The sequence below is a fragment of the Mesoplodon mirus genome, assembly GCF_964341445.2.
Source record: "Mesoplodon mirus genome assembly, chromosome: 4".
Taxonomy (NCBI): Eukaryota; Metazoa; Chordata; class Mammalia; order Artiodactyla; family Ziphiidae; genus Mesoplodon; species Mesoplodon mirus.
The window spans coordinates 148,923,146-148,995,234 of record NC_138979.1 but is presented as its reverse complement, the minus strand read 5'-3'; the positions used below and the strand labels follow the sequence as shown (position 1 = coordinate 148,995,234).

The 72,089-nt window shown below is 39.9% G+C and overlaps 2 protein-coding genes and 1 pseudogene across 3 annotated transcripts in view; all 3 read right to left on the bottom strand.

Moving 5' to 3' along the window:
- Window positions 1-31,206, bottom strand: part of SYT16 (synaptotagmin 16) — a 243,089-nt gene extending 211,883 nt beyond the window's left edge. Inside the window, exon 1 of the mRNA XM_082617802.1 lies at window positions 31,124-31,206. Within this exon, the coding sequence (XP_082473928.1) occupies window positions 31,124-31,136 (13 nt within the window). The 5' untranslated portion in view covers window positions 31,137-31,206. The remainder of the gene's footprint in view (window positions 1-31,123) is intronic.
- Window positions 31,207-41,375: 10,169 nt separating this feature from the next.
- Window positions 41,376-42,955, bottom strand: LOC309802929 (von Hippel-Lindau disease tumor suppressor-like; annotated as a pseudogene). Its single transcript has 3 exons — window positions 42,873-42,955; window positions 41,729-42,033; window positions 41,376-41,605 (listed from the first exon to the last, which is right to left on the bottom strand). The product of its transcript is annotated as a von Hippel-Lindau disease tumor suppressor-like (transcript).
- A 4,216-nt stretch (window positions 42,956-47,171) lies between these two features.
- SNAPC1 (small nuclear RNA activating complex polypeptide 1) lies at window positions 47,172-71,438 on the bottom strand. The gene is made up of 10 exons (XM_082620186.1): window positions 71,245-71,438; window positions 68,664-68,823; window positions 68,360-68,500; window positions 67,834-67,938; window positions 63,084-63,242; window positions 61,477-61,545; window positions 60,707-60,769; window positions 57,916-58,066; window positions 50,331-50,429; window positions 47,172-47,496 (listed from the first exon to the last, which is right to left on the bottom strand). The coding sequence occupies exons 1-10, from the start codon at window positions 71,370-71,372 to the stop codon at window positions 47,444-47,446; spliced, it is 1,128 nt and encodes a 375-aa protein (XP_082476312.1). The 5' UTR covers window positions 71,373-71,438; the 3' UTR covers window positions 47,172-47,443.
- Window positions 71,439-72,089: the final 651 nt, after the last annotated feature.

Below are 72,089 nucleotides of genomic sequence, written 5' to 3'. Positions count from 1 at the left end.
TTTCTGGTTGAGAAAAATACCCAAAGGCTAGCTCCTGAAGAAAATCTATTGTTTTTACCCCCAGTTAATAAACTTCTGATTGGCAGTTTTGAGACAATGCATTAGGAATGGCAGTTTGCTGAATGGAAGAAAGCCAGGGGGGTCTAATGACCCGCCACCCTGCAAAGCCAAGATGAAAAGAAGGCTCACTTCAGCTCTGTTTGAATAGGAGATAGGTGAGCTCTGAAAGTAAATTACCTGGTTCCTCCAGCTGTAGCAAAGGCACAAGATATTTCTGTTCCTAAGCAACAGACAGAAGCCTTTATTTCCCATCATTGCTCAGGCTGGAAAAATTCCATTCCCTGTTTCCCTTACATCACACCCCCTACTTCCTACTTACCTGCAGAACAGAAGCTTGAAATGGTGTCCTGCCGCTTCCCTGATGCTATCTCGTACACAGGCAAAAATCTCAGAAAGACCCAGCCCTGTTCCTTTTTGGTATGAGGAAAGGAACACAATCTAGAACGCCATCTGTCATCCTGAAATAGCCAACAGTGGCACTATTTTTACCCAGCAATTATCAAACAAATGGAGTCATTTGAAAGAGTCACAGCTGTTCCCCTGTGTTATCTCAGTACAAATATGACACAGTGCATGCTGATTTTGTTTCTGCTTTGTGCCTCATGTACACCAAGCAAGTGGTAATTTCTCAACCTCCCAGCAGAACACAAGTCAAAGTGTGTACTCCAAAACTGAGTCATCCGGGCAAATTAAAAATCCCTCGTTATCTTGATTATGTGGGTCAGGGTTTCACTAAATGTGATTCTCATTTAGAAAATGAATGCAACGAACTCCTTATTTCAGAGCGAGTGCTAGGAAGTTTTTTAATCTCACAGAAATGTCAAGTTTTCTCCTGGTTAAATGTGACCTAAAAGAAAGTACTTTTGAAATGTGTGTCAGCCCTTTTAACAAAAAAGCAAAATCCTGCAAAATCAATTATATTTCCCTATGATCAACCATCATCATAAAAGCAAAAAGGTGTCCTACTGAAATAAATGTCTCTAGTAGACTGAACACACACACTCGTTCACACACGCATGTGTGCACACACGCACTCACACATCCAGGCAACTCTATCCAACGTTTGTCGTGCTTTTTGTCCACCTGCATCCCAACCCTCTGCCTATGGATGGAGAATTCCTAGCCTAAGGAGCAGTGCTCACCTCCCACAGTAACAGTGAACACGCCAAAGACTTGCTTTCCCAGCTTCCTTGCAACTGGGACAAAGACATATGATGTGGGCACCACCACTCAGACGAACCCACCCAAGAGTACAGAGCTCACTCAGAGCTGCCTCTGGGCACAGAGATGCTACAAGGAACATAGAGTCACTGCAGTAGCAGGGCTGGTGTGGGCATGCAGTGCTTGGTACCAATGGCATCGGAGTGCAAGGTGCATCCTCCAATGCTGTGCAGTAAAGAGGAGTGTCCACCAGACCAGCCCTGAGGTCTGACTCAGGTTCCGTCCCTGACTCCCCAGCCCACCCAGAGACCCTGTGAATCAGGCAACACCCTTTCAAACAATTCATTTGCTGCTTAAATCAACCAGCACTGTTTAATTGCTACAACCAAGAACCTTAAGTCAAAAAGTATTTTTTCAATGGTTTTAACCAGGTGAATACCAATAATATGCTTGGAGTTGTTATTCTTCAAAATTGTCCAGCTCTTTCCCAATTCCTGAGTCTCTTTATTTTATGTACACCTAATTCACAGACATTTCTCTAACTCCTGAGAATCCCCTGATTCCTCACTTTCAGCTAGGAATGTAACCAAAAGCAGGAAGACATAAATCATAGGAAGAAGATACACTTCAATGCATAAAGTGATGATGCATTGGCAAACCTCATCATTTTTGAGCAGTGCCTCTTAAACTTGACTCTGCTTATGAACCTCTTGGGGACTGTGTTAAAATGCAGACACAGGGACTTCCCTGGTGACACAGTGGTTGAGAGTCCGCCTGCCGATGCAGGGGACATGGGTTCGTGCCCCGGTCCGGGAGGATATCACATGCCTCCCGCGGCTGGGCCCGTGAGCCATGGCCGCTGAGCCTGCGCGTCCGGAGCCTGTGCTCCACAACGGGAGAGCCCACAGAGTAAGAGGTCCACGTACCGCAAAAAAAAAAAAAAAAAAAAATGCAGACACATTCAGTAGGCCTGAGATTCCACAGCCCTCCCAAGCTCCCAGTGAAGCCCATCCACAACTGCTAGTCCACAACTGCACTGGGTATAGCAAGGCTGCCAGAGATCCGGGCACTCTTCCTAAGTCCCCAAAATGAAACTGTCCCAGGCCCCCCAAAAAATTCAATGTGTTCTCTCTTCATTTTCTAGAGCTCATCTCCTTTACCTCTCTTTTTAATTTTATATTTAGAATTAAAGCGGCAATACACTCCATCATTTGGCACACAACTCACACCAAATGAAAACTTCCCATGTGCAAAGTGTTGTAATATATGAAACACATTAGATCTTCCCTCACTGGTTCTCAAAATGTTAAATTCTATAAAACTAGCCTATTTAATACAAAAGCCACTTAGGTTTTCCGTTTGGATCCTCCAGATTAAATGGTATTAGGGACCTCTACTGTTTTATAGTTTCCAAGATTCTCACTTGGGTGGCCTTTAATTTTTTTCAAATGTAAATTCAAAGTATAAATGCTTATCTTTGAAGCATAGTAACCCTGTAGTAATAGAGGTGTAGGGACACAAAGAAGAAATATTCTCTGTACCTCACCCTGATGTAAAAATATATTTTGTATGTATTGTCTCACTTTCCCTCATGCACTTGATGGAGTTTTAAACAGCAATGTCTTTAAAAGGGGAAGGCCTGTTTCTTTTCAATATCAACAAAATTGTCTTGCAAAGTGTTCTGCATTTAGACTTCATATCCACCATCCTCTATAGAGCTCAGATACCACTTCAGCAGCTTCTACCCCGAAAAATGGTCATCATATTTTTCTCATCATAAATCAATATCACTTCTGAAGGCAGGCCGTATTCTACTTACTTGTAACACTGATAACTCCCCATTAAACATGTCCAAAATTTCACAATACTTAAGAAAATTAAGAGGGGGCCACAACCTTTTTTCACACATTGAGAAACAATGTAGTCAGCCAATAATTTCCTAGAAAACCACAGGGTAGCTAGGAACATCAACTTTTAACTCTCCTAATATGAAATTCTATCTTTTTTATATTATGATGGACAGCTGGGATTAAGGCTCAAAAATAGGGGAAAAAAGAGGAAAAATTAGGGACATTTTATCACTTCTATTATGAATAGTAATCCTTCCTGTGTTACAAGGGGATTCTCTGCTCCCTTTGCCCTCTTTGTAGAAGGCAGGTGTGGCAACCTTGGACCTGGCTGCAGACCTAGAAGCAGCCTCACCTCCCTGTGGACTCAGCTCCAGCCCAGCTCATCCATAATCCTACCACTAGCCCCACGTGCCCACAATCCTAGTAATGGGTCTACTGACTGGACCCACTGCAGATGTGGAAGCGGCCCCATGACCCAGCTCTAACCTCACTCAACCATGGTCTCAGAAGCAGTCCTGGACACCTGGGCACCCAGCAGGAGCCATGCTTGCCTGTGCCCCAGGGTGCTGGCCCACCAAGCCCAGGCCTGATGGTGGACCCCAAGCCAGCCTCTTGACTGAGATTCAGCCCCACTCAACTGTGGTCCCAGAGGCAGCTCCCTCAGCCTGGGGACCCGGCAGGATATAGCTACCTGCTGAAACCAATCTGTAAAAAGTGGAAGAGGTGACTGCTCCTTCAAATGCACAGACACCAATGCAGTGCTACAAGGATCATGAAAAATCAGGCAAACATGATACCACTAAAGGAAACTAATAAAGCTCTAGTAACTGACCCTAAAGAAATGGAGATCCATAAACTGCTTGATAAAGAATTCAAAATAATCATCTTAAAGCTCAATGAACTACAACAGAACACAGATAACTAAATGAAATCAGGAAAACAATATATGAATAAATGAGAAGTTCAACAAAGTAAAAGAAACTATAGAAGTTTAGAAGACAAACTGAAGGACATCCTGTGTTCATGGATTGGAAGAATTAATATTGTTTAAATGTCCATCTTTCCCAAAGCAATCTACAGATTCAATGCAATCTCTATAAAAATACCAATGCCATTTTTTACAGAAATAGAAAAAACAATCCTAAAACTCATTTGGACCATGAATAGCCAAAACAGTCTTGAGTAAGAAGAACAAAGCTGGAGATATCACACTCTCTGATTTCAAAATATATTATAAAGCTACAATAATCAAAACAGTATGGTACTGGCATAAAAACAAACACATAGACCAATGGAACAGAATAGAGAGTCAGAAATGAACCCATGCATATACTGTCAACTGATCTTCAACAAGGGTGCCAAGAATACACAATGGGGAAAAGACAGTCTCATCAATAAATGGTACTGGGAAAACTGGATATCCACAAGCAAAAGAATGAAATTGGACCCTTATTTCACACCATATACAAAAAATCAAATCAAAATGATTAAAGACTTAAACACAAAGCTTGAAACAATAAAACTCTTAGGAGAAAATATAGGGAAGAAGCTTCTAGACATTGGACTGGGCAAAGATTTCTTGGATATGGCACCAAAAGCACAAGCAACAAACTAAAACACTTTTGCACAGCAAAGGAAGCAATTAACAAAATGAGAAGGCAACCTAAGGAAAAAGAGAAAATACCATAAACCACGTATCAGATTAATATCCAAACATATTAGGAACTCATACAGCTCAATAGCAAAAAGCAAATAACCTGATTAAACATAGGCTAAGGTCCTAAATAGACATTATTCCAAAGAAAACATACAAATGGCCCAAAGGTATATGAAAAGGTACTCAACACCACTAATCATCAGGAGAATACAAATCACCTCACACCTGCTAGGATGGCTAGTATCATGTAAAAAGGACAAGTATTGGTGAGGATGTGGAGAAAAGGGAACCCTTGTACACTGTTGGTGGAATGTAAACTGGTGCAGCCACTATTGAACACAATATGGAGGTTCCTCAAAAAATTAAAATTATAATTATCATTTTATCTACCAATCCCACTTCTGGGTATATGTCCAAAGGAATTGAACTCTAGATCTCAAAGAGATATCTGCATTCCCATGTTCACTGCAGCATTATTCACAATAAACAAGATACGGCAATAGACAAGATATGATGGAACAATGTCCATCAATGGATGAACGGATAAAGAAAATTTGGCATAAACATATATACAATTGATTATTATTCAGACTTAAAAAAGAAAGAAATCCTGCCATTTGCAACAACATAGATGGACCTGGAGAACATTATGCTAAGTGAAATAAGCCAGTCACAAAAAGACAGATATTACACGATCTCACTTACATGTGGAATCTAAAATAGTCAAACACAGAGAATGGATGGTGGTTGCCAAGGGCTGGGGGAGAGGGAAATGGGGAGATGTTGGTCACCGGGTACAAAGTTTTAGTTACACAAAATAAATAAGTTCTGGAGATTTACTGCACAACATAGGGCATATGATTAATAATACAGTACTGTATACTTACAATTTTGCTAAGAGGGTAAAACTTATGTTAAGTGTTCTTACCACATAAGGAAAAATATCTACAGCTTTTTGTATGCAAAAAAAGAAAGAAGAGAAACAAATAACCCAAAATGTCCTCATATCTATTAAAGAAATTGAATTTGTAGTTTCTAAAAAAAAAAAAAAAAAAAAAAAAAAAAAAACCTCCAGGACTGGATGGCTTCACTAGGAAATTGTACTAAACATTAAAAGAAGAAAATATCAGTTTTGCACAAACACTTCAAGAAAATGGAAGATAAAGAAACAGCTCCCAACCTATTTTATGAGGCCAGAAGTATCTTGATAAAAAGACTGGGCAAAAACATTAAGAAAACTTAGACCAGTATTTTTCATGAAGAACACAGACATAAAATTTCTCAAATTTTTACCCAAAGAAATCCAACAATACATTAAAAAAGGATAATACATAAGTCCAAGTGGTCTTTATCCCAGGAATGCAAGAATGGGTCAACATTCAAAATCAATGCAATTCAACATACTAACAGACTAAGGAAGAAAAATCATATGATCTTCTCCATAGATACAGAAAAAGCAGTTGACAAACTTCCACATCCATTCTTTTTTTTTTTAACATCTTTATTGGAGTATAATTGCTTTACAATGGTGTGTTAGTTTCTGCTGTATAACAAAGTGAATCAGCTATACATATACATACATCCCCATATCTCCTCCCACTTGTGTCTCCCTCCCACCCTCCCTATCCCACCCCTCTAGGTGGACACAAAGCATGGAGCCGATCTCCCTTCCACATCCATTCTTGATCAAAGTGCACAGCAAACTAAGAATAGAAGGCAATTGCCTTAACCTGACAAAGGGCAACTACAAAAAAATCTACAGGTAACACCAGACTTAATGATAAAAGACTAGATGTTTTCCCCCTAAGACTGGGAGCAATGCCTTTCTCTTCAACAGTATCATCTTTAGTTACATTGTTGCCTAAGTATTTCACATTTTTTATGCCAGTGTACAGAGTATTGTTTCTTAATTGTAAATAGCACTGTGTTTTAAGTTAATTGCTAGAATATAGAAAAAGATTGTGGAGTGGGGTTTTTTTGTATATTTTACCTTGCAACCTGTGAAACTGCTAGCCTCACTTAATAGTTCTAGTAACTTTAATGTAGATTACAATTGACAGCTCAGGGCATTTAGATCTTCTAGGTACTGAGTACAGGGGTAACCCTCAAATGAAGATGAACTGGCAAAATTCTCACCAACCACATGAGGAAATGAATCACCATGAGAATAAAAACTGCAAATAAAGAGAGTTTTACTTCTTCCTTTTCAATCTGTATGTCTTGTCTTTTTCTCCCCATACTGCAATATACAATATAACAAGAAAATCCAGGAGAACTTATTCATAGAAATTGACACACTGATTCTAAAATTTATATGGAAATACAAATGACTTCAATTACCCCAAACCCAAAGCGTTAAAAAAAAAAAAAAGGAGAACAAAGTGGAAGGACTTACACTACCTGACACGACACTTATTTTTCTTTTTTGTATAACACATAATATACAGCATACTGTATATAATATACAATAAGTATCTGGTGTAAAGACAGACATATAGACCAATGAAAGAGAACAGACACTCCAGAAATAAGCCCACACATATATGGTCAATTAATTTCCAATAAAAGTGTCAAAGCATTTCAATGGGGAAAGGATAATCTTTTTCAACAAGTGGTGCTAAAACAATTAGATGTCCATGTGCAAAAAAAAATGAACCTTGATCCTTTGTTAAAAACATGAACAAAAATATAAAATGGATCATTAGACCTAAATGTAGTATCTAAAACTATAAAACTTCTAGAAAAAAAAAACATTGGAAAAATTACTTGCGGCTTTGGTTTAGGCAAAGATTTCTTAAGTAGAATACAGTATGCACAAAGCATAAAATTTGTTTAAAGGAAAATTAGATTTTATCAAAATTTAAAACTTTCTCTTCAAAATACACTGTTAGGAAAATGAAAAGGCAAGCGACAGACTACAAGAAAATATTTGTAAAACATATCTGACAACGAACTTGTGTTGATTCCATCTACCTGAAATTTTAGAAAAGGCAAAACTATAGAGATGGAAAACAAATCACAGTTGCCAGGGTCTCCAGAGGGGCACAAGCAAAATCTGGGGGTAAGGAAAATGTTCTATATTACGAATGCGATGGCGGTTACAAAATTGTGTACAGTTTTCAAAACTTACAGAGTGGTGCACCTAAAACTGGTGAGTTTTATTTCATGTAAATTGTATGTCAATAAAGCTATAAGAATATAGCAATAACGTATAATCGAATATCATTAAACAGAAAGTAAAAAGCACCTGTGATCCAGCCATCCAGACACCTCCATGGTTAAGACTTCTGTGCACTAAAATGTTTATATTTTTACCATAAGAATGATCATTGTAAATTTTGCAACTTAACTTTGCCAATTGTTTTGTAACCCACCTTTTTTTTTTTCACTCAACATATCCTGTGTCCACAAAGAAACAGGACAACCACATGACTTCCGGTGGCTTCAAAATTATACACTGTATTCATGCAAAATAACTCATTTGGTTTCTTTCCCAGTGTTTATTATTGAGAGCAGTGTTGTCAAGAATCCTGCTCTCTGATCACAATCTCCCTATTTCTAGTTCACTCCTCCTAGAACTCCCAATCTCACCATCTGGTTCTTCCACGACTGGGATTCCCTCAATCCCAGTACCTTCTCAGAATCTCTCACCCTCCTCAAGATCTGCTGCCTTCTTTCCCCAGCTCCCAACACCATGGTCGGTCACCACACATCTCACTGGACACTCCCTGCACTCACTGCATCAGACCCACTTAGCAAAACCACCCTCCATAAAAGCCAACTCTGCCCCACAGATGAACGAGGCAGGAGGAAACCAGTGGGCGAGCTGAGTGGCCTCACACTGTACTCTGGGCCCCTCAGTGCTGTGCAGCCATCAGGCTGTATCCCTGGTCCCTTCTCTCCCAGCCCAGTGCCTCTCAAACTATCTGTTGTGAAGGACCAGATGTTCTTATTTCCAATCCATTACAGACCAACATTCTTGTAAAATGCGATAAAAGCGTTACAGCAATGCCAACTGCTATAGATGTTTCTAAATGCTGACTCTCACTTTCTGTGCCGGTGTCTTCACAGGTGCACCCGTGCCCTGCAATCCCAGATGACCCTCCCACACCTTCCGCTCTCCTCAAACCACCAGCACGCCCACCCCTTCTTCTCTCTCAGTGATGACCTTGTTTCCTCCTTCTCAGGGAGGGAATGAAGATGATCAGAAGGGGCCAGGCTTCCCATACACTCTCTCTCCCTTTACTACAGATGAACTGTTTACAGATGAGCGATCCACGTTCCCATCTGAGGCCAAATTCTCCATTTATGCACTGGGCCGCACCCTTCTCATCCACTCAAGAACACTCTTCTTTCTCTCCATCCAAGAGTCTTCCCTTTCCACTGGATCACTCCCATCCGTCTAAACGCTGTTGTTTCTCCCATCTTCAAAAAAAATTAGCCTCCCTTTACCCCACGTCCCTGCTGCCTCTGGATTCCACTTTCCTTGGGTGCTGTTATACTTCCTCCAGTCTCTCTTCCCCTCTCCTCAACCTACGCCGATCAGGCTTGCCCCACCGCTCCATTCAACTGCTTTCTCAAGGTCAAAGACATCCACTAGGTAAAATCCAACAGTCAACTGTCAGTCTTTGAAGCAAACACGTGTGATGGTCCACATCTCGTTCCCTGGGCCCACCTGTGATCTCAGCCACAGCTGTAGTAGAAAGTCCCATGCTCACTCGCAGCCTTCCTCATCAAGCACCCACCTCATCTCTCTGCTTTTCTGCCTCAAGGCCTTCTCCCACAGCAGCCTGCAAAGCTCAGAAGCAGAGGGGAGTCAACACTCCCAGGAAAACCCTCAACCGATGGGGGACTGGATAAATGTCCCAGCTTCCCATCACTTGTACAGACAAGTCTGGGGGCACTCTGGCTCCTTCTCAGATGTCTCAGTGGAGCCGACCCTATAATCTAGAGCAGCAACCTCAATCACACACCCTTTAATGGCTTTCTTCCACAATCTCACCTCTCATTCCTATTCCTTGGATCACGACCAAATAAATACCGGTACCAAAGACCTTGTTTACAGACCCTGCTTTTAAAGGAACTGACACTAAGGCAAACCTTATCTAACTTACCAACCACATTTGACATGGTTGATCATTCTCTCTCCCTTGAACAGATTCTCACTTGGCTTCTAGGACATGAGCTCTCCTGTTTTTCCTCCCACCTCACCGCTTGCTCCCTGGAGGACTCTGGAGTCCTCCTCCCTGACCCCTGAGTCCTTCGCCACTTCTCTTCCATGCCTATGCTTACTCCTTGGGGGATGTGAGCCAGTATCGTGGCTTTAAATATCACCCAAATGCTGAAGACTCTCAAATTTATATATTGAGACCAGACCCTTCCCTTGAACTCCACACTCAGGCATCCAATTACCTACTCAGTATCTTTGCTAGGATGTTTAAAAGACATCTCAGACTTGATGTTCCCAACACTAGACTCATGATGCCCACTCCAGTGCCAACCCTCACCTGCCCAAACCTATTCCTTCCACTGCCTTCTCTCAAAGTTCATGGCAACTCCTTCCTTCCGGTGCTCAGGCCAAAATCCTTCCAATGACCCTTGATATCTCTCTCTCATACTCCATGCAGTTAGTGAATTCTGTCCGTTCTATCCTCAGAGGAGTACATACGTCATACTGGAGATGAATGAGTGTGTGTGTGTGTCTCTCCAAATTGCCTAGTTCTCACCGCTTCCACTGCTACTCTCCTGAATCAAGCTACCATCATTTGTGGCCAACATTCTACCTAACTGGGGTCACCCTTTACCCACCTTCCATCAATTCTCAAAAAAGCAGCCAGAGTAATACTGTTAAAACGTAGGTTAGGGCTTCCCTGGTGGCGCAGTGGTTGGGAGTCCGCCTGCCGATGCAGGGGACGCGGGTTCGTGCCCCGGTCCGGGAGGATCCCGCGTGCCGCGGAGCGGCTGGGCCCGTGAGCCATGGCCGCTGGGCCTGCGCGTCCGGAGCCTGTTCTCCGCAGCAGGAGAGGACACAACAGTGAGAGGCCCGCGTATCACAAAAAAAAAAAAAAAAAGGGAAAAAATGTAGGTTAGATCACATTGCATGTGTCATCAAAATCCTTCGCAGCTTCAAATCCCACACACAGTAAAATGCTGTCTTCACACCAGGTCTCGGGACTACCCCACCTGACCCTGCAGCACCTCCCTCACCTCACGTCCTCCAGTTCCCCTTCTCTCACCCTGTTCCAGGTACACTGGCCTCCTGGCCATTTTCGCCTACACCAGGCACATTCCTGACTCTTCCTTTTCAAATCCTTTGAGGACTTTAGGAATAACATTTGAGTGGGAAGATATAAAATTCATGTGTTGATTTGATGTGTCAGTTATGAGCGTTTTTTTTTTTTTTTTTTACCAGCTGTGTCCTTTTTAGACTTATTCAAACCACTCACATTTATTGCAAAAGGACTGGATCCCCTTTCATGGGATCTGCTGGATTCTGTTCCAAACACACTAAGAAGTATAAAAACCTTGCCTGGATATCATAATTGATAAATAAATAAATAACAACATAATCACCACTCTACTCTCATGGTAAACTATTTTGCAGAATAGTTTTGAATTTCTTAGTAATCATCCTGCTATATACATCTGTAGTTCCATCCAAAATTATAGTTTAGTTAATCTACCAATGGGCATAAGATAGGCTTGTTCCTTTAACTATACTTAGGAAACGAACTTGGATTCAGATAGCGCTGAACAGAGTCTGGCAGTGCACACATTCCCTCTACCTGCGTCACCTCTGAGCTTCAAGGACTTCGTTTGTGATCTGTAATTAATGAAGTATAAAAAGAGAAAAGGTTTCTGGACACCAAGCTATCAATAAATTTAACCAGGTCCTTTCAGAAGGAGACTATTTATTCAGTCAAGCACTCACAGTTCATCTAACCTAACCTCCTCTGTTTCCTATAAAAGCAAGTGTGATGAGAGAAAAATCCAAGAAAAAGTCTTTAACTTAAGAAGATGCTAGAATTTTCACTACTATGAGACAAACAGAAGATCCCAAAGTCCTTTCTATATACAAGGGAGATGTGAGCAGGGAGGTGTTTGCTGCATATGCCATGGCTGTGCAAGTGGAAAAAAAAAAGAAAAAGCAACAGTTTTGATAAATTTTAGGTAAATTCCGAAATAACTCTTTTGTTCTCTGTGCTTGAGTTTCCTAATATGCAAAATGTAGGCTTTCCATTGTGGATTGAAACCTGACCCTGAATAAATATCCCAACAGAGATAGCCTGTAAAGGGCCCAGTACACCGAGGGTCCAAAATGATTTCAGTTCTTCTGCCTTTAAAACTGTGTTTGTTTGGGATAAGTGAAGAACAATGAAAAGTCAAACTCTACACTTTAAGTCATCAGTAAGTCAACAGGCAATAAAACTCTGTGTTTATGGTGTCAACATGACTCAAAAAAAAAATTCTAGTTAACTTTCCTTCAAGTAAAAAAAGATGTCTTGCATTTTTACATAATCCTTCAGAGCAACTGTCATTTTCACAACAGCCAGTTCAGCCCCTTAACACTGCCAGAGAGCCAAAAAGAAAACATAATGTCAGCCGCGAGAGTAATGAAAAGAACATTCAGTTTCACTAATTATCACCAACACATACGAGGGTGAACAGAAGGAGAGGCACCTCTCATTCCAACCAAAGCAATGAATTTTTGTCAAATGCATCTGATGTAGAGAACACCAAAGGGATAAACAGACAAGAATCCCTTTCTTCAAAATGTTTACAATCTAGTTACTGGGTAGATATAATAAAATCAGAAAAAAAAAATGTTTTTCTTTTTAAAGCTAATCAGTTAAAATTAAAGAATTTCGGACTTCCCTGGTGGCGCAGTGGTATCTGCCTGCCAATGCAGGGGACACGGGTTCGAGTCCTGATCCGGGAAGATCCCACATGCCACGGAGCAACTAAGCCCGTGCACCACAACTACTGAGCCTGCGCTCTAGAGCCCGCGTGCCTTAGAGCCCGTGCTCCACAACAAGAGAAGCCACCGCAATGAGAAGCCCGTGCACCACAACAAAGAGTAGCCCCCCCTCACCTCAGCTAGAGAAAGCCCGCGCCAAGCAACGAAGACCCAACACAACCAAAAATAAATAAATAATTTTTTTAAAGTAAAGAATTTCAAATTAATAAGACTCAGATATTCCAAAAGACTTTTAAATAAAAACTGCTAATCTGGGAAGGCCCCACTGCTTCTAATTACATGTTATTGAATCCAAAGGCAATGACACAAGATGAAGTCATTCCTTTTTCCTAAAACCAAAAAGGGTTAGCTGGGGAGCTGCCAAGCATTCGCTGTGACAGGAAACAAAAGACTGGGACGTAGCTTTAAGTGTGTCCCAACACAATGACTACTAAGAGTGGATGCTCTGAGATTTTTTTTAACCTGAATTACATGTGGGTCCCTCCAAAAGGATCCCAGATAGTTCTGGGAGGCCACATCACCATCTCAAGATAAGCCTAGGGGACTTTTGGTTACTTCCTACACTGGCTATCGTTTAGCCCAGGGAGATCCCAGGGGATTTCTATCCCATTTCAGTGAATTCTCAAGCCAGTTTGGTCCCTAGTCCCCAAAACTGGTTCCTAACGACAGAGAACCACTGGCCTAACCTAATCCCACTGCCTCCCTCCCGCCTGGGTGACAGCCCATTAATTATCCCTTGTCTGTCACATCTTCAATCTCTCCCCCTCCATTGGCTTCCCCCCCTCCGCCAAGCCTTTCAGTACACTTAAGTCTCCTCTCAAACCCTCTAATGGAATTCTAAGCTGCCCTCTCATCTCCTTACCTTCTCCTACAAACTCCTCAACAGAACAGCCCATATTCACTAGCCCTACCTCTTCACCTCCCTTTACACCGTAATTCCTCCGATCCAGCTGCTTCAGCTGCCTTCACCCCACGTGGCTAAACCAGCTCACAAGTCACCAGCCACCTTGTCATGGCCGTTTGAAGACTGTGCTCACTCCTTATCCCGTTGGATCTCTTGGCTTTATGACATGAGAAGTGTCCCCCTTTGCCTCTGTGACCACACTCTCCCTGGGCTTTGCTCCTAACTCTGGCTCCCCTTTCCTGCTCTCACTTGGGATGCTCTAGTTATCCACCCTCATCAACAGATGTACCCCTCCAGCTTCAGCCGTCCTGCTTTTTCTTACTCCACTCACTCTCCCTGAGCGATCTGTTCACTGTACGGCTTCTCTTAAGCCTATTCACCGATGTCTCCCAAACCTAAAACCACCAACTCTCTCTCAACCTCTAGACTCCTATTTCCAATAGCCTGTCTTGCTTCTCTATCCAGAAGTCCCACATGCATCTTTTTTTTTAATTTTTATTTTATATTGAAGTATAGTTGATTAACAATATGGTATTAGTTTCAGGTGTACAGCAAAGTGATTCAGCTATACATATACATGTATCTATTCTCTTTCAAGTTCTTTTCCCAGTTAGGTTACTACAGAACACTGCTTTGATTACCGTAATTTTGCAGCAAGTTATAATATAAAATCAGGAAGTGTGAATGCTCCAGGTTTGTTCTTCCTTTTCAAGATTGTTTTGGCTATCTGGGATCCCTTGAGATTCCACATGAATTTTAGGGTAGATCTTTTTACTTGCACAAAAAAACGTCATTGAGATTTTTTTAAATCTGTAGTATTGATGTCTTAACAATATTAAGGCTTCTAATCCATGAACCTCTCCATGAATATCTTCTTTAATATTTTTCAGCAATGTATTGTAGTTTTCATTGTATAAGTCTTTCACCTCTTTGATTAAGTGAATTCTTAGGTATTTTATTCTTTTAATTCTATTGTAATAAAATTGTTTTCTTAATTTCCCTTTTGGATTGCTCGTTGTTAGTTTACAGAAATGCAACTGATTTTTGTGTTGCCTTTGTATCCTGCTACTTTGCTGAAAATGTTTATACATCAATTTTTTTGTGGAATCTTTAGGGGGTCTCTCTACATACAAGATTATATAATCTGTGAACAGAGAGAATTTTACTTCTAAACTTTTAAAATTTCCAAAACTATGACCTCGATTTTTTTTTCTTTTTTTTATTATTATTATTTTTATTTTTAGCTGCATTGGGTCTTTGTTGCTGCATGCAGGCTTTCTCTAGTTGCAGTGAGCAGGGCTTGGGCTGCTCATTGCGGTGGCTTCTCTTGTTGCAGAGCACAGGGTCTAGGCGCACGGGCTTCAGTACTTGCGGCACGTGGGCTCAGTAGTTGTGGCTTGCAGGCTCTACAGTGCAGGCTCAGTAGTTGTGGCACGTGGGCTTAGTAGCTTCACCGCATGTGGGATCTTCCCAGACCAGGGATCCAACCCACGTTCCCTGCATTGGCAGGTGGATTCTTAACCACTGCCCCACCAGGGAAGTCCCCTAGATTTTTTTCTCTTTTTCAATTCTCATGTACTCCATTTTATTGCAGAAGTCCCACATGTATCTTAAATGTGTCCCCAAACAACTCACCGTCTTGGCCTCCAAATGTGCTTTTTCTCTTACCTTCTGTTTTAAACAGTGGGAGTTTCATTGAACCAGCTGCCTAATCTTGAAAACTCTATAATCTTTTATTTCTCCTTTACCCTCTATATCTAAGATCTCTAAGCCATGGATTCTATCTCCAAATTGTCTCGTACATCTGTATGTTCTGCACACACTGCCTGAGCTCAGCCCCTGAACACCTCCTGCTTGGCTTCATCCAACAACTGCTAACTCATCTCTCCCCCACCCCCGCCCCCCTCACCCCCGCTTTCCTCTCTCTCCCTTGTCTACATTTCACAGAGCTCCCTCCCAGGTTAATTACAGTTTCTCTGAACAGGAGAGAAGGCAGAAGTACAGTTAGCCCTGAGGCACTGGCTTGTTTCCCTAAGTAAGCCCATAGGAATCTAAGGCAACAGCCAGTGGACTGTGACTTGCTGGCCTAAAAGGTAAATTAAATCTTTCCTAGTACAGTAAATGAGGTGCTCTGGGATGAGGCTCCAATCCAGCTCACCTGTACTCACTCCCCCAAATAATTCCCACATGTGCATCCCCCCATCACCCCTGCACCCCCGGTGCTCCAGACCTGTACTCTTGCAGCCCCGCCGTCTTGGAGGTATTGTGCCTCACTTCTTTCCCACCATGCAGATGCTTTCTCATATTTCCAGCCCCAGCTCAAACGTCATCTCCTGTCGATAACTCTTCCTGCCCCATCAAGTGGAGTCATTATCATCATCTTCCAGCACCTCCACACAACTCTGAATGTGCCCCCTCTCCTAGCACTTAGTACCCATTTCCATTATGTAATAACCATGAGGTCACCTCCATATTGAGAAAACCCAGTAAGTGCTTGGCCTACAGTAGAAATTCAATAAACACCTGTTCAGCGGTGAGTGCTGACTCAAGTGAAACACAGCCAAACACAGGATGATTTACTGAGGTGTTCATTTGTGCTTTCTTCCGGCTGCTATTGCTGTCAGCATTTTTCCTTTCCTTCCCAAGAAGGTAGACAACTGTAGGTTTGGAGTTCTGGTCTCCCTGGCCAGAGTCACCAGAGAATGTCATGGTTTTTTGTTTTTTGGGTTTTTTTTTTTTTTTGAGGTACGCAGGCCTCTCACTGTTGTGGTCTCTCCCATTGCGGAGCACAGGCTCCAGACACGCAGGCTCAGCGGCCATGGCTCACGGGCCCAGCCGCTCCATGGCATGTGGGATCTTCCCGGACCGGGGCACGAACCCGTGTCCCCTGCATCGGCAGAAGGACTCTCAACCACTGCGCCACCAGGGAAGCCCTATCATGGTTTTTTATATTGCAGAGTCGTAAATAGAAGTTGCAAGGTATCCTAGAAAGTTCCCATCCAGTGGTTTGTGGAAGGAAGGCAATGCCAAAGGGTATAGGACATGGATATTCCTCAAGACCAGGAAAGGAATGAGTCTGAGGGATTGTACTCTGTCAGTAACCGAGACCCTATTTCCACTGTGCTTTGGATGGGTGGGTGAGTGGGGAAGCTACCCCAGAAAGCCTACAGTGGATGGACACTATGCACTGTCTCCCAGAGTGGTCAGTGGTGCGAAAGCTGGGAGGGTCAGCTGACTCAGCCTAACTGCTGTTCCAGTCTTCAGCTGCAGCATGTCAAACTGTGCAACTATCTTTATGGAGCCAACTGTGGACAGCAGACTGGGCCCCACCCAAAATTTGTGGCCCTGCTAGTCTGGGATTCTTATATGCTCCCTTGGAGTGGGCAAAGTTACTTCAGTAATGACTGAGATTGAATTTTCCCTCCAATGGGCCACTGATTCAATGTAATTTAGAGAAATAAAGCAATGTGACCTAAAGTAATATTGCGATCTAAAATTAATACCTACTACACAATGCTCATTCACATCCCCAGGAACATCACAGGATCCCTCAGAGCATCCCTGAAACAGCGTTGGGACAGAACACTGGGCCATTCTTACTTTGAACACACATTATCTAATATGCCAAGATGCTATTACACAGAAATGAAATTGCTTGCACATATACATCTGTTTAAAACTATTAAAAAGTCTTCTTTTGGTATGTGCCATGACATATCTCTTCAAATCATATCGGTTCGCAAAGCCAAAGGCAGAAACAATCCAGGATGACCCATTCCAGTTTTGCAAGATACTAGGATCTAGGAAGGAGGCTGACATCTAGGGAAGTGCAGTTCTCGAAAATAGCCACAAGATGGCAGAGTAGCCCTGTATACCAGAAGCCTATTGTCAGCATTTCACAGTGCTGGAACCTAGGGTTTGTTAGACAATCCAGGAGACAATTAACATAGGACAGTTGGAAAGCCTGTTCCTAGGGGACTCTTCTGCTTAGGAATTTATCCTCATGTTATTAATATCCCCGTTTTATAGAGGCAGGCCCTCCACGAGCCTTTGTGAGGCCTGAGCGCGTTCAGATATTGAGCCCCCAGCACAAGGATCAGCCTCCCACGCCAGTGGAGGATCAATACCCGTGACCAAGGTATTGATCACTAGCACACTAGCACACCCGCTAGTGTGCTAGTGATCACCCGCTCACTAGCACAAAGTTACCACCGAGCAGAGGGCTCATTTGAAGCCCCCTTAATCTCAAGGCCCTGATCAAACCTCCCAAGAGGAAGAAAGGAAAGACAAGCTCAATGTAAAACATTTCAGCAAAGGCAGGCTCAGTTGCCTCGTGATGGGACCCTAGCCTTTCGATGACATGAGTCCGTGGTCTTCAAACTACTTCCCTCACTCCCATCAGTGTGGGTCAGTGCATCTTCTGCAGGGGACATGGGAAAATCCAGACGGCAGCTGGAAAATTGCTCTGAACTCATGAGAGAATATAAACACCTAACTGGATATTAATTTGAGGCAACAAGAAAATTGATTCAAAGAAATTTAGAAGATCCTAAAGAAAGAAAGAAGGACAGACATAAATAAATGGAGATGTGTGTTACCTGTGACTGAGCAGCTAACAAGCTGGTTTCCCCAGCACCCTCACATAATTCTGTAAGCTGCCCTACACTCTAGAGTTAAATCCCTTATCTTACAAAAAGTAGGTCTCACTAAGCTAGGGCATATGATAAGCTGAGACAGGTAGGACACATGTCTCACTAAGCTGGAGCATATGATAAGTCAGCCAGGTAGAGAATATTTTTGTTAGGTTATCTACCATCTGCAATTTATTTTTGTAGAAGTTTTGTTAGATTTTGTTATCAATGCACTGCTGGTGAGAGTGCAAATTGGTGCAATCTCCCCAAAGGGAAATTTGGCAACATCAAAATATCAAATGAGCATATCCCTTCTAAGCTCCTTCACCTCAGAGACCTTTGTCTGTTTTGTTCACGGATATATCCCAAGCAACTAGCACAGTGTCTAGCACATAGTAGGCGCTGAATAAATGTTTGTTGAATGAAAAACAAAATGAGTATACTCTTTGACTCAGCAGTTCCACATCCAGAAGTAAATAATAAGACAGTATAAAAAGACAAATTCAACTATATTCATGGCAGTATTTTTCTAATCTTTCACTTCTCCATGAAAAGGTGATTGACAAAATAAATCATAAAATAATCACCATCCATGAGACAACATTCACAATGTACTACTTAGTGAAAAGGCACGTTAGTACGGTACACATTACTGTACTACATTTTCTGCTACTCAAAGTGCCAGTCTATTAACTGATTTTTAGCATCCATAAATATAAATCAACACACTGCCTCCTTCATTGAAAATCTTTTGTCATAGCAGATAATACAATAATTTCTCTTACTCTCAGTATCTTCATATGCTTAATGCAAATAAAAATCAGAATTTATAAAAGGTATGTTTCTTTAAGGCCTTAATGAAACTAGAACAAGTTCTTTGAAAACAGAAAGATATTACCAGACACATGTCCAGTTTTGTAGGGATGCTAGGCTATGTGCCATCATATGTTAATACAGGAAACACCATACACCTTTTTCAAATAATGGGTAACTGAAATACAGCAATGTGCTTAATAACTAATTCCAAACGAGAAAACAAAAGCAGAGCACCAAGTAGTACTTATATACCAATATAACTGGATACATGGATGGTGACCTACATCAAATGTGAATTCAGGCCACGTGGTATATACAGAGCTGATATGGATGTGCCCCTCCCACCACAGACACATGGGAGCTCCAGATTAACTATAACCAATGAACGAAATCTAATTACATACATGAGCTCCAGAAGACAAATATACCCCAGATTTCAAAATCAAAGAAAAGCAAAACCAAAGCCTCAGAAATCCACCGGGGTTTTAGTCTCAGATTTAGGGGTGATGGGCCTACACGAGGATGAATAACAGGCACTAAAGCTCCATCCAGAACTCCCTGCCAAAATGAAGCCCAGACCACCATGAAGAACACTCTTGCAAGCAAAAATTAAGACTATTCAGAGCCTGCTCAGTAGCCCAAGAAAGAGCAAAGACATTGCTGAGTGTCCCAGACCTTGAGTTAAAAAAAAAAAATCACCTGTAAAAAATGGAAATTCTAAGCTCACACAAGATGAGGGGGTCTAAGTTTTTTCTACATTCATAGTTTAAGAATGCAAATGAATAGTTAATATATAAAGTGATCCAAGACCACTAAAATCCCTAGGGATCCAGCAAACACAACATTAAAATCTTTACCCTTAGCAACTCTTCCACAGCTCAGGGCTTACAGAAAACTCTAACAATAAACTACCAAAATTAAATATCACAGACCACATAAGGAAACAAATCACCATAAGAGTGAGTAGCAGACCCCAAAATTGACACACCAACAAGTAAAAACAATAGACTAGAAAAGAATCATGTTTCTAAATAATTTAGAAACCATAATGAAGAAATAAGATACTATAGGGAAAGAACAGATTTTTTAAGTAATCAAACAATTTTTTTAAATAAAAACTTATCACTGGAATGAAAAATGATCAGTAGGTTAAATAGCAGACTAGATCTAAGTTAAAAAAGAACTGCTGAAGTGGAAAACAAATCTGAAGAAATTATGAGATGGGGGAAGGGAGGAAAGAAAAGAGAAAGAATGAGTATCACTGAACAAGTGGTTAATAGATATGAAACACAGAAAGAGAAGCTACAACATATGTCAGTCTAATAATGTTTAAGAAGGAAAGAACTGGGGGCAGGGGAAATAGGGGGAGAGGTAATGCTCAAAGAGATAATGACTAAGAACTTTCCAGAATTAGGGAGCTGAGAATTAATACTGAAAATGTCTTGAACAAGATAAATAAAAACAAATCACCAAAAAAGAAAAAAAATACTTCAGTATAAATCTAACAAAATATTACAAGATCTATATGAGGAAAACTATAAAACTCTGATAAAGGAAATCAAAGAAGAACTAAATAAATGGAGAGATACACTATGTTCATGGATAGGAAGACTCAATATTTCCAAGATGTCAGGTCTTCCCAAATTGATCTATACATGTAAAGCAATCCCACTAAATATCCCAGCAAGTTATACTGTGATATATATCAACAAACTGATTCTAAAGTTTGTACTTTGAGGCAAAAGACCCAAAATAGCCAACACAATATTGAAGGAGAAGAACAAAGTTGGAAGACTGAAGTTACCTGAATACAAGATTAACTAGTAGTTACAGTAATCAAGACAGTGTAGTATTGGAGAAAGAATAAACAGATTAATGGAACAAAATAGCCCAGAAATAGAATCCCATAAATATAGTCAACTGATCTTTGACAAAGGCTCAAAGGCAATACAATGGAGCAAAAACAGTCTCTTCAACAAATGGTATGGAACAACTGGACATCACTTGCAAAAAAATTAATCTAGACACAGACCTTACACTCTCCACAAAAATTAATTCAAAATGGATTAAAGACCTAAATGTAAAACACAAAAGTATCAAGCTCCTAGAAGATAACATAGGAGAAAACCTAAATGACCTTGGGTATGGTGATGCCTTTTTAGATACAACACAAAAGGCAGGATCCATGAAGAACTGATAAACTGGACTTCGTTAAAATTAATAACTTCTGCTCTGTGAAAGACAATGTCAAGAGAATTGGAAGACAAGCCATAGACTAGGAGAAAATATTTGCAAAAGATACAGCTGATAAAGGACAGTTATCCAAAATATTCAAAGAACTATATAACTCAACAATAAGGAAACAAACCACTCAATTAAAAAAATGGATCAAGACCTTAACAAACACCTCACCAAAAAATATATTCAGATGTCAAATAAGCATATTAAAAGATGCTCCACATCTCATCAGGAATGTGAATTAAAACAATGAGATACCACTACACTCCTAGTATCTAATGGCCAAGCAGAAAGGCTCTGGGTTCAATGAACCAGTCATCTCTGGTGGTAAGGATGAAGTTCTGTACTGAAAACAGGGTCTTTGGGAAGAGCCCCAAAATGAAGGGAAAGACCACTGGACATCTTCACCTCCCAAACTCACAAGATGATAAAAGCTGGGCCTACATGCATGCACGCACAGAGTAAGAGACAGAAAACATTGTTCAAGGGTCACTGAAACATGAAAACATTGTTCATGTTATAAAAGTAGTTTTGACCTTGCTGACCCTCTAAAAGTCTTAGGAACCTTGACCACCCTGGGCTCTCAGGTCCACACTGTGAGAACTGTGTAAAGGATGGGATCCAGGAAAGAGGAGGCTCACAGTAAAGAAGCAGACTGAATTTAGCAAACATTTGAATGGTTACTCTAAGCAGGCCACCCATGCTTATTCAATAGAATGACAAAGTCGAGGAAATATACCTAAAAGTGGACCTTTTCCTCAAGGGGCATATAGAATAGACAGAGGTTAAAATAGAAAAATATAACCAAAGAGGTATAGGTAAAATGAATGACGGATTCTGTTTGGGAGAGTTGATAAAGACGTCAAAGACAAAACAGCATGTGATTTGGACCACAATGGGGGAGAGACACCTTTTTAAGAAATTAATTTCTGACTCTCCCTTTCTATTCATTTTATAAACAGTGATTTTATCAGATAAAAACAGAAATGCTTGTCTCAGGGAGCTAACTCAATTTCTAAAGACTAGGATAGTCTTATCTCGATTACAAGGAGCTAATGACTCTGGTTACAGCTCTTTTACTATAGAAGAGCTTTCAGGTGACAAGTAGCAACCAAAAATGAAAGTGCTCCGAGTTTCAAGAAAGGGACATGAAGTCAAAATCAATACTTTAGGGGTGGGATAGGGAGGGTGGGAGGGAGGGAGACGCAAGAGGGAAGAGATATGGGAACATATGTATATGTATAACTGATTCACTTTGTTATAAAGCAGAAACTAACACACCATTGTAAAGCAATTACACTCCAATAAAGATGTAAAAAAAATCAATAATTTACATTAGGCAAACCTTTTCCAAATAGTTTCATTTTCTAAGCTCTAACTAACTAACTAACTAACTAACTAAATAGAATAACCTTCTGATTTCCAGAAGCCCTGCCCAGACTCCTAACCTAGAGAGCTGACAAATGTGTGTTGTTTTAATCCACTGAGTTTGTTGTAATTTGTTATTCAGCAATAGATAACAAATACAGGGAGAGCACAAAGAAAAATAACACGTATAGCTGTAATTATGACAGTAATGATCACCCCTAAAATCTAACAATTGATTTTATGCAAATAGACCCATTAGGGAAAACACTGCAATGCACCTCTAAAAAGTCTAAGGAAAGGATGGTAGGGGCTGAGGGGTGAAGGGTTGTCTTCCACCTCCTCCCTGTAGAAAAGTGGGGGCAGGCTGGTTGAAGGCAGCCTAGCTTCTGGGGACTCTACAAACCTGAGATTGACAAAGTCAGTGTGTCTCAGCCAAAACTCAAAGGAATAGTGAAACCAAAGGAAAACAAACAAACAAACAAACAAACGATCGGCAGGTACAGAGATTACAGAATGAGCTGGGAAGCAAGAGAAACAGGGACTAACAAGATGGGCAGTGAGAGGGCCTCCCAGGGCAGGAGTGAAACAGAGAAAGGCTACTCTCAGACCTGGATGGTCAAGGTCAGGACCAGCAGAGACAGCAGGCAGATGAGGTCATTATATATGGACATTACTAGAAGATTAAGCCTTTTTAGAGCTCAGTAATGGGACCACCAGCAATATCCTCAGGCTTATCATCATCACTGGACAAGCTTTTATAAGACTTCAGAGCCAGCTCTGAGGACACACCCCAAAGCAACCTCCACCCAGTGCTACAGCTACCCATCAGTCATGGCCACACAAGAGGCAGGCCACAAAGCCCAGAGAGATCCCCGAGAGCCAATCAGCAGAGAGGATCCCAGAATGCTCCTGGATCTTCAGTAGAAGAGGTAGTTGTTGGAGCCCCTCTAAGAGCCCAGCACTGAAACCTCCCAGATTGTTAAAGGCTGTATGTACGCATCTGCACCACAAGCCCACGTGCTCACATGCTGCACCACACTTGCACAAAACAATGAGCACTGGAAAAGAACACATCACAATTAATACTGCTACGTAAAATCTGAGTTCTGCATCTCCCGGTGATTCTACTTGGAGTCTCTTCCCTGCAGTCTTACATTTCTAAACAGATCATTTGGTCTTCATTTTATATTCTTCACAAGGAAAAACGGAATCAATGACTAGGGACCCCATTTCTGAAGGTCGGACCTTTCTTGTAACATAAGGCACATACTATGGGAAGGATGTTGTAGGGAATGAGACAGACAATTATTTAATGGCTACTGTGTGCACGATCTCAGTTAATTCTTGCAACTCCTCAGAGCGGAAAAAGACAAAGCCTCCAGGAAGTTAAACAACCTCCCTGAGGTTACCCAGCCAGTAAGTGGCAGGGCCAGAGTTCAAAACTCTGAAACTAGGCCTGTGCTTTCTTCGACCATCCCACAGAGAGTTCATCAATCTTTTGAAATTTCTATTGAGCTAACTAAATTGAAAATCTAACTTTGACTGGTAACAGATTATGATTAAAGTAGTATATAAATATACTAGTATATAAGCCAGGGAAATTTTCACATAGGGTGGATAAAATCATTAAACGTCTCTTAACCTTTGCTCCATTGTAAGTCAAACTATAAAATGTGACTTAGTGCATTCCTAAAATTAGAACTCTCAAAAATATTATACTCTGGTAATAAGAAAATCTAATGTAAAGGGATAGTATCTATGCATAAATTTAAACTGCCTAAAATCAGTTGTGCATAGTCCCTTAATGCAAGGTTGATAACTGCACATAAGAATTCTGTCTGCAATATGTGCTTCAGATACCTCCCTAATTTATTAGAAAGAGCTGTCAATCATTTTACCATCATTTTAACATACAGATAATCATTGTCAAATGGTATAATGGGCATGTTTTAAATCAATCCATAATGCTAAATAATAGTAATTAATTACTAAATGATATCCTAGTGACCTAAAAGAATAAATGTAATCCACATCTACCCACACTCAGGAGGTTTACTCCTCCCAAGAGATCTGGCCCATTTCTATTACAAAACATTAGAAAGTCAGCTCAGTCAAAAAAAAAAGCTTCACTGGACTTACTAAATCAAAGATGCCATGCTGAAATTAAAACTTAGGGAATTCTACTCAATGAAATTAGTATGAAATTAGTCATTCTAACTTTCAGAATGTTTCATTAGGATAACATCAAATAAATAAATTGGTCCAGAATACTGTCTCCTTACCCATCTTTATGTTTTCTTCAGGAATTTAATTCTTGGTTTAAAAACAGGAGGAGTTTGGAAAACAAAACAAAAACAAGCAGCTTCTCAGACTCCTCTTTCTTCTACACCATTTATAATTACCCAAGCTTTGTCAGCTTTTCAAACTCAGAACAACTGCACAACCCATATTTGTCAAATCAGTGCGTTTCTCAGAACTCTGGTTACTATCCTGCAACACGAACAAGTTCTAAATGCTATCATCTTGTATTACAGAATTGTTACTTTTCTTAAGTGCAATAGCAGCATGAGGGTTATGGGAGAAAAAAATGTACACAGAAGCCACTGAACATCAGTGGTTAAAATAACATGATGTCTTGGAATTGCTTTCAAAATAACACCTAAAAATGGGGGAGGGGAGAGCGGGTATGTAAATGCAAAATGCTGATAATTTTTAAAGCTGGGTTACCTGAGTACATGGGGTTCATTATACTATTCTCTCTTCTTTCATATGTACATGAAATTTTCCATAATAAAAAGTTTTGTGAACATCATCATCTCAAACCAGAATTAGGAGTCCAGAATTGTGTCTTTCAATATTATTTCTTTCAAAAAGTACACTAAATAGTATTAGAGCACAATGCCTAGAATTACAGATCAGCATCCCAGTGCTGTCATTTATGGGTTTTTTTTTTAATTGAAGTATAGTTGATTTACAATGTTTTGTTAATTTCTGCTATACAGCAAAGTGATTCAGTTATACATATGTATCAGAAAGGGAATGTAAAAAAAAACAATACCTTTTAAAAATCTCACTAAAAAAAAGAAAAATACTTAGGAATAAACCTGACCAAGGAGGCAAAGACTTATATGCTGAGAACTATAAAACATTAATAAAGGAAACTGAAGATAATTCAAAGAAATGGAAAGATATCCCATGCTCTTGGATTGGAAGAATTAATATTGTTAAAATGGCCATACTACCCAAAGCAATCTACAGAGTTAATGTGATCCCTATCAAATTACCCATGACATTTTTCACAGAGCTAGAATAAATAATCCTAAAATTTACATGGAACCATATGCTTTGTTTTGTTTTTCAAATTTACAGAAGAGTTGCAAGAATAGTACAAAGAACTCCTAGATTCACCAAATGTTAAGATTTGGCATATTTTATCTCCTTCTTTCTTGTATAACACACATATACATAAATATGCACACATACACACAAACATTTTTCTCCTAAACCATTTGAGATTTAGTTGCAGACATCATGTCCCCTTACTCCTAAGGACTCCAGTTTCCCCTAAGGAAGACAGTCCCTTCCAAACTGTAGTAAAAACATCCTATTTTGGGAATCTAACATTGATACAAGGCTATTATCCAACATACAATCCATATTCAAATTTCCCCAATTATTACAATTTGTCCTTTGTAGCATTTTTTCCTGATATGGGTCAGATCCAAAACCATCTATTGCATTTACTTATCTCCTTAGTCTCCTTCAATCTAGAACCGTGCCTCAGGCATCTTTCATGACACTGACTTTTGTGGAACGTCTCCAAATGTGGGCTTGTCTGCTATTTCTTCCTGATTAGGATCAGGTTATGTGTTTTTGGCATAAGTGTCACTGTATCCTTCTCAGGGCTTCAGATCAGGAAGCACAGGATACCAGTTTGCCCCATTACTAGTGATGCTAACTTTGATGGTTTGGTTAAGGTAGTGAACCCCACGTTTCTGCACTGTAACATTACCCTTTTCCCCTTTGCAATTAATAAGAAATCTGTGGGGCAATTCCCCAAAAATGTAAATATTCTGGCCTTCAAGTTTTCACACAATACTTTAGCATCCATGGATGATTACTGTATGAATCAAGTGTTCCTATGATGGTTGCAAAGTAGTCATTTTCTAACTCTTTTTGTCTATATTTTTTAGTTGGCATCATTTCCAATCGTAATAAATATTAAAAACTTACAAACAAGTTTACTCAAGAATTTGAGTACTTTTTCACTCAAAGTCAAGCAATTTTCTTTTAAATCCTCAACACCCTAAGTCCTGAACATCTCAAGTGTAACTGTTTAGCAGAGATCCCTAACCTTTACCTGCTTAGAGCCTAAATTTGATTTTTCCCTCCCCTGCTTTCTCTTCCTTCTGTCCTCCAGGACTAAGCAGAGTGGAAACTGCTGCTCGGATAAGTAGGATGGGTAAGAAGGAAATTCCAGGTTGTCGACCAGTAAACAGAGGGAGGAATGGCCTGTGGGGTAGCAACTTGTGGATGGACCCGGCCAAAATGACACACTACCAACCAGTAAACCAGGAGCAACCAGACGGGGACTAGATATTTCCCTGATGAAGCCAAATATTCATCCACAACAGCCCCAAAGACCCATCCACCCAAGAATGCCCCGAGAGTTCCAGGGCATAATACAATTACGTATCTCCAACATTGCCCAAACATGCCTGGCAGTTCCTGAGAAATTATGCTTATAAACAGACTACAGTGACTTTAACAATAAAGACTCATAAGGGGAAGTATTAGTAGTGGAACGAACGACATAAATGGAAGAAAAAGAGAAAACTACTTCACTATGATCTGGAAACACAAAACTATCTGCAACGCTGTAACCGAAAGTGGGGTCCGGCAGCTTGCCACTCAAAAGCCAATAAAGAGGCAAGGCTGGTGGAAAGGAAAGTTTGCTTTATTTTGGATGCTGACAAACTTGGGGCGGGGGCAGGGAGGAGGCAGACTTCTGTCCAAAGCCCGCCCCCCACCCGACAATCAGTGGGCAAGAGCTTTTATAGGTGAAGGGAGGGGGCTACATGCAGAAACAGGACAGTCAGCTGTGCCAGTCATCTTGAAATTGGTCATGTGGTGGTCTGACCAGCATCATCTTGATTGTTTTAAATACGATTAGTCTTCAGTTCCAGGGTCAGTTTGTTCCCACTTCCTTGAGGCCAATTCTTGGAATTGTGGCAGCTTATGTCATGGCTACAGCCTGGTCATCATGTGGTTAACTTCCTCCACCTGGTGGAGGTTTTAGTATCCACAAGACAGCTCACAGGATAGGGCTCAGAATATTATCTATAGCCCTTGAGGAGGAACTAAAGGTCCTTAACTATGCTTAATGACTAAATTATTATTATTTACTCTTGTTGGACTGTTTTCCTTTGTTTCTGCATTTTCTCACTTCTCTGATTAAACTTATTCTACGGCTAAAGTTTTCCCACAGACAAAAGGCAGGCAGAGGACATGGGGGGCAAGGGCCATAGGGTCCTGCTCCATTTCAATACTTATTACTGAGAAACTCAAGAAACATAGGTCAAATACCTATGTACCACCACTTTAAATAATAACCAGGCTGCTCATATTAACAGGGTTTTAGGGGGTTTTTTTCTACTAGTCTCACCTTTTTTCTATTACAATTCCTCCCAACTGTTTCAACCTTTTAAAGATCTTATAAACCTGAGTTATACAAATAAAGACATGCATAGCCCAAGGGGAATTTAGTGTGAAGGTCTCAAAGATCCTTATCATTTCACCATAACTCTCTGAAAACCAAGGTGAGGCTCTCAGATTCTCCATTCTTCCTCTGGAATCTGCCCTCAGACACCATGCTGTCCGAACATCTTCATTCTATTTGTTACATTCTTTTCGGTGAACATTATAAGTTGTCAGGCAAATATTTTTAAAATATCTCTATTTTATACACATTTACATACCACATTCGCAAAGGAGGTCCTTCTAGATTCCTTCCAGAAATGACTGGAGAGGATTCAGGTTTTGATCGGCTTTAGAACTAATTTTTCTCTCAAGGGGAAATTTCTTGGGGGCCAAAAATAGAGAAAGCAGTCAGCTATAGCCCTAAAGCAACAGTGCCCAGGTTTGATTTATGTTCATGAGGCCATGTACCCGCCACACAGTGACAGGTCTGAAGAAGGGACTGTCACTCTGTGCTCCTACCTGCCTCTCACCTATCATTCCCACACTTTAGATGAGAGAAGGACAGCGAGCATGGTTGCTTCACCTGGAACTTGATAGAAACATAAAATTCTCGGACTACAACCCAGGCTTACTGAATCACAGACTCTGGGAGGGCCAGCAATCTGTTTTAACAAGCCCTTCAGGTGATTCTGATACAGATTAAAATCTGAGATGTATTACTTAAAAAAATAACGTCAAAGTATTTTTGAAAGCTCTTGGAGTAATTCTAATAAGCAACCAAGCTGAGATCACCTTTATGCTAACTGTAAGGGAATTGTGGGACTGTAAGCTGTAGATATCGTCAAGATTTAGAGAGAATTTTTCAAGACACTGGCTGAGAATACTTCCCTACTTTTCATTTCCCTAGTAGGGACACATAGTAAGTCTCTCACTCTACTTCTGAATGAGAACAAAGACAAACTAATTATCCTTTACCTCTGGAAACCTTTCATAGTTTCAGCTCCATGCCAGCTGAGAACGAACATAATTAAGATTGCACCTAAAAATCGGCTCAAGAGCTAAGCTGGTTGAATATTACCATTTTTTCCATAAACAAAACAAATGGGCTAAAGTTTGATTCTTCAGTAGAGTTGAATATAGCTTGTAAGGAAGTCGAAGAAATATTTCTCTAAATAAATTGGGCAGAGCACAGCTAATTTTTTTTCTAGGATACCAAATGTATCACCTTTACCCTAAATATAAGAAAATGAATAATGGTACACTGTCCCACAGCATTTGTGGGATGCAAAAAAATGCCTATAGATACTTCAGGGCCCTTTGCCTTTGTTTTTAAGGAATACAAGAATAAGGCCAAATCTAATTATCGTCCTCTTTTTTGAGTATTACTTTGTTAATAAAAGGCTAAATCCATAATTTCTTTTCCTAGACAAAAAATAAAAAAACAGTGAGCTAAACTACACTTTTTATAAATGAGCAAAGAAAAAGAGAGGCTTGGCTCAAATTAGCCAATTTTATTATAAACACCTGATCTCGATTTTTTCATTTAAAAAGGGGGAGAACATGTGGGTATCTCCACACATATAAACTGATGGCAAAGAAAGAGGGCAACTACCCTGTACTAAGAGCTACGATGTGCTCATCACCGCAGGAGATGTGACAGATTTGTCCCGACTTTAAAGATAAAGAAACTGAAGTCATTTGGAACCTTCCATGGTCCCATGGAAGTGAATTTCAGAGGTTTCAAATACAAGTCTGTTTGGCTACAGAAACCCATGTTCTCTGCACTATAGCAAAGCTGTGTTCTTGGCTGGGGTAATAGTTTGTTTAAAAGAAAAATAATAATAAATTATTGCAGAAATGCTGACCCCCATCTTCCCATCTTTGTCCCTTCTCACCTTTCAACGATGCCTACCAAAGGGCCTCTCCAGCCAGTACACCATTCATTCATTCATTCATTTAAGCCCCTAACATGTGCCAGGTCTGTACTAGGGGCTCAGACACAACACCTCCTGCATGCTAGGTACGCAGCAGGTGTGACCAGTGGTTTTACTCGGACCTCCCTTGGAGGTTCCACCAACACACACCCAGCTTCCAACACAGCTAACTTAACCAGCTTTCACAGATATGATTCCATTTCCAAAAGCACTGAGCAATAAAGCAGTTGTGCCAAGATGCCGAAAGCAGGCCAACCCAGAACCTTCCAACACTTCCGTTCAGCAGTTTTAACCTGACAGGTCCGCGCGCTCACCTCGTTCACTGTCCATGGTGACCAGAACGTTCTCTGGCCGCTGGGAACACGGCCCGGCTGGGGCCACTGGGCAGCCGACCGCTCAGGCCACCCTTATGCCCAGAAGGCGAGCACGCAAACCCAGCCCAGAACTCGGGGCGAACCTTGAATTCAGCGCCAAGAGCTCGCGGCGCCTGGGTGGCAGGGTTCCTCAAAGGTCGGCTCTAGCCCGGGGACACCCCCCCAAAGGGCTGCGTTGGCAAGGCCCGCTGCCCCGCGGCATCGAGCGTCCCCTCCACCTGGGCGTCCACCGCGCGCCCTTCTGCCACATCCCTCCGGGACGGGCTGCCAGGGCCGCCTGCGCCTCTCCAGTAATGCCCGGCCGCAGAGGGTGACGGGCGGAGGGGCGAGAGGGCACCCGGCCGCGGCTCCCGCGAGCCCTGCACAAAGGCGGGCGTCGGAAACAGGAGGACTTCCCACCCCCGGGGCCCGCGGCCTCCCACCCGCGGCCTCCGCCGCCCGAGCGCACTTACTGTCGGTCGCCATGGTCCGGCCCGGGGCTCCGGGGCGGCCGCCAGCGGCTGAGGTACCGGCGCCGAGCCGGGCCGGCGCGCTCCTCGCCAGGCCCCGCGCGCTCGGGGGCCGCGCCGCGCACAGCCCCTCCCGCCGCGCGCCCCCGCCGCGCCGCCCCGCGCCCCGAGAGCTCAGGCCCGCGGGCAGAGCCGGCCGAGCCCCGGGGCGCGGCGGCTGAAGCGCGGGTCCTCCTCCCCGACCCTCCCCCTAACACAATGAACGCAGCCACTTGGAAGAACACTCCTGGCCGCGCTCCTTTCCCACCACGTTCCCCGCTACGTTCTCGTTTACTTCTCACCTTTTCCAATGTCCACCTCATCCTTGCCTCGACCTTCCTGCCTGCGGCTTGGCACCTCCAACCACTGGAAGGAGCAAAGCAGGGAAAGAGAGTTGAGAGTGGGAGGCGCCGCTCAGCCAGGTGCAGGACGCACTAATCTCCTGGCCCGAGAGCTCCTGGGAAACCCGCCCAGCACCACCCTGGTAGGTTCCAAGGGTCCCGTGCTTCTCGTGTTACCATCTGTTTGGTCTCCAGTGTGAAACCAGTGTCTGGCACATAGTAGGCTCTCAGTAAATATCTGTTGGGTAGGTGGGTGAATGGCTATATGACGGAGGCCTGCTTGAATAAATGAAGGATTGAATAAATGGCCAACTAACTGGATGCCACCTGGATGAGCAACTGATTACCACATGACCACCGGCCCAACCCAGCCCTACCAGCTGACTTTGAGTGGATCCTCGAGTACCCTGAATCAGACTGAATGAGGGAGCCAATGAATGAGTTTTATGCCTCCCAGGCCCTTCATGATTCAGGAGGGCTCCAAGCTGAATCCATCTGTGAGAGATGTATGAATGTTCTTGAAGTCCAGAAACCAATTTCTGATGGGCTCTTGGTATATCAGGGGGAGTGGTACCTGAGACCCCCCCATGTCCCTGATGTAAACAATCAAATGACTCAAACATGTGTCCTGAAGCATATGGTGGCTATTTACTTCTTACAGATACATCTGTTTGATGCATTTGGGGAAGCACCTTCCACCCAATCAGTAGGGATCCCAGTAGGGCTCATCCCAGCCCTGGGCTAGACACTGAGAAGACACTGAAGTAAGGCAGGGGCAGAAGCAGCTCCCATTTGGCTGGGCAGACACAGAAGGCAACCAGGGGACACGCCAGGACTCCTTTCTGATCCATCCACAGAGCGCAGATGAGGGAGACATGGATAGTCTGATTGGGCCCCATATCCAGAGCCAGTACATCTGAAGTGGGACTGAGGGCATCATTTCTTTTGTTGTTTGTTTTTGATCGTTTTGTGTTGAACACAGGTGATTCTGAAGCACACTTATAATTAACCTCAGAGATCTGGCTCATTTGGCTTTCACACCAACCCTCTGTGGTAGGCCCCAATGCAGAAAGACTTGAAATGGGTTAGATGGAGGACAGGGGGAGAAAAAGGATTAAATATGACCCCGGAGTTTTGACATTGTTGGAGGCTCACAAACCAGGAGGTTAAGCTGATTTGAGGGGGAAGATGGTGATTTGGGTTTGAAGTCATTTGAAGGGTCCGTAGAACATTGGTGAGGTTCTTTATTCATTAACTGAGCCTACCTGTGTAAGTCAGAAAGACGAAAAACCATAACTCAACGTATAAGTTCAATAATTGTTTTCTGGATGACCAGTTCGAAAGCAAGTTTATTAGCCTGGAGCCAGATGTCAGATGAGGAGCGTTAAGGAATAAGTAGACCTCATAGAGGTAGAGGCCCTGGTATAGATAATTCTCTCCAAAAGTCTGGCAGTACAGGGCATGAGGAATGGAGAGCTCCAGAGGAGAACAGGCTTGAGGTGAGATTGGTTTTTTGTTTTGTTTTTTAAGATAGAGGATTGTTCAGAAGGAAAGACACTTCTGCCCTTCTATTCAAATATGTAAAAGAAAAAAATTCGCTTTTCTACAACTAAGTTAACTTTCTGGCCCAAGTCCGAATTCCACCTATTGTTAGGAACCTTGATGTGAGTCAGTTCGTGATACACTCCATCAATTCAGAGGCAATTCAGAGATTTCCCTCCCCACTTTTTCTTGCAGTTGGGGAAACGTTTGGAGGGAAGGGTTATAAAGCATCAGGACTGTGAAGAGGTATTTGGCCCTCGGGCACGTCTCCTCCCTGTGAGGGACCACTTGTCTGCATTTCAGAGCTCATCAGACCTCCTCAGTCAGGAACGGCCCCCAGTTGTCTGTCCACGAGTGCGGCATCCGTTGCTCTGTCCTCTGGCCCACACCCAAAGCCTCTCCGGGTCTGACTCTTTCTCCTTGACCTTCCCATTGCTTTTGAGGGGAAGGAGGATGATGTGCCCATGCCATTCTGGGGAAACAGGGAAACCTGGGAAGGAGTCTCAGGCCTTTTCTAACAAGCCACACACACAATCACTTTTTTGTTATCATTCTTTTACTGTAGTGATGAAGAGGAACTCTGCATGGTTTGCCAACAAACAAGACGTGTTTAATATGGTGCTAGACAAAGATCTCCCTAAGTCTCAATTGCCCCAATCTATCTGTAAGTTCTACCAGTTATTAGCAATAGGACTTTTCTCTAAGAAAGTAAAAGGAATGAGTACAGGATGTTTTCAACTACATATGATGCATAAGGGTGGCTTAAACAGTAAGAACGTTGTATTGTCTCCTATAATGAGGAATGCAAAGGTGGGTGGTCCCATGGTTAGTTTGGCATCTCAACAGTGTCAGTGGAAAGTCAGACTCCTTCCCTCTTCCTCCTCGGCCATCCTGAGTCTGTTGGCAGCAGTCCCCCCTCATGATCACAGTAAGATGAAACCTCATGTTCTCACAGGACAACTTTCCAAAAGGAGAGGGAGGGCATTCCTTCTCATCTCTCTCTGCAGTCAGGGAAGACAATCTTTGTAAATAGCTCCCTCCATCAACTAACTCTAGCTGCAGTGGAGGCTGGGAAAGCAAATGTCTGTTATTTTGAGCTTCTCTGATATGAGGTAGGTTCTGTCAACAAGGAAGAAGGGAGTAGGGAGGGGCTGTTAAGAATCTCTCCTCAGTTCTCTCCTTGATGACCCTTCCTCTCTCCATGGCCGAGGAAATCTGTCTCCCAATAAGAAGCTGGAAAAATGACTGTTAAAATATCCTGTTTTCTTGCACATCTGTGTCTTGTATGTGGACCTTAGCTTTTGAAATTCAAAAGCCAAGGTTTTGGCCCATTTGAGTTCTCTACACAAACTAAGGCCACAGATGCCAAGGTCTACGAGCCACAACTACTGAGCCCACGTGCCACAACTACTGAAGCCTGCACATCTAGAGCCCGTGCTCCACAACAAGAGAGGCCACTGCAATGAGAAGCCCGCACACTGCAACGAAGAGTGGCCCCTGCTCACTGCAACTAGAGAAAGCCTGTGTGCAGCCACAAAAACAGCCAAAAATAAATAATAAATAAATTTTTTTAAAAAGAGACATGGTAAATAAAGTTACATATTAGGAGTGAAAACTACCTAAGTCCATATCAAGCTAGGATTCCAACACACTTCCAAGGGGAGAAGAAGGAGCCACCACAGAGAAAGGATCTGAAATACAGAGAAAGGCGGGAATAGGTTTTGGATGAAAGATTGGCTGGCGTCACCAGTGTACAGAGTTCCACCTTGGAGAGAAAGACGCATTTTTAGTCTCAGAAACTTAAGTTGAGGAAAACAGGCTGATGAAGGTCCTCTTTGTGGTTGGAAGAGGGAGGTTGAGGGAGTGCAGGCATGCTCTGTGGCCCCAGAGTTCTCTGTAATGTAGGACACATGCTGAGTTGCCAGGAAGGAAGGGAGCAGAGAGAAGGTTGAGGGCTTAGGACAGTGGGAACGGTTTAAACTGCCTCTGTTAGGAAGGGAATCCAAGGGATGAATAGAAGAAAAGGACTTCCGGTCCACAGCGAGGACCCACCTGGAATTGGCCTCGGGAACCCAGGAAGCAAGGCAGCCATGTGGAAGCTTTCTCCAGCATCACTGGGGAAAGCAGGGGATGGAAGGGGATGGGACTTGAAGGAAGGCTAAAAGACGGAGGAATTCGAGGTCACCGTGTCCCCATAGCTACTAGCCACAGGGCTCAGCGGGTTGGAAGGATAAGTGAAGCCACAGCAGGAGTGAGGAGGGACTGGGAGAATGCAGAGGCCCAGGGCCTGGAGCCCCTGAAGACCTAAGTAGGAGGACAGGCTCGAATGGCCTGGGAGAACGTTTGCTCTTGGGGCTTTGTATCCATAAGGGGAGTCGGGACAGGGAAAAGACTGGACCAACCATGTGTTCATAAAATGCTTTAGCTAAGGTGATTACTGAAGTGTGATTGCTGCAGGCCTTTTCTGACTTTGCCATAATTGTGACTCAAATGTCACCATCCATGTTGCTTGAGTTCATTTCCAGAATAAGAAAGGACAAATACCTCTTATACATGTGGTGTACACGCAGCGTGGAAATCACCATATAGGCCCTCTGAACCTTGACCTGTGACCACATCCTGTTGACTTTATCAGCGCTCTGGCTATAAACAAGCCTAAGAGCAGCGAGCGGGGAGGGGCTGCAGCCACTTTCTGTGGGTCTGCGTCACGGCAGAGACTATTTTTGGTTGAAAAAGCTATTGCTTTGTCTCTTTGTTAGAGTAGGTGAAAATAGAAAAATTACTTTAACTATGATTTGTGCATGTAGCCTGTGAGCTTCTGAGCAATTTATCTGACAAGAGAAGAGAGGAGTTTTTGTTTGTTTTATGTAAAACTGGCCTTTGATTTTCATTTGGACTCTCTATCTGTCCTAAGCAGCTGAACTCCAATACTTCAGAACATTCAGATATAATATGGATAATGGTAATAGACAGAGACAGCTTTTTCAAAATAGGCATTAGATAATAAGTAGATCATGCTCTGATTTAACCCTTGCAAGTCACACAGGGAATGGGCAGAAATAAGACAGGGCTAATCAGGTGCAAGTCCGGTCCAGAAAGTGCAGGGAAGTCCTGGGTCCTGGCCCTGCAGTTTGGTGATTAAATTCCCAGCAGTCGCTGGAGAGAATCAATGGCTTAAAATTAGAAAATCACAGCGCTTATGGTTGCCTGTCTCCCACTGCAGTTGCCTCTTAGCTGGTCCATACATGATGCCAGGTAAATGTTTAAGAAATCTAAGGTGGAATTTAGAAGAGGTAAGGGAGAACAGCCAGTCTCAGTAAAAAGTAAGAGAGAGTCGGGGAACCAGGCAGAAAAATAGGTCAAAATGATGGCTTTGCTGTTCAAAACTCTTTATGAATGCAACATTAATTTCTTTTTCTTAATAGTGATGAAGGGCAACTTATTAGTTTAAAGTACATTTTAGCACTTTTTTAAAAGTAAAAAGTACATAGTTATAGAAATAATACTAAAAAGCTCAAGCATCATATATGAACCCTGGGATCATGTATGCCTAGAGGAGGGGGAGTGCAGGGGCCAGAGAATGCATCCTAATAGTTTTCGAGTTTTGCCAAAGGCGGGAGTAGGCCAGCGTTCACCAAGTATGGGCCTCAGCACAACTGGTCTAGAATCACCCCAAGAACTCGCTAAAAATGCATATTCTCAGACTCCAACCAGCACTTACTGGATCAGAAGCTGTAGCAGTGGGACCCTGGAACATGCATATTAAATGAGCTCCCCAGGTGTTTCCAACACAACCTAAAATTGGAGAACATTTGACCCCAAGTAAGAGTTTCTCCACAGGGTAATAAAACTGCCTGGAGACCTGGAACTTCAGACCCGGGAGTTTCCGCTTTGGTCTTCTCTGACAATGGAGAGTAGAGGTATTGATAAGCTACTAAATGCTGAGAGATCAGCCACTAAGAAACAAAGGCAGTGCTAACAAACTTGTTCAATAAATGGCTCTTATTTAGATCTAAAGACCTCTGTTTAAAAATGAAAGTCCGGGGGCTTCCCTGGTGGCGCAGTGGTTGAGAGTCCGCCTGCCGATGCAGGGGACACGGGTTCGTGCCCCGGTCCGGGAGGATCCCAGGTGCCACGGAGCGGCTGGGCCCGTGAGCCATGGCCGCTGAGCCTGCGCATACGGAGCCTGTGCTCCACAACGGGAGAGGCCACAACAATGAGAGGACCACGTATCACAAAAAAAAAAAAAGTGTAGGTTCCGGAGCCAGACCACATGGGTTCCAACAATGGCTTTATCACTCAGCAGCTCTGTGATTTTGGGCAAATTACTTAACATCTTTGTGCCTTTGTTTCCTCTTCTCTAAAGTGATGATAAATTCATAACTCCTGGGACTCCCACTTCTGGCAGTATGACAGATCAGCTACTTTCAAAGGCTATTCTAACTCTTCCCGAATAAATTACTATAAAAATAATTATTCATGCATTCCTGTGCTCACTAAAAAGTAAGGAAAATTTCCAAGGGGAAGATGAAAACAATGGGCTAAAATTAGAGCAGTGGCAGTAAGTCGTAAGCAAGTGGGATGGAGACCAGTGAAGCAGAGTTGAACTACTAACTCTTGCAATCAAGAACCCAAACTTCGGGCTTCCGTGGTGGCGCAGTGGTTGAGAGTCCGCCTGCTGATGCAGGGGACACGCGTTCGTGCCCCGGTCCGGGAGGATCCCACATGCTGCGGAGCGGCTGGGCCCGTGAACCATGGCCTCTGAGCCTGTGCGTCAGGAGCCTGTGCTCCGCAACGGGAGAGGCCGCAACAGTGAGAGGCCCACGTACAGCAAAAAAAAAAAAAAAAAAAAAAAAAAAAGACAAACCCAAACTTGAGACTCCAAGGATTTTAGAGGTACCAGAATATTACTATTCCTGGCTCACAGTATGTTCCTGACGTTTTTTAAAACTATAAAACTCAAATCATTTATTGATCATTCACTTTTCTAAAAAACACAAATGTGAGAATAAAGATAAACATACCCAAGACTCACCAGCCCTTGCAGAATAGGAAGAAGCCTGGACAGACAGCATGCAAATGTTTTTCCTTATACCTAATGTCTGCACTTCCTCACACATTCTAGAGTCCCATGTTTTGTCACCTCTTGCAGCAGAAAGGAAACTGAAGCTACAAGAATCATGTATAAGAGAGTCACAACAACTTTAAAGCTTTTGATGCTAATGGCTGGTACATTCTAGTTTGCAACTCTGATAAACGATATTAAATAAGAACTGTCAAATACCTACTCCCAGCTAACCTTTACTGTCATTCTTTGAAACAGCATCTCTGGTACTATTTATGTTCCTTCATTGTAGCTGTTGTTTCTCCCAAAGCACAAACCCTAAAAGCCAGCAAAAAACAGCAAACGTAAGTCCCCTTTAACGGGAAGCATCCCAAATTAGGCCCACCAGCTTCCACGTGTTAAATTCAAGAAAAATATGATCTCCAAATGAAAATTACCAAATACAGCAAGGATAGAACCAACCATGAGAGAGAGTTAGCAGAAACAACAAATAATAGACTGATTTGTTGAATTTCAGATATTGAAATTATCAAGTACAGAATGTAAAATAATTATGTTTGAAATATCTCATGAAATAAATGATGAACTTAAAAAAACTGATCAAAGAATGAGAAAATATCAAAAATATCTAGGCAGATATAAATAAAACTCAGAAATGAAAAAACAAAGTGAAAATTTAAAACTCAGTGGATGGAGCCATGGCCTGGCTAGGACTTAGCTCCCCTTGGCACCAAGAATTCCAGCCTAAAGAGGCCTGCCTGGAAGGCCACGCCTCACTGGTTTTATTTCATGTAGTCACCCAGACTCTACAAATCGCTAGAGATACTCTCTTCATTTGATCAAAACTTGATGTCAGAAAGTGTGTAAGTCCACCAAAGGACAAAGAGATATCTGACTATACAGCCCTGAGGAGAGAGGCTACATTTTTCATTTTCTTTGCTGAAGCATTAAGTCCCAATTATGTGGAGCGCAGTTTTGTGAATGAATTATACTTGTAAATATAAGGGATTTTCAGAAAGAAAGCTAATAGAGTTATTTACTGGTACAGTATGTATATGGGTAATTTTGTTGGTAATTCAATTTTTTTTCCCTTAGCACCATGTAATGTATCCAAAAAAGCTTTATTTTAACTCAAAATAGATAAGATCACAGTCTCTTAAAAGCAATACATTTAATACATTCATAAGATTTCAAATGAGTACATACATGCTATAGGTTTTCAATCTTCCTTGGACAACACAAAAAACACAGTACTCAAATTGCAAGTTTTGACAGGAACATGAAATCTCATTTTGACACAAAGACAGGTTTAAAAAATAATAAAACCAACACTGAACTAATCGAGCACCAGGAGGCTTCCTTAAATCTTCCATCCTATCCCACTTTTGAAATCATATGGCTGCCTTCTATACCAGCATTTCTTCTTCCCTACCCAACAATTTGACAAAAAAATTAGTTAAAAAATTATAGATGTGTCACTGAATGAGTACCACAACAGGCTAAAGAAAAAAAAAAGGCCCACTTATTTGTTGAATATTGAAAGAGGAGAATAAGATTAGGTGGGAAAACTGTAAGGCGTTTGACTCATTCACTTCACTCTGATATCAGAGCACAGGAACTGTGCTCAGAGGAACTAATAAAGATGCCAAGAAATATCCCAACATTATTTATAAAAGGAAGGCTGCACTCATGCCTATGAAGAGCTTATAATACCATGGAAAAATATTTAAGTTATAAAGTTAAATGAGAAAGTAGAATACAAAACTGTATACTCAGTATGATCTCAACTATGTAAAACCAAGCCAAAAAAAGGCTAAAAGTTCAAAATGTTAAGTTAGTGGTTGTATTTAAGTAGTGTACTTAATTGGATCTTTTCTCTTCCTTTATTTTTCTGTCTCTTCCAACACTTTCTCTACTGGAGAGTTTTGTTTTTTGCTTTTTTTAACGATTAGCTACCAAAAAAGGATGCCTGATAGAAGTACTGAATTTGAGTTAATGAATTTAAGTCCAGCCTGTAAGAAAGGATCTGTACATGTATAAAATTAGAAAACATTCCAGGCTACCCTCTGAATCCACGGGGTGTTAGCAGTAACTTCCGAGAGGCTGGAGGGCTTTGTCCTCTCCTCCAGCCAGGTGCAAAGTGTCACCAGATCCTGCCTGATGAAAAACTGCTGAATCGAACAAAAATGTCATGGATTTACAAAAAGGAACAGAAGTACCCACATTTGGCAAAAACCTATTTACAGTACAGGAGTAGCTCTTTAATACTATGATTAAACAAGGGGACGGCTATTTTCTCCTATCTTCTGTGCAGATAGCAAGTTTCAAAAAAGCTATCATCAATAAGAACTGTGGAAAGCTAATCCTGGCTTAGAAACAGAAATAAAACAGCCCTGCGACAACAGTGGACAGAGAAAAGCCACGATTTAGAAAATTATAAAAACTGCTTTCTATAAAATTGATGCCCTTGAAAACATTCGTTTACTGTATATACTTTAAGGCCCCCACTACCACCTGCCCTCAAAAAAAAGGGTGAAAACCTCTAACACTTTCTACCAAAGTAGCCACTGGTTTGTTCATTCAACAAACACTGAGAGAAGGCTCATAACGTGCGAGGCACTGGAGTGTCAAAGGGCAGACGGATATGCCCCTGCCCCAAGGACATCTTGGTCTCTCAGAGCGGGACGCGGGCACATCACCAACCACGATACAGGAATGAAAAGCAGATGCCACTGCTTTCCTACAATTCAAGAATAAGCTACAGGGCTTCCCTGGTGGCGCAAGTGGTTGGGGGTCCGCCTGCCGATGCAGGGGACGCGGGTTCGTGCCCCGGTCTGGGAGGATCCCACATGCCGCGGAGCGGCTGCGCCCGTGAGCCATGGCCGCTGAGCCTGCGCGTCCGGAGCCTGTGCGCCGCAGCGGGAGAGGCCACAACAGTGAGAAGCCCGCGTACCGCAAAAAAAATAAATTAAAAAAAAAAAAAAAAAAAGAATAAGCTACAATTCTCATTGAATTACTTACACAAAAGTCCTTACACAGAAACTTTCCTGACTCACTAGGAGGCAAAAACTACTTTCCCTTGAGAAATACTTCTAGAAGGGACAGGCATTAAATTACATTTTGTGATATTTGCCCTTAAACATCACAGTGCCCAGTCGTGAGGTCAGTTAACTTTCTTTTAAGCAATGGAGCATTTTTACTCCAAGAATGAGACACTTTGAAGCCGAGGAAAAGTGACCAGCCCTAGATCTAGATCAAGACTTGTCAGGACTGTCAAAAGCCAGGACCCAGGAGTGTAAATTTCAATTAAAATCTTCAGTCTCCTCTGCCATCCACTGATTTTCAATATGCTCCTGGGGCAACCGCTCCAGGTCCTTCCACACATTTGGGTGGTCCTCCAAATCTTGTAGAGGGATCTCACAATGTCCAGTCTCCTGTAATCCTCAGGCTTGACTAGGCTTCGCACAACCTGGAGGCACCGCTCTTTCAGGATGTACACTGGTAGTGTGATGTTTGTAAAAATAGGCTGTCCATCAACATTGAGAGGCGGCACAAACAGCTCGGTTTGGTTAACTAGAAGCCCATCAGATGTCCCAGCATCTCGGAAGAGCCAAAGATGACCCCGGTAGCTATGGATGCAGCGGCCCGTGCTGGGGGGCAGCGTCGGGTAGGGCTGAAGCTCGCCGTCGAAGCTGAGCCACCCGGGCAGCACCACGCGCGTGCTGCGGTTGTAGATGACCTGGGACGGCTCGCGCGTGTTCACTGAGCAAAGCACCGGCCACGGCCGCCCTGCCTCCATCTCCTGCCGGAAGCCGGGCTCCTCCGGGTGGGACTCGTCCGGGCCAGACTCCTCCTCGTCCCCCTCCTCCGCGCCGGCCTCGGCCTCTTCCGCGTTCCCCACCTTCCGGGGCACTATCTCCTGGAGCCTAAAACTCGGTAATTCAATATTTTGTCGGGTGTCAATGGTAACACTAAAGAAAATAAGCTATGTCTTTTTTTTTTTTTTTTTTTTTTTTCGGTACGCGGGCCTCTCACTGCTGTGGCCTCTCCCGTTACGGAGCACAGGCTCCGGACGTGCAGGCTCAGCGGCCATGGTTCACGGGCCCAGCCGCCCCGCGGTATGTGGGATCTTCCCGGACCGGGGCACGAACCCGTGTCCCCTGCATCGGCTGGCGGACTCTCAACCACTGCGCCACTAGGGAAGCCCAAGCTATGTCTTTTGATTGGTTGATTAATCTTTATACACAGAATGACTTTCTAGACATATGGCCTCTAAATAAAGGACAAGGTATTTCATTTTTAAATGTAATACCATTAGTTTCTGCTGAGAAAATTTTATAGGCAACTAGTTGAAGTTTACAGAGAGAATACCTTCAGTTAACCAAATATAATAATATAGACAATGTATCAATTATGCTGCAAGAGACTAGGAAACTATGAGATTATCAACTATTTAAAACACTTAACAAAGGCAGAATTAACAAATTTGAGACTAGAGCAAAATTCATTTCAGTTAAATCATTTACACTATATGAAGTTCAACAAATTATGTGGGTTAACTTAAAATAGTTAACTGAAGCTAACATAGCCCAATTCATTAAGTACTATGGTGATAAGGTATCTGAAATCAACCTGTAGATAATTATATGAAAGCTTTTTTGTCATTTATCTTAAATAAGACTTTTTAAAGCCTCATATTGAAGTGCTTGTAAGAAAAGCACTTTTTTATGTGAAGGGAGAAGCTGGGAAACCTAAGAGTAGGCACATGACGACTACAGAGCAGTGGACATCCACAGCTATCAGAGCTGCTGTGCCCACTACAAGACAAAGCGCCATTTTACCAGCCATGTCTCCGATGAGGCGGTCGCCTTCCTGTCCTCTGTAATCTTAAAATAAGCCTCCAGCATTTAAGATAACGTGAATGTGCCTTTGTTCCTTGCAGCTAAATAGGAGCCTGTCCAGATTGTTCTTAAAAAATCCAGACCCGCCGTATACAGCATATTAAACCAAATAATTCAAGCATAAGAAACACCACATAGGGGCTTCCTTGGTGGCGCAGTGGTTGGGAGTCCGCCTGCCAATGTAGGGGACACGGGTTCCAGCCCTGGTCCGGGAAGATCCCACATGCCGCGGAGCAACAAAGCCCGTGAACCACAACTACTGAGCCCACATGCTGCAACTACTGAAGCCTGTGTGCCTAGAGTCCGTGCTCTGCAACAAGAGAAGCCACCGCAGTGAGAAGCCCACACCCCGCAACAAAGAGTAGCCCCTGCTCACTGCAACTAGAGAAAAGCCCACACGCAGCAAGGAAGACCCAACACAGCCAATAAATAAATAAATAAATTTACTTAAAAAAAGAAACACCACATAAAAGGGGGTTATATAGCCTGAGACTTTAGCATTTACTTTAACTCAGGAAATTTTTTTTAATGTGCAATGAAAATTACTACATAGTTGTTCAAAACATAAATGAAAATGTGAGAAGTTAAGCACCCACAGAGTCTTCTCAATGCCATTTTAAAAAGCAAGCATTCTTCAAACTGTAATTTAATTCAAGAATCAAGTGTAGGTTGGGAAGGCATTAATAACTCTGCTTATTTTCCAAGGTTCTTTATCTCAAAGCAAGAGTAATTTTCAGCCCATAGAGTTCATTTTTAAAGATACCTCAATTAAATATATTTTCTCTAGATATACATGTGTGAATCTTCTTGTCGTAACTGAAATAGGTTATTAGAAGAGGCTATATAGTGTACCTAATTCAACTTGATAAAAACAGATGCTCCTTGTCAATTAAACCATGAGAGCTTTGTCTCCCATCAATCTGAGGATCTGTGTAAACACAAGCTTTCAATTATTACTCCTTAAGAAAATCACCTCAAAAATCACATTAACCACTAATAATCATTCATTTCCTTGACATCCAAGTACTCTTTAAAAGCTTACACTTTCCAGCTGTAATTATTTTGAAGTTTAGCATTCATATCTTTGCATTTTTAAAGCAATATGCAGTTCTTAATATTTTTGAAAAGTCAGTAAATGGTTCTGTATTATCTTGAATTTACAGCTGACAAAAGGATTTAGACAAAAAGAGACGAATTTCTCAAGGATACACAATGAATCACCGACAGAACTAGGATCGAAATTTTTTACTTTCTAGCTTCTAGGTCAGAAAGTTACAAGTATTCAAACCATTTGGATAAAGTTTTTTAATGCATTTCCCTATCATATCACTGTTCTGGAAATCCCTGTAGAAGACAAAAATCTTTGCCTAAAAGTTGGTTCAGTATCTCCTCTGGCAGTACAAAATAATTTGCAGATGGTACAACTGTATCTGTTTCAGGGAACAAGCACTTTAACAGGCTGTTAAGGAGACTGGGAATGTTTCCTCACATTAAATACGTCCACTCACAGTTAGGAAACCTTTGAGGCATTAAGAGAAAGGGCTTATAAACCCAGATGGGATCTTACATGAGCTTACAACCACGTAAACTCATAACAGTACCAGAAGACAAAGACAACACATTATGATTTCTTATAGAGAAGTGCACATTTCCAGGGTAGTTTTCTTCTGAAGAAATAAACTATAATAAATTATTTTATTTTCCAAGTGAAAAATATTCCCCTAATAAGCATCCATACAAGCTCCATTTTCTTTATGGTTACACTTCTTTTATTCATTGTTTTTTTTTTTTTTTTTTAGATACCCCAAGTAAACCTGATCTAACACTAAAACTACTATAATGACAGTTTTCTACTCGGAACAATACTTTCATATATTAAGATTTCTGAAAGTAAAGTGGTATGGTTTTAAAATGTAGCTTGTGTTTATGAACACTGCCACAACCCCTCTTCTCCCACAAAACATTAATTTCATAAACATTTAATATTAAAATCATGTATTTACACCTTGGTGCCATTTTATTAGAATCAAGTTGACAATACAAATAGCTTACTTTAATAGGTAACCAGTATTTGGACACCATATTTTAATTCTGAAAACCCACTGTTAAACACAAATATTTTCTATTTGAACTCTGCCCAGTAAGCTTCAATTTCACATCTAAAGCAAATCAATTAAGTGCTTCACACCCTATCTTTAAAATATATTCATGAAAAATTTGCTATCAGCTAAAGCACTACATTGTCATATGTAACCATATAGCAAGTCACATCAGCTTAATCCAATTTTGTTACTTTTTGTCAATCTTTCTATATTTTCTGCTCTTAAGATTCTGGCTGTATTCAACTGTCAACAATTACAAAGATTGATAACCAGTGTAATGGAGGGTCCCTTGCAAATACTGTTAGTAGGAATGTAAATTGGCAGGCTTTTTGGAGTTCAATTTGGCAGTAATTAACAAAATTTTATATATACACAGCGTTTAACAAACAAATTTATGTGTCGATTAGGTTTATCCAACAGAAATACCAACCTGAGTGAGACAAGATATACACACAAAGATCAATGCAGCATTGTTTGAAATAGTGAAAAATGAAACGAAACTGTGCAGAAGTTAACAGAGCAGGCCTGAGACTGCTGTCCTAAACAGGCTTTCTTTGCAAGGTTGGTCCTAGGCAAGAGTCTGGGAACTTGGCAGGTAAACAATTCTCCACACTGATATAAAGCTTTCCCTAAAGACCCACACCTGGGTAAATGAAGGCATCATGGAACTGATGTACTACATAACCCAGACTGCCCTGCACCTGAGGTTCAACTGGTTTCAAATAAACTTTCCTTACTGTTTAAGCCACTTTGAAGTGGGGTTTTACTTCTTGCAGTCGGTCTGCATTTCCATCTCCGTTGGCTTACAAAAAACGACTCTGAAATTATAGGCCAGAGCCCTGTATCTGTACCCCAGATGCATTATTAACTCTGTGAATCTGGACAAGGCACTTACCATCCGGAGGTACAGTTTCTTCACTGTACAAGAGAAATGATACCTTTTAAAAGTACTGTTGTGAAAAAATAACAGGGCAACTCACTGTGTTAGATGTACAATGTCTGTAAACTTTAATGTTTATACAAATCCTAGCAGATAACCTGGTATACAAGTGGCCAATAATGGATCCCAACGTTAGAATATTTAAACCCCAATGTCAGAGTATTTAAACCCCAGAAGCTCTGCCCAATATCCACATCATGAAAACTGCCCTATCTGTTACCAGAAACATCTGAAGTCAAGGAAAACAAGGGAAACAGTCAAGGGAAACAATTTTGTTTCACGGCTAATATGACAGCACAGATTCTAATAAGTGAAAGTTTTGTCCGGGCTAGTGTTAGTATTTTGATTTTAAAAGATTACACACGTTTTCACTCACGGGGCATTTGTAGAATTCCTGAATATACCACACTGGAAAACAACATGGAGTTTAATCCATTTTAAGACGGGCTGAGCCAGCCACATGATGTGAGATGGTCTGCTATCAGCAGCAATTCAAACACCATGGCTAAAGCAATCTCCATTTAAATCTCTCAAATGAGAAATTAACAGAGAGGCACAGTCATGAAGCTATAGAATTCTTTTCTTTAAGTACCAACTTTCTGTACCAGACACATTCTGAAATTTATATTACCACTCTTAAAGGTTTTATTAGAAATAATCAGTATTTAAATATTGTACCTAAACAACGTATTGAGTAATCATATTATATGTATAAATGGACAAATACATACATATATCTGTACCTACACAAGCATTCATGTATACATACAGACATGTTAGGCCAAAGAGAGCTTTAAAACAAGCACAAAAGAATACTTAATTGATTACAGAAGTAGAAACTGAGCTTCCTAAGTTATCAATCACATAAGTTACTGACCATATAAGTTTCAAATATTAAAAAAATAAAGCAAACAAGGCAAAAACATTATTGCATTTAACAACGTAATATATAAAATAGCTAATATACATCATAAACAAACCTTACCAAACTAGACATAAAATAATTAGCCATTTACATATAATAAACATTAATATTTCAAGAAAAAAGATTTTAAATAGAATAGTTAACTCTTCCAGAACTGTACTAAGATAGTATAATAGCACAAAAAAGTTGTAGGAAATAGCAATAATCTGCAAATAACAGAATTATTTCTATTACATGCTAAATCCAAATTTTATCATTTATGCATATTTCACAAAAGATGTTAAAATTAAATTTTAGAGTAATACTATAATTTTTTGTACTTTTATTCTAGAACTATATTAAAGTATTGACATTTCAAAGAAATACCTACAGCTTCCCAGAAGAATTATTTTTAATATTGGCAGTCTTCCTGTTCAATACACAAAATATAAATCTTTTCTTCTGTCAGAAAGCTCAAAATTAAGTACTCTATACCAGGCTCTTTGTTCTGTGTTTTCTTCTCCTCTTGGGTGCAGTGAACTCTGAAGACAAAAAATTAAGAAGCCTGTCAGGTCTAAAAAATATAATACTTAATTGATAACACACAATTAAACTATATAGGTTGGCATAATAGTAAGAACGCCTTCACAGCAAAGATACAAGAAATCTTAAACCTGACATATACATGACTTTTATCCTTCAAAATGATACTGCAGTTGTAAACTTACTACTGGAGATCCTAATCATCCTAAATGCTACTTGATAATAAGCTACTCTGAGGTTGTTTCATAGGGGTATGCCCTCCCTGTAGTTAGCATGGGCCCAGTATGCCAGAGCTGAAAGGTATCTGGGCCAGTGCTAAGAGAAAGTGACTAAGATTTCAATTGCTTTCCGATTAAACCTGAAAATGTAACCCAAAACAGCAGTACCATACATCTTTTCGGCTACTATGGCAGATGCCATGACCAACACTCAAGTAAGTGTCCATCTAGAAACAGCTGTGAACCTAAAAGTTACTGATCATTAAAAACAAAGCAAATAACAGAAGACAAAAAACATGAAAATTATGGAAAACGTAAAAGAAAGGAATATTCCCCTCCAATGAAAACTGAAAGGAGAGTGACAGGAAAAGGAATGAGAAAAGACAAAGAAAAAACTAAGAGGAAAAAGAAAACAGATTTCTGGAAAGAAGCAGCAGCAGGCCAAGAGAATGATGTCCAGAGTAAAGCAAGTCAGAGGCCTGGAGGAGACTTCTTTTAAGAAGATGACACTGATAAAATGCCTAATGTGCTCGAGTGTTTCAAGGGGAGATTTATACACTGAGGAAGAGTTTGGGGGGTAAATTAGTGATAAAGACATAAAGAAACAAATTAATAAGGCAAAAAAATTATTAACTCTTTAAGGCAAACAATAAGTGTTCCGATTAAGGGAGAATCATAGTATATATCACATGGCCCTGCTGCTAATAATGTTTTGTAACATGCTGAATACTGATATAACTAAAATAATAACCATATTGAGAGGGTGGGTGATAGGAAGTATCATGTGTTTGGATTGGGAGGTAAAGAATACATAAAATTATTATATTGTAACATCTTTGTATGGTGACAGATATAACTAGACCTGTCATGGTGATCTTTTTGTAATGTATAGAAATATCGTATCACTAAGTTGTGCACCTGGAACTAAAATAGTGATGTAGGTGAACTATACTTCAAATAAGAAAAAAAAGAATATATTAAGGAGAACTAAATTCTTGCCTCCCTCAATAGATAATTCATAGAACTGAAACATAAATAAGTGACAATATAAACATGTTATTTAGAAACATGGAGATCAATACCAAAGTAATTATGAAAGAGTTGTCTCTAGGGAATAAAAAATGGGAGTCAGAAGTCTGTGGTAATGAGTATTATAAAACTGTTAATTGTTAAATTATGTGCTTATGTAATTATGAGCTTATGTAATTATGATTTAATAAAAACCAAAGTTTTAAAACTCACAAGCTGATAGATTTTAGAATGGGACTGGCCAGGCAGCCATAACGGTATGCATGTGTTTGATTGTTTACTCACAATAAAAGCTACCAGACAAAACTAGAAAGCAACTACAGTCTGAAACTCACAAGATTATAAAGGACCGTTTTATGCTGACATAAGCAAATCACAGAAGCAACTCAGATTTCTGAAGGAACAAATACTCTCTTTTAATTGTCTTTGTCTTCTGTATGTTTCCATAGCACCCTGTTTCTCTTTACTATAAGGTACTGTGTTGTTTTTCTGCACACTAAACTGTAAGGTCCTCTGGGGCACAGACTGATCGGATTCATTAAACAGTAGTTACTTAGGTCCACTATGAGCCACTCACTGTGCTCAGATCTACACTCACTATGATCAAAATAAAATGGTTCTTAAACTCTTCTACTATATATCTTTATATTCCCATACCTAAGCACTTGAAACAAAATAGGCACTCAATAGATGCTTGCTGAATGAATATAGCGCCAAAATGAAAAAAAAGTCATTAGGCAGATTCTTAATATACATTATGTTCATTATCATTGATGGATTACCAATTATCAAGCCTAGCCTGCTATGTAACTTATTCTGTACATTACTGTAATTATTACTAGAGATAATAATTATTTAAACTATTGTTTAACAAATACTACAAACAAATTAAGATCACAGCAATGCAAAAAGATATAGCTATTTTGGTTTTTTTTTTTTGCGGTACGCGGGCCTCTCACTGTTGTGGCCTCTCCCGTTGCGGAGCACAGGCTCCGGACGCGCAGGCTCAGCGGCCATGGTTCACGGGCCCAGCCGCTCCGCGGCATGTGGGATCTTCCCAGACCGGGGCACGAACCCGTGTCCCCTGCATCGGCAGGCGGACTCTCAACCACTGCGCTACCAGGGAAGCCCAAAGATATAGCTATTTTAATTCACGTTGTGCAATTTACCACTTAGTTACAATCATCTCATAGGTGAAAATTTTACATTTACTAGAATTTGAACTTAAGTATTTTTTAACAATAAAACCTTTAAAAAGTTATATACAGTAATTCACATTTTGTGACCTTTGCCCTTTGTTAGAAATACACTTCAGACACCATCACGATTATGGATATTCATTTACTACTAACGATATTTCCCCTATCCTTCACCTCTCACCTGGACTGACCCCTGCCTCTCCATATCCATTCATTTACTGTATTATCACTTACTCTTAAGTGTCATGATTAACGGTCTGATTAACGCTAAAATTCTCCAATGTATCAAAGTTAAAGCATCACAGGAACACACAGCCAACCATCATGCTTTTCAGGGGTTCTAAACGTTGATGCTCTGCAAGTAGTTTGATAAAATTTCATCTGTACCTGTTTCACTAAAACTTTCACTCTCCTCTTCCTCTTCTGTAATTACAGGCATACTCAGACTTAAAGATTTATCTTCCTTATGTACATTTTGCATGTCACCTGGAAATAGTTGAAAAAATGATTTTATATGAAAACAAAGAACGCTAATCTTTGAGAAAAAATTTTATACAAATAATGACATTATTATAATAACAAAAATTAGATATTTAAACTAAAAGCTAAAATTGTAATGGTAAACAGAAATATGCACATAAAACTACCTATCTTTTTTAAAAGTGTTAATAAATTTATAATATATTTATACCTATGTTTTGAAAACAGTCTCTAATCCTTCCATCAAAGTAATTAGAGGAAAAGGGAAGAAACAAAATTAGCCAAACATAGATATATTATTCAACCTTTATCACACACAGCATAGGTTATATTTGCAGACATCAGGGAATAATCATGTGTATTACTTCAATTTTATTAATTAATCACCAATGTAATTCTAAAATTAATAGCCTTGGTTTTTTTTTTTAAAGACTGATATGGATTTAATGACAAATATTCCATATTGGTTGCTGAACACCGGAATGCTGTCCAAGGAACCATCATTAAATAAAACAACCTGAAAATAAGGCAATTCTCACATACACAAGCATGCGTGCGCACACACACACACACACACACACAAAACCTGTTACTTTTAGGATCATTAAATTATTCACTATTTTAACAAACAGCTGTAAAATCACATTACAGTGAAGGAAAATGTGCACAAACTTCAGAAACACAGTTCAGATTGTCTATGAACACAGGTTCTTAATTTGTACTTCTTCACATACGTACAGCCTCCTGATCTTGAAGAGGCCATGTAATAGCCTTGTTTTTGAATGCAGACACACTTTCCTGTATCACCACATATGCTCTACAAGATATATTTCTCTTAGTCATAATTTGCCAGTAACTTTCCATTTTCCAAAACATTGGAGGTTTTCTATATCAACTTTCTGTTGCTTGAAGAAATATCCTAATCAAATTATCAAACACCATTGTCCTCTCAGGTCTCACCGAGCACATAACTTCCTTGTCCCAGTAGCAACCGCCCCCCACAGTCACTCTTTGTTCCTTATGCTTCTCCACAACACTTACACCACCTCATATCTTAATATATAATACATAGTAAATGTAAGCTTCACAAGGATAGACTCTGGTTTGTTTAGGTTGATGTATCCCCAGTACTTAGAAAAGTGCCTGCCATATACTAGAGCCTCAATAAACTATAAATCATCAAATATGGATTCAACTATCTTATAACACAGTATTTCACAGAGTATATATGTTAATAAGTACCTGCCAGCACAGGAGACAAGAAATTAAATGAAGATGAGTTTAAGCTTTCTGCTCTAAACACATGTATTCTGGGATCTTAATGGGATGCAGATTTTATGGAATGAATAGATTGCTCTAGACGCAGTTGAGTAAACTGTAGCAATAAGCTTCCATTTTAAACGCAATTCAAACTTAATAAAATAATACCAATTTCCCATTAAGTTATTAAAATAGAATTTTACCTTTACTTGGAAGTCCTAAGTATTAGATACAATAATTTTTTACATGATTTTTAAGATGATAGATAATCTTTTAGGAAATCTATTTCCATATCTAATCACATTTCTGGCAGTAGAGGGGGGTGGATTTTGAACCTATAAAATTTTTCAGTTGTTCACAAGATTATAATCAGTACAATCTACCTCAAATTACTAATATCGTTCTTTATAATCTTGTATCACGGCCATCCATATCAACTATTAATGATTTTTTAAAATCCACATTTACAACCTAACAGAATCTATCCAACAATGTCAAGGGAAGGATTTCTGAGTTAAAAACTGTCGCTGTGAAAAAAAACCCTTCATCTAGTCACATGATGATTAACTACATTTTGAGATCTATTTCTACATTAAATGAGTAAGTTTAAAAAAGAAAATCAATGTTCTCTAAAAGCTCTGAAAAACAAAATACAATGCTTCACCCACTTATCATGCAGCCAGGAGCCAAGAAGTGAACACAGAACTTCAGGATGTTTATCTCAAAGTCCACATATTAAATAAAAGCTCATGAACTTCAGTCACAGATATGTTCCTCAGGCCTTTATCCAGAACCTAATTACATTTATTTATGTATGAATAATGGCAAACCCGTTTCTTAAAACCAGTACAGTTAAGAAGCAGCAAAAAGGGAAAAAAATTGCTACAAGCCTGCACACTGAGAACAGAATGAAGACACCTACCACAACAAATGTGACAGAAAAACATAAGAACTGACGAAGTCCTGCAGCACAAAGCCGTAAGTATAAAGGTCAACTGCCCCCCACACGTAAGCTATTTGATAGGATCATTATATTACAAAACCCAGTAAAATAACATGCTAATGATGATAACCTTGAATCATAAAGAGAAAACCAAATTATGTTCAGGATACATTGTTCTAGAAAATAGGAGAGCATAAAATACATGTAAAAAATAATAAATGCACATTGTAGAAAACAAGAAACATACAGAGAAGAATGTACTATGTTTTAGAAAGATATCAACCAGAATAATTAACCATTTAAAAAGTAAATTTTGACATTTAAATAATTAACCTCAATTATCCACACAACTAATTCCTCAGAGGCTGTCAGGTCGACAGTTTTACTCTGCTCGAAGCTAATCATGTGGAATGCAATGATAAGTAATAGACAATTGCTCAATCTCAATACATACAATTATAGGATATGCAGCTAGAATACAATTACTTAAGTGCGTGTCTAACTGGAGCTCCAGATCCACATTTCCAATTACCTGAGAGACAGCAAATTTGGCAGTTAAAGATTCAGACTTGTATTCAAACAGACTGCCATTCAAGTCTCAGCTCTATTTATTAGTTAGGTGACCTTGGACGTGTGAAAAAAGTTTGGCAGATAATAAGTGTTACATAAATAATAGTATCATCTTCGCCGTCATGTATCACCATTACTATTACTGATGTTCTTCCAGAAGCATGTGTGTTATGTTCTAGGAATGGTGAATGGGTATAGCTGAAGCTTAAATAATACAAACTTGGGTAAATCCTATCAATATACTTGAGCACCTATTTACGTGCTAGACAGCTGTTACAGAAATTGAGCCTAAAAATGCAGATTGGGGCAAATTCTTCCCCCAAATGAAATCTTCGTTCTGTGATCCTTATTCTGTTAAAGTCACAACATCCCCCAGTTGCTTAGGCATTAAGCATCCTTGTCTCATCCCTCTCCACCAGCCTAAATATTTGGTTACCTGTAGATATCCATGGGCTTTCCTAACTGTTAATCTGCTTGTCTAATTCCTACAGCCACCTGGCCAGATCCTCATTACTCCTTAATAGCCTTTTATTTAGTGTTCCTATTTTCAGTTTGTTCCCACCTACCTTCCAAACTACTCCCAGATTGATTTTCTTCAAAGAAAACTGGTCGTACCACTTGCTTGCTCAGAAGTCTCACATGACTCCCCTCTGCCTACTGAATGAAGTCCAAATTTCTTGGTTCCACATTTAAGGCCTGGTCACAATATAATCCTCAACATACCTTTCCACGTTAACAGTAACTCTTCAGCACATCCTTTACGCTCCAGGCAAAATGGGCCCCTCACACGCTATACTTCCAACTACCTTGCCTCTTTTCATGCCAATCCCTCTACTTGCCTTAGTCTAAGGAATTCTTGTTACATTTGTTTGTTTTTTAATCTTTGGATTTTTCCTGATTTCAAAACATACGGTTATCACATAAAAGTCAAACACAGAAATTTATGGACTTAGAAATTTCCCATCCCTGAGAATTAATCATTGTTATATGCTTCTAGATTTCTTCAATGATATATATTGTACTTCAGTCTACATTTTTTAATTGAAGTATAGTTGATTTACAATGTTATGGTGTACAGCAAAGTGATTCAGTTTATTTATTTATATATATATACATACACACACACACACTCTCACACATATATACATATACATATATATACACACATATTGTTCTTTTTCAGATTCTTTTCCGTTACAGTTTACTACAAGATACTGAATATAGCTCCCTGTGCTATACAGCAGGACCTTGTGGTTTATCTATTTTATATTATAGTAGTTTTGTGTCTACATATATATTTATTAACAAATGAATCACACTCTTCTTTAAAAAAACATTTTCCCTAAGCAATGTATCAACATATTTTGGACATATTTTCATGTGAGTATATATAGAACTTTCTCCAGCTTTTTAATAACTGTAAAATATTCCTTTATATGGATTTTTCAACATTAAACATTTTTTCAATGTTAAACATTTGAGTTGTTAACAGCCTTTGTCAATAATCCTGCAATGAATGTCCTGTGTGCTTCTGTCACTTGTAAAGGATAAATTCCTAGAAACTGAATTGCTAAGTTAGAAGGCATGTCCATTTAAAATTGATTAAAATCAACTGACAGATGATTTCAAATTGCTCTCTAAAAAGGATGTGCTAATTCATTCTCCCGCTTAAATTCAGATTTTACCTCCTCACACTTTCACTGTCAATGGGTATTCAGTTACCTTTCATCTTTGCCAATATAACAAATTACATGAAAATCATGTTTTAATTTACATTTCTTTCATTATTAATGAAATTAAATATCTCTTCATATGCATGGTAACCCCATTTTGTTCATGAATTGACTGTTCATGTCCTCAGCCCATTTTTCTAAAGGGTGGTGGTCTTTTTCTTGCTAATTTATAACAGCTCTCCTAAAATTAAAAAGTTTAGCATTATCTTATGTGCTGCAAATGGTTTTACAAGATCTTTTGCATTTTATGGAATATAAGACACCTCTTTTTGAAAAAACTATGAAATCAAAAATACTTTTCTACTTTGAGGAAATGAACTTTTAATTAAAGAGAAACTTTTTAGTAAGCACTTGAATCTTTATTAAGGTGCAGAATAACAAATTACTTCTGCTTCAGAGGAGCAACAAAGCTGGTTAGCTGGAATAGTTGAGTTACAATTAAGGATCTAATTCAGATCATATTTTAGTGTACTTTCTTTCTCATGGGTTAAACCCTCCCTAATACACCTAGGTAAATTCAATAACAAACCTCAGCCATCCTTAAAAGTTAACTTCAGAGTTTATGAAAATGTTTTCGGTAACTACATTAAGTAAAAAATTATGGCTAGTGAAATTTCATAAGTTATGTGTGTCCAACATTTCAGATGAAAAGGAACTTTCATTTAAGTTCTTTTCTAGCTTGCACTCGGCTCCTCCTTTTCAACCGCATAAAAAAAACTGTTTTCCGGATGTTTAAGAAAGCAGCTTGACCAACTTACCTCTCCGCTGCACTTGTAAGAAATAAGGTGGATAATTAATAAAAAATGCTTGTGCAGGTTTCTAAACTTAAGTATCTTTGATACCTTAGAAAAAACATTCTAATCTACCAGAAGTTACTTCTTTAAGTATGATCAAACTAATCAATCTTTTCCTCATGTCCTCTGTTTTGGTTTGGTGTTGGTTGAATTAATATATAACTACCATTTTTAATGCAGTACAGAGCTAGGAGTTTGGATAAATGCATAGTTGTGCAAGCACCACTGTAATCAAAATACTGAATATAGAACAATTCCATCACACCAAAAATTTCCCTTGTGCCCTTTTGCAGCCAACACCTCCCTCCACCCCCAGTTCCTAGCAACCGATGATCTTTTTTACGTCTCTGTAGATTCACCTTTTCCAGAATGTCTTATAAATGGAATCATATCATATATAGCCTTTTTTGTGTCTCATTTCTGTCACTTAGCACAGTGCACTGAGATTCATCCATGTTTTTACATGCATCGGTAGTGCCTTTATTCCTGAGTAGTACTGCACTGTATGGTTATACCACTGTTTGTTATACAATGACCAGTTGAAGATATTTAGGCTGATTGCAATTTTTCGCAATTATGAATACAACTGCTATAAGCTTTTGCATAGCAATTTTTCTGTGAATATAAGTGTTCACCTCTCTTGGGTAAATACCAAGGAGTAGGACTGCTGTGTTATTTGCTAAGTATATGTTTAACTTTATTAGAAACTGCCAGTTTTCCAGAGTGACTATACCTTTCTGTATTCCCACCAGAAATGTATGAAGTTTCCACTTGGACCTAAAACATTTACTATCTGGCCCTTTACAGAAAGTTTGCTGACTCCCTACATCTGGAGGATATTTTTTTAAATCAAGCATGGATGCTGGATTTTATCAAATGTGTTCTTGGGTAACTATTAAAATGAATTCACATTTTCCCCTTCAACCTATTTATATGGCAAATTATATTGATAGATTCCTAACTGCACCATCCCTGCATCTCAGAATGAATGTACGCAGTCAAGTTGTTTTGTATCTGAGATTCTTTTGATACATAGAACTTAGAATTTTTTCATTAATACTTATAAGTGAGATTAGTCTAACAGTTCTCTTCACAATATCTGCTAGCTCTGTAAAGAAAACTAAAAACATTCTCCTTCTGAAGTATTTCTTGATTATCCTTAACTAATGTGGTTTCTCCTCCTCTGAATTCTCAATACACTTCAAGCGTTAAGTTACGGAACTGATCATATCTGGACTGTATTAAAGGTATTTAACTTCAATTCTCCCTCCGCTGCCTCAATATAGGAAAAAAATATGTTACAAGGCTATAACATATCTTCATATACTGCTACAGTGGCTCTGTGTTTCTTATATTAGGCACTAAATATTTACTATGTTTCTAATACTCCTTTTTTTCCCTCTGAGCCTGCTAATCAGATTCCAACTTATGTATGGTGAACATATACTATTTGTGAAATGCTTAAAAATTAAACTTTTTGAGTATATAGTCATTTTGTTTTGTTTTGCTTTGCTTTGTTTTGTTTTGTTTTGTTTTACGGTACACGGGCCTCTCACTTTGTGGCCTCTCCCATTGCGGAGCACAGGCTCCAGATGCGCAGGCCCAGCGGCCATGGCTCATGGGCCCAGCCGCTCCACGGCGCGTGGGATACTTCCACATCGGGGCACGAACCTGTGTCCCCTGCATCGGCAGGTGGACTCTCAACCACTGCACCACCAGGGAAGCCCTATAGTCATTTTTTTTTTAAACTAAATACCAAAAGTAATTTTATAGATAAACTATTTCAAAAAAAAAGCAGGTACAGCTTAGCTAGTGAAGCGAATGGAAAATATGGTTTATAGAATGTATTACTTATCGTACCTTATTCTACATATATGTTTGATTCACACACAAAAATTACTAATAAAGTATGCTCTGGATAATTCTGGATTGATTCTATAACTATCTAACTGTAACACTTTGGACAAGTTATTTAATCTGTATGGGCCTAAATTTCATCATCTATGAAATGATGAATTTGATGACTCCTAGAGTCCCTTTCAGTAGTAAGATTCCAAGAATATAAGATAATTTATTTTTAATATTAAATCTCACAAGGTTTTTAAACAAGTAATCCTTTTTAATAAAGAAAACATGGTGAGAGGAGGTTGTAAATAAGACCTGTTTTCCCTTTTTAAGTCTCAAAAAGTTACCTCTGTTTCTGGAAGACATCTTCCTTCCTGCTGGTTTCAGCGTCTCTTGGTTTCTTCTTTTCCTAGTTGCTTTGGTTTGTCCTTGACTAGATGCAGAATCAGAGTCAGAAGAATCAAGTTTGGCCTGACGATGCCTTCTTGACTTGGATGCCTAAATAGTTGCAAATCCAATTAATTACAATGAATCGCAAAATGAACCCAACTGACAGGTGATTTAGGGAACAACAAAACAGACAATCAAAGATGAGGAAAGATTCACAGAAATACTTGTCATAAAGTACTTTACCATGATACTTGCTTGGTTAATACCTGTTACATGTATATACTCTTTTAGCTTTACAACAGGAAGAGTTCCCTGCAGCTGTCATCCTCATCTGCTCAAACGGGGTTAAAATGTCCTTGTTGGGTTAAACTGTTACAGTTGCAATGGCTGGGAAATGGAGGTGTAAAGGACAAGTACCGCCATTTTTACCGCCTGATACCTATTCTCCTTTTCTTCTAACAAAGTTTTATTTTCCTTAGTTAGCACCATGTATTTCAAGTGGAACTACTTTATGCCTGGCTCTACATATGGCCATATGGCCCTGATCTAGTCAAATTGAGTTTCACATTCCCAGGGCCACCATGATTTGTTCAGGGGTGGGTGTGTGATCTGCATCATAGCTGATATAACTCAATTTTAGAATTTTGTTTAACTATTAGAAAGGAAAATTCTCCCTTTCCACTGAACCTAAAGCTGGGAACATGAAAGGCTGGAGCTGTCACGAATTGCACTTGAAGGCAATGAAAGCAACATAAGAGGTGAGAAATGGAGGGACAGTCCAAGGACTTTTTAGTTACATCAGTCAATAAATTCCCTTATTTGCTTAAGCAGAGCCCTGACTACAGGAGTTTTCAGTGAATGTCATATATGTGGTGTAGGTATTAACAACAGTTTAAAAGCTACCATGCACTGTATGTTAATTATACCTCAATAATTAAAAAAACTACAACTATGCAATAACACACTCTTATAACAATTTATGGGGATTATAATTTAATTGTTTAATAATTTTTAAAGTATTTCATAATGTCTTAAGAAATACATTAAACAACAATTAGCCTATATAATATGGAAATAGTCCTGGTTTAAAAGAATTTGGAATAATTAATTTATTGTACTTGATGCTTTCATTCAACAATATTTTGTACTCAATTTACTGTAGTACAGCAAATATATAACACTTAACTAATCTATAGTCACTTTTAATTTTTTCATTTATTCCTTTTTATTTCTACAACCAGAGAATGATAGTAGTTTCCCACAGAATAAAGTCATTTTTAGATTCATACAAAAAAAAAAAAAAAAAGAAAAAAATATGAGTTTATTGGTGCTCCTTTCTGAAACTCCACTAAAATGAGAGGAAAAGAATAAAAATGAATAAACTCACAAAATGGAGATAATAGGAAACAATGCAGCTGTAAACAAAACAACAAAATTTTGGAAATGTAAAACTGATGGCTGACTTAAAATGAAGAAAGCTGAAATCTAATTGCCTGTATTGAGGAAGTTACAAGGAAAGCTGGTCCAAGTGGATCAGGAATTGGGGTCATCAGAAGTGGGACTAAAAAAATGGGTAGATATATGAAAAATCTACATAGGGAATAGTATCCCATTTAGCAGCCTCAAAGTTGAACAACTGACCTCTTCCTGTAGAAAACAGGAGGTTTGTTCCCTGGAGAGGCTAAACCAGAGAAGCTAAAGGCTTGAGGAAACCAGTATAGCTAAGGAAGGGGATAAAGCCTCTTACTAGAAATAGGCGGGTTGAGTGAAGCCTCCAGAAGGAACGGTGAGCCTGTTGGCAGATTCTCTGTAGGCACCCAAAACATTGGCAGCTGGGCTTATTTACCACTTTCCTCCCCCAGGCAAGGGAATGGAAGCCTGCTCTCTGGTAAAAATGACTAGATCCAAGAAAAGCATGAAGGCTAAAAGGCTGTATCTCCACATGACCACTCTTAATGATCTGAGGATCTTCAAACGTTTGAAAAAAGCCAACAAAATGAATGACAGAGAACGGAATCAACAAAAATAAAAACTCTGGGGAAAAAGGAGGCAACTTCAAAAAACGAATTAACATCCTCAAGCAGATAAGCATATTGCATCCAGAAAAACAAAAAGATAAGGAATACATTTTTTAAGTAAGAAAAGATTCAGAGAACAAGAAAAAAAAAGCTTAGTAATCAAATAATGTCAGCAGAAATAATAAAAATTCAATATAATGGTTCAGAAGATAAAGTTTAAGAAATCTCTCTGAAAACAGATAAAAACAGAAAAATAAGAAAATAAAAATGCAGCAAAGAATTTGATCAAAGAAACGATACAAAAATCCCTCAGAACTGAAGGCTATCAGATCAAAAGGATGTCCACCATGCGGGCCAAGGACAATGATGGAAAAAAGACCTACACCAAGGTGCATTATCATGGAACTCCAGAGCTCCAGGGATAAAGAGAAAATCCTAAAGCCTTCCATGATCAGGAATACTAGAAGCTGGAAGGCAATAAAGAACAGTGGCATCAAAATTCCAGGTAAATACCAGAAGAAATAAAAGAGAAAAGGGTGAAGATGGTTGCCTCCTGAGATCAGAAGTACAGGGGCAGGAAGTGGTAGAGCAGGAGACTGCTGGATTATATAAACTTTACAGTATTATTAGTTAAAACTATGCACAAGTGTTACTTAGATGAAAAAATTAAAATGTGACTAAAAAAGCATCACACAAATTTCTAAATTACCTTATTAAAGAAATAACTTACCTGAACAAAAACTGAAAAGGCCCTTGATTTTATTTCCGCTAATGTTTCTGCCCTTTCGCTTCTCTGGAAGTAAAAATAAACAGGAAAAGGAAAAAGTTAAAACACACAAACACTGAGTGAAATTATGAATTCCCAAGTATTTTTTTTTATCAGAAATAAGATTTGAGAAGGTAGGGTAAAAGGAACTAACATTTATTGGACATATATTAAGTAAAGGCATATAAACATGCACTACTTTCTAACAGGTGCCATGATAACATCCCCATGGCTGTGGACTGTTTTCATTCAGGACTTAAGGAGGATATGAATGAAATTCCTGGTGACCAGGCCATTCCCTCCTCATCTTCCTATGCCCAAAGATGGCTCCTTGCCTCATCCACTAAGATGGATGAAAACTCTGGAGACAGAAAGCAGTAAATAGTAGCTTATGCTCCACACTGACTGAAAGGCTGAAAAGACATAGTATTACAAAAGCCTTACTCTGCCCGTCAGGACTGAGGACACCTTCCACCACCATCCTTCCCTCTCCCTGCTGAAAACTGTGAACATCCCACTCCCAATCTATAACTGATGTGGTCTTTCACAAGGTTTCCAGCAGAGAACAGGCTAGCCCTTCATAGAAGCCATGTTACAGAATTTTCTGAGATATGTATTAGAATACTGACCATGGGACATTATGGTTAATATACAGAATCACAGCCACACATAAAATGAAAAGAAGCTAACCAAACTACTGCCCCATAAGCAATCACATAGTGAATTTTTCTGACCTCTGATTGTTGTGAATTTCCTTCACTCTTTTCTTCTCCATCTTTAGCTTTCGATTTTAAGGATAGATTCTGAAAGATCAAAAAAGTATATTTACACATTTACAATTCAAACCAACTAAAAATTAACAGAAAATCAATTTCAGAACAATGAAAATCATTTACTTTAATTACTAAAAAACTAAAAGAATATTTCTCAGTATCAAAACATGGTTCACCACCTGACATTAAGATCATGGTTAGGTTAAAGAAGAGTTACAAAATTCATCAAGAAAATACCTAAATCCTCCTAACTAATGACAGATGACATGCACTTTATGTGGTAGTGAGAAAACTGGTTTATTCTCCTTTTCTTCAGGTTTTCAAAGGTCTTAGTAATGCTCATTAAAGAGCGTTGTTAAAAGACAGCGCTACAATAGATGTTTATGTTAAGCGCCTAGGTCATTTGTGCAACCCATTTGTAGCACTTAAAGTATTCAAACATTCTAAAATGTGCTCTCATTAAAATAAATGTCCGGAGAGGAAGCAAATTATTTCCTTCTTCCCAAGGCTGTTATCTCCTCATCACTTTCCTTGTTTATCTTTTCTAAAATTGAGTTTTGAGCCATCTCCCTTTATATAATCCAAAAAGTAGCAATGAATCTCTCTGAAAAATGCTATATAAGATAATAATGCCTATCTAGCATTTGTGGAAACACTAACACATTATCAAACACATAGTAAGTAATCAGAAATTACTTATTTTTTCCTAGAAGTATTTAGTAAAATTAGATGGAGTAGTGGTTTCAAAAGTAAATTTAGCAAGGCTGGTCTTCAGGTTTCTGGAGTAAAAAAGTTTCTCTAGCTGAAAAGGCTAATATGGAATATGGGCAGTTCTAGCATCAGTATTTGGATCAGAAAACTAAATGGAAGACTTGTGTTGATGCGATTTGTAAATGGATAAAGGAAGGCAGGTAGAGCACGTGAGAAACAGAAAGCACATGCTCTGTCACAATGGGAGAAGCCATCACTCAAGTCTAGCTGTCCACTGCCATGCAGCAAAGTAGGACCAGTGTTACCAAACGTCTCACTTTTAACAGAAGTTGGATGTCTGGAATTTTAAGTTAAGTCCACAAATATTCAAATGTTGGTAATTAATTCAAATTTTTTTAATATTAGGAACAATGCTATGCAAAGAAAAAAAAAAAAGGTATGTGCAGGATTTGGCCCAAAGACTGCCAATGTGTAACCTCTGGAGAATGCTAAATTATAAAGATTGTAATAAATCCATGGCACACCAAGACTATTTATTCCTCTATAATTATGTATACTACATAGTGTACGTGTGTGTGTATAATGGATATTATTTAGCTATATATTATATAATTACAATTATTAATTATAATTATTTAATAATATGTTATATAATTACATATAAAATCCATTTGTAAGATTAAATAAGATCACATGGCTAATAACTGGCAAAGCTGATACTAAAAAAGTAAATCACTCCAGATCTTAGCTTCACAGGGGGTAGCCACTAAGCAAGGCTGCCTCTCAACGTCCTCACCCATGTCTAGCCAGTCACGTATGATGCAACTGCAAAGGTGACATATCAAACAGTTACAAACCTTTCTGTCTTTGTGCCATTGCTGATGCTCCAAAACTATGTTCTTGATATTGTCAAAAAAATCGTCCTTTATCAAGCTGAGGGCTTTGTCTGGATTGGATCTATCAGCTGAAATCATATGTTTCATTCTCTGATAATGGTCATGAACATTCAGCATTTCCTAAAAGTGAAACGATCAGTCCTTTAATTCAATTTTCAAGGAGAAACTTAAAGGCAAAACCAGAACAAAATAAAATCACTTTCCAAAGTGACAGAGTTGAGAAGGAATAACATACTACAGTACATTGAAAATGATATAATTATGCAAACTAGTACAACATTATTAAGAGTCTGCTTTCCAGAAGTATGGAATCATTGAGTTCAACTCAACAAACATTAGGCAATACACACTGTATACAGAAACGATGGGGAGAGACTAGTTAACATAAGATTGCATTCCTAGATGTAACAAAAATTATTTATAGTATAGCATACCTTTAAGTATTACTCCTGATAACTAAGATCACATTTTTATTTCATATTGTCACATGAAGGATATTTACACAGTTCTTTATGCTCAGCTGGAAATTCCTATCTAATGACTCTCTCCCAATCCTCCACAGAGATAGGCTGACATTCACAAATCTCAAAGCTCTGTGCCTGTCCCCATAAGCTTCCTCATTACCTCAGTGATAAGATTCAAGATTAAATAAAATAGTGATTTATGACACCATTTGAGGCAGCATTTATTAGACCTTCCTCCCCCAGAAAACTCCAGACAAATGGGCAGGTATACAGGGTAAAGAGAAAGGTAGCATAAATACGGCAGGCGGACTTAAGAATCACATAAAACCAGCACTGGGACTTGGCTCAGAGACCAGCAGAGAACTATCCATCACAGATGGTCAACAACCTCTGAGTCATCCCCAAGACAGGTTACTCAATGCATTTCTAGGAGATTTTGACGGACTCGATAGATATCTGTTCAAGGAATTCAAAACTGCTCAGGAGTGGTGAGTGCTCATATATGCAAGATCTTCAACGGGGAAGAGTGTCCAGACATGGGAAGCCCCTAACTTTTTACACGGTACAATGTGCCATATTCCCATTATTTTACATGCACTACAATACAGGGCAAAGACCACTAGCTGGACCTGGTTTTGAGCCTGAATTCCGTCACTTGCTAGATTGTGACCTTGAGCAAATCCTTCAGTCTAAGAATCACGTTCCACATTTGTACAAAATGAAGTAACGACACCTAATGCACGACACCTAATGCACTATGAAAGTATTAAGTGAGCTTATACAAGTGGAAGTATTCTGTATGATGTAAACCACTATACAAAATCAAAGGATTAAGAAATAAAAGACAGTGTATGGGCTTTGGAGCTTTACACACCTGGACATTCAAATCCAGTGTCTGTGTCTTACTTTATGCAAATTACTCAACTTCTTGATCCTCAGTTTCCTTGTTTTTATTTTTTTTTATTTATTTATTCTTTTGGCCATGCCACGCAGCATGTGGGATCCTAGTTCCCCGACCAGGGATCGAACTCACGCCCCCTGCAGTGGAAGTGGGGAGTCTTAACCACTGGACTGCCAGGGAAGTCCCCCAGTTTCCTTGTTTTTAAAACTGGGAAAATACTATCTCCTCTGCAGGGTTATTATGATGATTGGTGAGATAACATACAAAAAACATTCAGCATAGTTCCTGGCACATGGTGAATACTCAACAGGTAATGCCATTATTATAATTGTAAATATAAATGAAGAAACAGATTCAAAAGTGAAATTATTTGCTAAAGGTCATATTCAAGTAGCAGAGTTGGAATTAGAAGGCAGATGCCTTAAAAAATTTGTAATTATGTATGGTGATGGATGTTAACTAGATTTACTGTGGTCATCATTTGGCAATATATACAAATATCAAATCATTATGTTATACACCTGAAACTAATATAATGTTATATCAATTATACCTCAATTTTTTTAAAAAATCAGATAATTTGATTCAATATCCTATTCTCTTGTTTTATTATACCTCCTTAACCACAAAAGAGAACTAATAAGCGGCAGAATCATGACCAGAATTCAAGTATGCTGACATGAAGACTTAATAGAATTTGTAGGCAGTAGAAGGAAAATAGAAAAGTATTAAATTTAGGGATTATCAATGAAAATGGGTCATGGGCTATGCTAGGACAGGACAAATAAAGCCAACACAGGTATTGAAGGAAAAGGCTACCAAAGATAAAGATGCCAGATAAAGTCAGGATGACTTCACACAGACTATTCCATTCCTAGAAGCTTCTAGGAATAGGCATTTCATAGCCTGGCCCTTCTGACCCTCCTCTCAAATCACCCTAAAAGAATGTGGCTTTGTGCATCACCCCAGCTGTTCTCCAAAATCTCCCATACCTGCTTGCTGACATATACAATTTATCTAACAGAGGAATCTTTAATTCAACACATTGTAGTAAAAGAGCTTAAAATGAAAACAAAAAAAAAGTTTAGCAATGTATGTTGAAAAAAATTAACATTCTACCACTAAATTAGTCAACAATCAAAAATTACAACCAACTGGGTTCAAATCATCTTTTTTTCATTGGGAGAATACTGATAAGAACAACATCTTACTGTTATAGAACATTCTCTGTCTCTCTCTTTATAATTCACATCAGTACTTCTTGGCAAATCCTTTCTGGTATCCCAACATCTTTCACTCTCTGCAACGGCTATTCCAAATCTCAATTCTTGATTCTGGCAGGAGGCCTCTTAAAGTTCAGGCTATCGGGTCTGTTTGCCTTCTGCTTCTCTTCTTCACAACCAATTATAGGAATCCATTTTTTCACCTCCTTCCCTAAGGTTTCAAAGGAAGAAGTGCCTTCTCCTGCTCAAGGCTAATCTCTCCACCAGGCTCTTGGTCACAGACCCACCACCTCACAGCAGGGACTGTGCTACTTCTCTTCTACACAAACCCTCCTTCTAACTGGCTCCTTACCCCAAACCTAAATATATACTCTAAGTCTCTCCAATCTCTAAAACTTCTAAATGATTCCCCTCTGCCAAAAAGACAAAACACAAATTCTCTCTATTATACAAAGTTCTTTTCTCACATTTATTTTTCTACATAATCTTCTCCCACCTCTTTCTTGCTCAGCTGCTAGAGGGCAAAGATCCTAATTCTTGTTATATTTCACGAGATGTCTGCAAATGATATATTTCCTACCCCAGTCCCAGCTCAGAGAAGGCCTTTGCTATCCAACAAATAGGCACTGCAGCCATTCAGAACCTTAGCTCCATCACTTCCTAACTTAATTTCTCTATGCCTCAGTTTCCTCAACTTTACATCAGGGATAAAAACACCTACTTTAAAAAAAATTAACAAAAAATTTAAAATTGTTTAAAACACCTAATTTGCAGGGATGTTGTTAAAAAGTAAAATAATATACACAAAACACCTTGTAGAGCTCCTGCACTATACCATGTCTTTAGATATTTAGCAAACAATTTCCCTCTAACTGAGTAATTCTTCACATTTTGGGGGGCATGAATACCTTTGCGAATCTGAGGATAGAGTACCTCACCCTAACCAAGCGTCCATACGTATAATAATTTCCAATACAATTTAGGGGGGAAAGGGATCCATGAACCTTTCAAGGCCATCCATAGACCCCAGATTAGCAATTCTTGCTCAAAAATAAAGTCATTATACAGAGCAGACCCAGAGCACTTTCAAAAATCAATTTGCTATCTGAATTAGAAAATCATAGATGCAACCTAACTGCTAAAGTTATTAGAACATGGCAGCACCCAGAACACAGAGAAACATTTGAGCAAATCAAAGATCTGATCCCTCTTTCATTCTTGATATAGGAAAAGACTGAACAGGGTTCGGGGGAAAAGCAGTAACATTTACTAAGAAGAGTCTACTATGTGCTGTAGCCCACACTCAGCACTCTTCAGGTACAAGTTTGTCTCGATTCTTACAACTGGATGAAATAAGGGTTGCAATCCTAATATTAAAGAGGGGGAAACTAAGGCTCAAAGAAATGAAAAACACATGACTAAGGCCCCCACCTGCTCATGCTCGCTCTGCGCACTCTGTGTATGTATGAATCCATTCTTTTGAAAAGAGAATAGATCACTGATTAGAAGGCTGCAGCCATTTAGTGAGGTTTTGTTTTAACCTCAGGGCAACATTTCCACTCAGGTAAAACTCTGTATCACTACTTATCAATGCAAAAGAAGATTTTTCTCAACACTGCACAACTCAGATAAAATACCAAAATATATTAGATGGAAAAGCTGTTTTAAGACCGTACCCCTTATCCATTATTCTTGACTTCAAATTTTCGTTTCATCGAAATAGCTTCACTGTTTTCAGTGGTGGGTTTTTACACAAGCATTGTAAAAAGGAACTTAGGAAATGAACATATATTGTTAAAAAAATAATGTCACTATATTCTTGTTTTATGACCTATCTAAAGTCAAATACAAATGGTGGTTTCAGTATTTGAATCTAAATATCCTTAGTCCAAGACAAGTCTTCTACATCTTTCTGTTTCTCACTGTGTTTCAAGATTTATTCCAGAAATTTTGATATATTTAGGATGTAATATTCCTGACACTTTAGAGAATGTAATAGCATTCTATGATTGGTTAAAAGCATTAGAAAAAATTTCAGTATCCAGTAGATGAAGGTATAACCTCAATACGTAGTTAATAAAACAATTTTTTTTAAAAATTCAGGAACATAAGAACAAATTTACCTCTAATACATCAGAAGTGATAAGTTTCATTACATGATCACTTGGGTCCTTAAAGTCTTCAGTAACTTCAGGTCGTTGAATTCTTTTCTTCATTCTGTACAACAGCTAAATAATAATGAAAGTCTTTAAAAGATGTCTTTTATAAGATATATTTTAAGTACTGAAATAAGTAAGCCAGCAGCAAAAACTATCTATCAGTAAACATGGATGAAAAAAAAAAGCAGCTCTAAGTATATATTTATTAAATAATCCATGTTTCAAAGACTGTTAGACTTTTGAAATAACGCAACTTGTGGGATTTTAGTTCACCGACCAGGGAATGAACCCGAGCCCTCGGCAGTGAGAGCGCCGGGTCCTAACCAATAGACTGCCAGGAATCCCCAACACTGTTTCCTATTTTAAGAAGCCTTTCTTCGAGTATTGGAAACTATATAATAGTCTTTCCACTTTCTGGAGACTTAGGTACTTTATGGACAATAAAGCATAATTTCTCATTTTGAGAAACAATCTATTTTAGATAACATACCAATGTAGGCATTGCTGTAAAGTGAAATGCTCTGTCTAGTCGTAGCTTCCTAAAAATATAAGCTGCATCAAAATGTTGTGCATTTATCAAATCTTGCTGAAAATTTAAAATTTCATCCCAATCTTTCACGGCAACTCTAATCTGCAAACAAGAGGAATAAAAAAGTCATTAGTAAATGTAAATCTTTTTTCACAAATGTATTATAATTTTGAAGCAATGGCATTTCTATTTAAATCAGTTGGTTGTGAAAATATTGTACCTGTTTCATATTTCTTTTGGAAGAAAACAACTCACCGAATATTACCTTTTGTTTTGGTTGACACAGTTGGGTGTTATATAATCCATACAGCAGATACAAAGCACAAACTCTGATTTGGAAGGTGTATGGAGGTAAAAAATATCGCCAAGCCAAAGCCAAAGCTTCCTTTGTAAACGTGTTCTTTTCTAAATTTCTCATTCTACCACTAGAAAACAAAGAGAAAATATATTATGGCTGTGAAAAAAAATAACAGAAGAGGTATATACTTGTTTAAATAGCAGCTGCTAGAAAGTGGATGGGCATTCCACATCTGATCCTTTCATGATTTAAGCAAGAAGACCTAATTTTCTGCTGTGCTTCTTACATTGAGACACTAGGTAAACATGATGCATCTTCCTAAAGCATCAAATTTATTGCTGAATTGGGAGCAAAAGGAGTGGGGTTATAAATTATCACTGGTTAATAATTTAAAATATTTAATATATAAAATAACCATGGTAGGGGGCTTCTCTGGTAGCGTAGTGGTTAAGAATCCGTCTGCCAATGCAGGGGACATGGGTTCGATCCCTGGTCCGGGAAGATCCCACATGCCGTGGAGCGACTAAGCCCGTGCGCCACAACTACTGAGCCCGCACTCTAGAGCCCATGAGCCACAACTACTGAGCCCACGTGCCACAGCTACTGAAGCCCGCACGCCTAGAGCCCGTGCTCCGCAACAAGAGACGCCAACACAATGAAAAGCCCGCGCACCACAACGAAGATTAGCCCCCGCTCACCGCAACTAAAGCCCGCACATAGTAATGAAGACCCAATGCAGTCAAAAATAAATAAATAAATAAGTATATTAAAAAAGAAAAAAAAGAGAGAAAGAATTGGGGTAACCCCAGAAAATTTTTTCTAAACTACCACTTTGCCCAAGAGGGATACAGTGAAAGATCATGGGTTTCAGAAACAGTAAGACACACTGGTTTCAATATCTACTCTACCACCTAGTTGCGTGATCATGGAGAAATTACTTAACCTTCTTAAACCTCAATTTCCTCATCTATAAAACAAGGATAATTACTGATCTCAGAGTTGTTCTATGGATTAAATACAGCTATAAATGCATTACATTTACTACCAATAAAAAAAATTAGTTCCTCTCCTTTCATTAACTGTACAACAAACGGTTCTCCATTCTCCATCCACTACAATATACAAACTACACAGGTAGTTATTTTACATCAACTAAGAGAAAAGAGAGAACGTTTACATTTTATTCAGCAAAACACAGAGTTTTAATCACAAGGACTCATTCATTCAGTCAATTATTTAGCCTTTTCAATATTGTAAGTATTACGCTAATGGAATACCAGATTCATCCAGTTACTGTCCTCACAGAGCTCAATCTAGTGGAAGGTAAATTTAAAAGTAATAATAATAACAGTGAATATTTATTGAGCACTTAGAGTACACTTACCATATAATCACAGTTAGTGGACTCTGATCAAATTTAGGCAGTTGGACTCCATAATCTATGCTCTTAACCATTAAACTATACTGCCTTCTGAACTACACACTTATAATAAAATGTGGTTAAGTCAAGAGACAGGGCTTCCCTGGTGAGCAGTGGTTGAGAGTCCGCTTGCCGATGCAGGGAACGCGGGTTCGTGCCCCGGTCCGGGAAGATCCCAGATCCCACATGCCGCGGAGCGGCTAGGCCCGTAAGCCATGGCCGCTGAGCCTGCGCGTCCGGAGCCTGAGCGTCCGGAGCCTGTGCTCCGCAACGGGAGAGGCCACAACAGTGAGAGGCCCGCGTACCGCAAAAAAAAAAAAAAAAAAAAAAAAAGTCAAGAGATAAAATAAGCACAAAGTGCTACAGGAGAAAGAGAGCATGAACACCTTATTTAGTCTTGAAGGGCAAAGGAAGCCTTCCCTGAGGAACTGTCATGTAAGCTTAAACCTGAGTGAAGAATAAGGTAGCCAGGCAAAGGGAGCTGGGGGTAAAGCTCTAGGCAGAAGAAACGCCTGTAGAGGGCCGCGAGCAGACGCTGCAGCAAGAAAGCGAGTGCATGGAGTGGACTGGTCGATGAAGGTGCAGCGACGGGCAGAGGCCAGTCACGAAACGTCTTGCCAGCCATGTTAGGGAATTTGAGCTGCACCCCAAAGGCAATGGAAACCACTGAAGAGTGGGAAGCAAGGATGTGACGTGAGCAAATTTGCACTTTAGAACTTCGGCGGTTGTGTGAAAAATGGATTCAATCATGCAGGGTTTTGTCTTTGCTTGTGTGTTTGTTTTGTTTTTAAACATGGAGTTCTAAGAAAACGAGACTAGAGGAGGGCAAAAGATGGTGACCTAGGTCCGGGTGAAGCACTGGAAGTAGAAGAGTTTAGCAGGGCGGCCAAGTAGAGATATACGTATTCGGGAGGAGGCCGCAAATAGAAGGAACCCATGCCAACGAAATCGCCCAGGGGAAGCGCGCGGCCAAGTACAGGTGAGAGCTCAGGGGAGATGGAGGCAGCGTTCAGAGACTGCCACTTTTCTCAGCCCTTCCCAGATGCGGCGAAGCGAAGGGGAAGGAAGAAACCTGTCACGCCGCCTCTGAGCGGGGAGGCAGGCGGGTAGTGGACAAGAAACACCCACCAGAAGATGGTCCCGAACTTCATACTCCTCCAGAGGTCGGTGAAGTCCTCGAAGCGCACACTGTCCATCTCCTGGAAGCGGCTGAGCAGCGTCTCGCAGTCTGCCTTCAAACCTGCAGGAGCCCCCATAGCTGCAAAGCTGGGACGCCACGCGCGGTCCAGCAGCCGATGGTAGCCGAGGAAACCAGGCTCTGAGCCCCGCCCCCTACGACAGGACGCACACACCCTCCGTGATATCCGGCCCCGTGACGTTACATCCGGCTCCGGCAGCTCCACCTCCAGCCGGGTCCGCCCAAGACAGCGCGATGTTTACTGCGCATGCGTTGTCGCATTTGCTTTTAGCAGCTCAGCTGTCTTAGAGGAGTTAGAGTTTACATTTCAAGTGGCCTGTGAGCCCAAGAAGGATTTTAGGGTAACATGAGGCTAGCTTATACAAATCGATATTACCCTTACTGTCCCTCTCCTTTAAAGTAATCCTAGAGTGACAGAAGGCTAAGGAGGAAAAATTCCTAACCTCAAACCACCCTCACGGGGAAAGAGGATCTAAAGAGGGTTTACTGAGAAGCAGGCTGGACTAATTCTCTTACAGTCTGTACCCACATAATACGGTGCTTAATGTGTGGCTCTCTCGTTGTAGCGCTGACAGTCTTCTGCAGCCACTCTTGAGAAGCTCTTGTAAACATCTCCCCAGCACCACCACAATCTAGAACAGTACTTAGCAGAAAGTACTGTATCGGCTTTATATATACTTAATTGATTATTTGGTTGAATTGGTCTTGTGTGTACACACCATCGCCTAGCTTCTCTCAGGAGCTAGCTATCAAGTAGTATTTTGTACCTTTCACT

Excerpts from the sequence above, each read along its gene's own strand:
- SNAPC1 (XM_082620186.1), bottom strand. The coding sequence starts at position 71,372 with ATGGGGGCTCCTGCAGGTTTGAAGGCAGACTGCGAGACGCTGCTCAGC. Across the intron at positions 67,939-68,359 it reads TTACAGCAATGCCTACATTG|CTGTTGTACAGAATGAAGAA; the intron begins GTATGTTATCTA and ends ATTATTATTTAG. Across the intron at positions 47,497-50,330 it reads TGAAAGTTTTAGTGAAACAG|AGTTCACTGCACCCAAGAGG; the intron begins GTACAGATGAAA and ends TTTTGTCTTCAG.